Source organism: Notothenia rossii (assembly GCF_949606895.1).
Source record: "Notothenia rossii genome assembly, chromosome: 2".
NCBI classification, from domain to species: Eukaryota; Metazoa; Chordata; class Actinopteri; order Perciformes; family Nototheniidae; genus Notothenia; species Notothenia rossii.
Genome location: NC_136904.1, coordinates 63,564,514 through 63,636,602, shown reverse-complemented (window position 1 = coordinate 63,636,602; position 72,089 = coordinate 63,564,514). Strand labels below are relative to the sequence as shown.

General features: G+C 40.4%; 4 protein-coding genes and 1 long non-coding RNA gene across 9 annotated transcripts in view; 2 read left to right on the top strand and 3 right to left on the bottom strand.

Moving 5' to 3' along the window:
- The window catches only part of hibch (3-hydroxyisobutyryl-CoA hydrolase), a 16,524-nt gene extending 4,284 nt beyond the window's left edge, over positions 1-12,240 (top strand). Inside the window, exons 5-11 of the mRNA XM_079665735.1 lie at positions 1,118-1,278; positions 6,995-7,081; positions 7,204-7,262; positions 7,705-7,786; positions 9,292-9,411; positions 10,895-10,928; positions 11,081-12,240. Coding sequence (XP_079521861.1) covers positions 1,118-1,278; positions 6,995-7,081; positions 7,204-7,262; positions 7,705-7,786; positions 9,292-9,411; positions 10,895-10,928; positions 11,081-11,196 — 659 coding nt within the window. The 3' untranslated portion in view covers positions 11,197-12,240. The remainder of the gene's footprint in view (positions 1-1,117; positions 1,279-6,994; positions 7,082-7,203; positions 7,263-7,704; positions 7,787-9,291; positions 9,412-10,894; positions 10,929-11,080) is intronic.
- Positions 12,241-13,287: 1,047 nt separating this feature from the next.
- akap19 (A-kinase anchoring protein 19) lies at positions 13,288-22,231 on the bottom strand. Of its 4 annotated transcripts, none has more exons than XM_079664560.1 (3): positions 21,709-22,231; positions 19,824-20,046; positions 13,288-18,507 (listed from the first exon to the last, which is right to left on the bottom strand). In XM_079664560.1, the coding sequence occupies exon 3, from the start codon at positions 18,479-18,481 to the stop codon at positions 18,221-18,223; it is 261 nt and encodes an 86-aa protein (XP_079520686.1). In that variant the 5' UTR covers positions 18,482-18,507; positions 19,824-20,046; positions 21,709-22,231; the 3' UTR covers positions 13,288-18,220. The 4 variants fall into 4 exon arrangements, with proteins under 4 accessions (XP_079520686.1, XP_079520687.1, XP_079520685.1 ...); XM_079664561.1 differs by having other exon boundaries at positions 19,829-20,046; XM_079664559.1 differs by having other exon boundaries at positions 19,819-20,046; positions 21,709-22,228.
- A 2,475-nt stretch (positions 22,232-24,706) lies between these two features.
- On the top strand, positions 24,707-28,647 carry mstnb (myostatin b). The gene is made up of 3 exons (XM_079665192.1): positions 24,707-25,306; positions 25,640-26,010; positions 26,930-28,647. The coding sequence occupies exons 1-3, from the start codon at positions 24,919-24,921 to the stop codon at positions 27,308-27,310; spliced, it is 1,140 nt and encodes a 379-aa protein (XP_079521318.1). The 5' UTR covers positions 24,707-24,918; the 3' UTR covers positions 27,311-28,647.
- Positions 28,648-37,106: 8,459 nt separating this feature from the next.
- pms1 (PMS1 homolog 1, mismatch repair system component) lies at positions 37,107-50,760 on the bottom strand. Of its 2 annotated transcripts, XR_013805113.1 has the most exons (9): positions 50,617-50,760; positions 47,509-47,631; positions 47,231-47,377; positions 45,991-46,790; positions 42,390-42,857; positions 42,064-42,194; positions 40,357-40,517; positions 39,828-40,279; positions 37,107-39,314 (listed from the first exon to the last, which is right to left on the bottom strand). XR_013805113.1 is itself a non-coding variant. In XM_079664146.1 (8 exons), exons 2-8 carry the CDS (start codon positions 47,512-47,514, stop codon positions 40,079-40,081), a joined length of 1,914 nt encoding a protein of 637 aa, XP_079520272.1. In that variant the 5' UTR covers positions 47,515-47,631; positions 50,617-50,760; the 3' UTR covers positions 37,107-40,078. The 2 variants fall into 2 exon arrangements, 1 of the variants encoding a protein (XP_079520272.1); XM_079664146.1 differs by having other exon boundaries at positions 37,107-40,279.
- A 6,132-nt stretch (positions 50,761-56,892) lies between these two features.
- On the bottom strand, positions 56,893-61,783 carry LOC307028824. Its single transcript, XR_013805122.1, has 3 exons — positions 60,623-61,783; positions 58,209-58,288; positions 56,893-57,705 (listed from the first exon to the last, which is right to left on the bottom strand). It is a non-coding gene; the product is annotated as an uncharacterized lncRNA (long non-coding RNA).
- Between the last annotated feature and the right edge of the window lie 10,306 nt (positions 61,784-72,089).

The following is a 72,089-nucleotide window of genomic DNA, read 5'->3' as shown; positions in this document are numbered from 1 at the left end:
ACACACACACACACACACACACACACACACACACACACACACACAGACATACCCTCACATATACCCCCTCTGTGGAGGGATTAACAGATTTGACCCGGCAGTGCTCACATTCTGAACAACAGCCATAATCTGCCACATTTATTATATTACATTTTCAGCCGTAAATCAGGTCAACTCATTATAATCCCCCCCCCCCCCTTCACCTCTTGTCACGATACGAAAGTCGTCTGAAACCCGACGTTGACCAATGGAATCTGTCTAAATATTGAAATCGAATGGAAACCTTATTGAGAATCAGAGTACATTCCGTATAGATTAAGACTGTATATCTTTCATAATCATAATTGCTCGTAAGCCGCTTGTTTAGCTTTTGCCATCAATAATTTTTTTGTTTTGATAACGGATGTACTTAATCCTACTGGACATAAATCACCTCTGACTGAGGTGGATACATATTTTAGAAGGGAGGGTCAATATTGAAAACAATGACTGCTGTCCTTTTTTATTTTACAATCAGCATAAAAAAGCTATAATACGCTGGTTTAAATAGTTAGTTATTGATCTGCAGCCAATAATTGATTAATGCATTGGTCGAGGGACTCATTTAATTGTGTCAAATATGAGAAATATTTAGTTTCTATTGGTTTTTCCTACATATTTTTCAGTTTTTCACAACATACAGGGCACTGATGTTTTCACTTGTTTTTATGTTTTAGACTAAAGGATTGACTTGTATATGTAAAATGAACCACCAGAAACTAATCCATAATGAATAAATAAGTTCCAACCCTTGCTGTTTTATTAAAATGAATGCTTCTGTGATGCAGTGTCAAAAAAAAAACAGAAGCCTAATATTCTTTACTTGTTTATCCACTTGTTATTTATGGGGCGGTTAGTAATGAAATTCCTCTTAATTTTCAGGAAACCTTGCTAGCTTTTGAACAATTCAAATGGATTTGCATCACGATAGGATGTTATATATCAAATGTCAGCAACATTCATATCAAAATCAGCCCCAAAATCCAGTCTATGTCCTGCTTTGGTGTAATTGTTGGGTACCTTGACAGAGTGAACAGTGAGGGGTGGTCTTTATGAACTGAATGTGTATTATTTTCTGTTTTATTTTTGACAGGCCTATTCCCTGATGTGGGAGGGGGCTATTTCCTGCCAAGGCTGCAGGGGCAGCTGGGACTATTTCTGGCATTGACGGGATTCCGTCTGAAGGGTCGTGACGTGCAGAGAGCTGGAGTCGCCACTCACTTTGTGGAGTCTGAGAAGGTACGATAGCTCCTGTCAGTAGATCAAACATTCCATCGCTTGTCCACCTTCGCTGGCTGCCCTTCCTATGTCACCATATGTTTAAACCAATCAGTGCAGTATCTGCACTGCGCTCTGCACCAGCCGATTGGCGTGCACCTCCTTCACTGCGAGTGGGACCTCTCAACAAAAACTCACCTGTTTGCTTTCCTGGCCCCAAACTGGAGAGACTCTACCCACTGATATCAGCACAGCAGAAAACCCATCTGTTTTTACTGCAACTTGTCCAATAATTCTAATTTTGTATGTAGCACTTTGCTTATTGAAAGCTAATGTACCTGCAGGATTTAGCTTTTTGAGTTTTTATCTTCATGGTTGATATAAAAGACTGCATACAAACACTTGATGAGCCAGGATTTCTGATATACTTGAGCACACACGTGTGCATGATATAGTGCAGCGTGGCGGTTAAAGGTCAACTGGTCACTGGCATGCTGAGTCACTGTGTGTCTCACTCTTGTATAAAGGTGCCAACTCTCCCCGGCTGCTCCAAGGTCAGGCTGAGTTTGTCCTGCTGCTGGTGTGAGGTCAGAGCAGCGGGCGCCAGCAGCATAGTCGGTTTTGGATGGTGACCTTGATTTTCAGGACAGGGTGTAATTTTGACCAACACCAGGCTGGAGAATCATCTCTATATTTATTGCATCTGAAGTGAAGGAAATCGCAAATTGAAAACATTTTTGGAGAATGCCAAGTTCACTTGCATTTTCCCAGTGCTGCCATATTAGTTAAAACCTGCACATTCTTTTTTTTTTTTACAAATCTTTTTATTTCATTATAGTGTACAGTAATCGATGCCATTTCGTTTATATTGTAATATCACAGTACCACAGTACACACACTACACTCCCCCCTCCCTCCCTCCCTCCCTCCACCCGCACATGCCCACACGGACAAAACCTAAATAAAATAAAAATATATAAAATAATTTAAAAAAAAAAGCTTATTAATATAACTTAGACGACAGAGCCATGAAAATTAACATAAAACGAAAAAAAAAAAGAATACATTCTGACATTTCTTTTTTTTTGTAATACTTTATTTTGAATTTTTCTTTTAGTTAAAATAAAGCAAAGACATACACAATATACAGTAAGTAGGTACCCGAAACCTTTAAATGGCGTACAAGAAAAAAAAGCTGGGTATACATTGACAATTCCTGAGAATAGTCGACAGCATCGTAGACATAAACAAAAAGTCCAAGGGTAAAAAAATAAAAAAGATAACTGGGGATGGATTGCCAAACACCAGACACAACTAGAAAATGCATTTCCTGCTGAAAATGCGTGCGAATGCTGTAAACTGTGTACATTTGTTGCTGAATTTAGCTGAAAAAGTAGAAAAAGCTGAATATTTTATTAGTTGAATCGTCTCTGTAGCTGCTTTTAGCTACAAAAACCAAGCAAGTGTGTTGCTGGACTTAGCGGAGAAATGCAGAAAAGTGAAATGATTTGAATCAAAATCGTTAAAGCTCAAATACATTGCAATGACTTTGTTGGAAACTTGAAAGTGAAATGTTAAACTGGAAGAGTAGGACAAATAGTGAAGAAGCTTAACATTTAAAAGAAAAGGTTTAAAAAAGGTATAAACAGCAAAATGTATAACCTCAATGTCCTGAAAAAGCTGAATAATTTAATAGTTTAATGGTTTCTGTAGCTGAAAGTTGGCTGAAGGAGTTAAATATCAGATGTAAGTATTAGTGAATGAATTTGTATTAAGAAGAGAAAAGAAAGTAAAAAGGCTTGGGAGAGCAGCAGAATATTTGAACTGCAAACTTTTGAACTAAAACCATACGTCACCAATAATGTATAAAATATGTGGAACGTGCTGAAGTCAGTATGAAGTCTCCATCAGACAGAAAAGAATAGGCTGAGGCCCCGGCCCCACAGGGACGCATACGGTAGTTTCCGTTACAGTTTTGTGTCATATAGACCGTTCGGCTACACTAGGACGACAGAATATGGCAGTAAACGACCCCGCAAACGATAACGGGTCCCAAGGTGGATAGATCTGCAAACGGAGCGCTCTGGGGGGGTCAAACGGCTCCGTGTAATCACCTCTATACGATCATTTTCTGATAACGATGAAATAGCCCCGTCTCCCTCTCCCCACGTCTCCTGCTGCTGCTGGGCTGTCAGAAGAGGGGGAGGAAAAGAGAGGCAGGCTCCGTTTATTATTCTTATATTATTATTAGGGATGCACGATATTGTTTTTTTTAAACCGATACCGATAACTTCCTGCTTCTCAAGACCGATACCGATACCGATAACCGATAATAATATAATATATATATATATTAAATGTACCTGTAGTTTTTTCCTCATTTTAGCCCTGGGGTCATCTCTGGCAAAATTCTTGCCTTTTTCAAAAGCCTCGTCGATAGGTAAAAGCCCCGGTGCCTTTGCAGCTGGCTTTGGATTCGCCGCTAGTTTAGCAGCGCAGGCGTCTTCGTACGCTTTTAACACACCATCGTAGCGATGTCGATGTTTCAGGTGACTAATCAGGTTGGAAGTATTATAGCTCGTTGCCTTTTTCCCTCCTTGTGGAACTTCCGCATTGCATTTGTTAATACAAATAGCAAGCAAACTATCTAACTCTGAAACTTGGAAATAGTCCCATACTACCGACAACATGTTTGTTTACTGTCCTGTGTTCACGGCCGCACACCATTTACGTCACAGCCAGGCATGAGTTAGGGAGCGCTGGATTTGTGAAAAATTCCCCTCTTCCTAAACCACTAATACCATAGTACTGGCAAAATGGGAGGAGCCGAGTGAAAAACAAGCGCCCCTCATCCCAATCCACCCACACCACAGTATTTTTTTCTTTTCTTTTACCCCAAAAATATATTGTATATTATCGGGGCTATTAATACTTTTATCGGGTTTATCGGGATGACGTCATAACCTCCGACCGGCACTTTTCTAATTTTGTATGTTAACCGGCGAAAAAAAATGATAACGGAAACTCTGCCGCACAGTTCCCTCGTCCCTTGGAAGAGGCGGAGAGGTGGGTGTTTTTCATCTGCTGGTGGACTACCGGAGAGATATATAGCAGGAGAACACGCCATCCACCGTGGAGAATAAACAGAAGGGCGACCATGCTCCGAGGTCTTCTTCACTGCTTTGGTGTATTTTGTGGCGGCAGCAGCGCTACTTACAGGCCTGGCATATGTACTACAGCGTTTCCAGCATTTCCAGCGGTCTCGTGTGAACGGACACGTTAATGAATCGAATGCGTGTGAACGGAATACTTTTTTGCGATTGCGTATGCGTTTTACCGTATGACAGTCTTTAAACTCCAGTCTGTTTGTCTGTGTTTGTTTCTGTGCTGAGCACCTAATCATAACACCTGTGTGTGTAAGCCCAGAGATCGAAGGTTACCATGGTGACGACGTTATCAAACACCTGTGTAAGTGAGCCCAGAGATCAAAGGTTTCCATGGAGATGTGCTGTGAAAGGAGAGCCTTTCCATTGTTCGGAATGAGAAATAAACCTCTTACATTTCTAACTATAGTTTAAAAACGGTAGCTGCTTTCGTAAAATGACAATGCGTGGAGGATGTCAGGATCGTGAGAAGCGTCGGAATCTGCTTTTTGTGTATTTTCGGGTCGATAATGTGGCATTTTTGGCAGATGTACTAAAGCTGCTGCTCTGAGGACAGATCAGGCTTGATGTACAATGGGCCTTAATGGAGACATGTTGAACGTTTTTGTCACTTAATGTCCTCAGGAGGCATTTTGTTTAATTTTTTTTCTTAATTCTTCAATGTATGAGAGGTTTTCCTACGTTCTTCACAACAAATGATGTCCAAGGAGTGTAGGGTTTGGGAATTATGGCAATTTTTAAAGTGAATTTCAAGCTCTCCTCCACTCTAGCTGTGACATCACGCACTCTAAGCCTTAACGAGCTGCGCAATACACACTCATGTTAAAATCTGAAGAGGGCCTCTTTACCAAGCTCCAAATTAAGTTAAATATCTCAAAAAGTGTCAAATGCATGAAAGATCTGAAAAATAAGTTTTATAGCTGAAGGTCTTGTGACCATGTTAAAGTTGGAATGGATTCTCTAGCTAAAAGTATGTGGAAGGATTTGAAGGTTCCTCCCATTGAGTTACATGTTAAAAAAAGAGTTTAAAAAGCTGAATATTTCAAAAAGTATAAAATATTTTGAAAAAGCTGAAAGTTTCCCATCATGAAGATGAAGATTCAACTTATTGTCATTACGTAGTACAGATACTATGTAACAAAACGTTTTTTCTGCATCTGACCCATCCTAGTGTTAAGAGCATTGGGCTGCCATTATGAACGGCGCCCGGGGAGCAGTGTAGGGAACGGTGCCTTGCTCAGGGACACCTCGGTAGCACTTGGTCTTTCCGGGACTTGAACTGGTGAACTTCCAGATCATGTGCTGAAAAGGCTGAATATTTTTGATATTTTCATGGTTTCTGTAGCTGAAAGTATGCTGGAGTTATTGAGAGCCTTGTTGAAATAAGGAGAATAAAGATTCGAAGAACTATAGTGGAATGCTGTAAACAGCATTCGCACTAATTAAGAATTATGCAGTCTTTACAGAGTAAGTAAAATACAAGCAGCAGCAGAGCTCTTTAATTCAATTATTAATTATCCTCCAGCAATGTAAAATAACGGCTTCCACACCTTAATGAAGCAATCCTGTGAATTCAGTCTGTTAAAGCGAATTTGCTCCATCCTAGCAGAGGAAATCATTTTGGATAGCCACCTCCTGAAGCACGGAGCTTGTGAGACTTCCAGTAAGTAGAATACATTTTTTAGCTGCAATCTTACCAATTTTGAGCGACTGCCTTTGATGGGCGGGGAGGCCTCTTGTCTCCTCAGAGCAACCAAATATTGCCAACTTACAGTCCGGTTTAATGTTTACTTTCCATTGTTTTGAAAGCCAATCAAATACTTCACACCAAAAATTATTCAGTACCGGACAGTGCCAAAATAGGTGTGATAACGACCCTCATCTGTCGCAAATGGGGGAAACAGATTGAATTTCTTACTTAGCTTGGTTTTAGAGAAGTGAAGCCTGTGTAGGACTTTAAACTGAATTGATATGTGTTTAGAATGTATAGAACAATTATGTATACTGGACTGTCCCTGAGAAATTCTGACATTTCTGAAGAGGATTAGTCAGTTCTTCAAAGAGTTTCCTCAGTGAGAAGTATTGACTGTAGTCACCATGATGTCACACAATTCCTTCTTTTTTTTTCAACTTAAGGCTCAGGAAAATAAATGTAAAAATAAAGGAACTTTAATTGGATGGAAGAAAGCATAGCTTATTAACAAAAAAGCCCTCCTGAGAGTTAACCAATAACATTGTTTTGAAACAAGCTTCAAAACTTAAAAAAAAAAAAAAAGATTTAAGGTCTCAAGGTAAGAATTGAACAAAGTCATGTACAGAGGCTGAAATTGTAATGCAAAACATGAGAAACAAGAGAAAAGAGTTCATATAGAGTCCAGACTGGACTGTGGGCTGCCATAAAGTCTCGAGTCGGGTCTTTTGGACGTCACCATCTGTGTTTTTTGGAGACAGAAGTGATTATATTTTATTTTAAAATGATGGACTGAATATAGCCTAGTTGTTTGTAAAAACAAACACAGTCCACTGCACACAAATATGCAGATTTATAAAATGTCCTGCCTTTATTTGAACAGATCCCGGAGCTGGAGAAGGAGCTGGTGGACCTGAAGTCTCCCTCTGCTGAAGACATCTCCAGAGTGCTGGACTCCTACCAGAACCAGGTCAGAACCCTAACACGTGTACCACTGACATTCAACTACAAATATCCAGAGCAGCTTCAGTAGGCACAGAGTTTTCCTGTGAACGCCTCGCAGCAGATGTCTGATGATGGTTCTCTCCACAGAGCGCTCTGGGTGCTGACAAGCCTTTCGTGTTGGAGCAGCACATGTCTGACATTGACAGGTAGGCTTCAGTTCCTCTTCTCTGTTACTCTGGGACTATTGTGAGCTGTTGGTTTGGTTTTCATTCAATATCTGTATTTATTTCTATACTATTAACTTTAAATATAGGAAACACCAGAGGCTGTTGTACATGACGGTATATGCATTTAAAACACCTAAATATTCATCACTTATATTGCTCTACATTCACAGATGCTTATTTGACTTCATTACAGATAATTAACCCTCCTCATGCTTGTTTTGAAATATGATATAAATCCTTTTTTTGACAACAATTGAGCTAATACTTATCTCTACAGTTATTATAATAAATACTTTGTTAGATTGGGACTATTTGCAGGTTTATTGCCTAAAGGGCCTTATGCTTTAAGGATAGACTTATAAGACACTGAAAGCGGGAAGATGTGTTATTGAGGAAACTTTTGATGCCCCCCCCCCTTCAGGCTGTTCAGCTCCAGCAGTGTGGAGGGCATCGTGCAGAACCTGAAGGCAGAGGGCTCAGAGTTCGCTAACACACAGGCAAAGGTACAGTATGATGATTTATATTCAAAACTCGTGTCATTTTCAAGCTGTAATAGCGAAACAATGACATGTTTACAGATAATGTAATTACCCTTTGCTAATGTTACATTTTTGGAAATGTAAAGAAATATGCTTTTTATCTCATAAGTAATGTGTGCAAGTGTTCAAAAGGATAATGTTATCATTTCATGTTGTCCTACTGTAAACAGACACTGACACAGATTTCATGCTTGGACATGTTTACTCGTTGAGGGTGAAAAGTGCAATGCTTATTTTGAAATGACCCACCAGAAACCTTATCGGTAAGAATGAGAAACAATTAAACAACCTCTGAAAATGGCCACTGGCAACCATGACTGCTGAATTTTTGTTTGTTGTTTATCTCGTGTTTTTGGTATTTTTTCGTTCTTTTATTATTTTTTCGTTCCTCTGTTCTATAGGCCGACCCGTGCAAACGCCCCACAACGGCCAAAACACTTCCTTTATTATTTTTTCGTTCCTCTGTTCTATAGGCCGACCCGTGCAAACGCCCCACAACGACCAAAACACTTCCTTTAGGAGAACCGCGCTGCAGTTTCAGAAATGAAACGAATAAAAAAAACAAATGTTCCAAAACATGCAAAAGAAGAAACATATTCACCGACTTCACAGCACATGTGGAGCACTTAGAAAACAATCACCAGCTTGAGAACACATGTGCAGCGTTATAATCCCAAAATGTCACCAAGCGCTCACAGTTTTTTTATTTGATTTGTTTATTAAACTGCATCATGTCTTTCCTAATGGGAATGTTCTGAACCGTTGTAGTGCGTTGCACCTGTCGGCCATCACCGTTCTGGGCTACAAAAGTCACAAGCTAGCATGTGTTGAATATACACATAAAAACTCAATAAATATGAAAGTTTAAACCATAAGATACGACAATATCAGTTAGGAGTTTCTATTACACTTTTGGTCAATTTAGATTGTGACACTGGGTGCTTTACCGATTCTGCTTTTCTCTTATTTAGTTTATCACATCGTCTTCACTCAGTTGAGATGTAACCTGGTAGAAGGGCGTATCATCTTATGTAACAGTGCACATGCCCCAGCTTACACCCCACCCCCTCCACCCACTCCAGGATTAATCATACAGCTGGTATCTCTTATTTTCTGTTTATTTGATCTGTAATATTTAAAATATGTTCATGTTGAAGAACTGTTCTGATGCTTAACTTAAATCCCCTGCTGCTTCCCTTCAGCTGGGTTCAACAAACATGTTTTCCTGTTTTCTTTCAAACCGTGAAACTCTGAACAAGAGCCAGTGGGGGGTCAGCTCAGGCATCAAATATTTATTATAAACCCACTTCCTCAGTTACTACTACACCACTGACTCACTGCCCCGCCTTGTGCATTAAACATTCATAGCTGTCTCTGTCTTCTTTCCCCAGTATTATTGTATATTATATTATAGTTGTGTCACCACCTCTCTGTCTGAGTCTCTAACACATAAGTGTCTCCTCCTGCAGACGCTGTCCAGGATGTCCCCCACCTCCCTGAAGATCACCTACAGACAGCTGCAGGCGGGGGCTGCTCTGAGCCTGCAGGACGTGCTGGTGATGGAGTATAGGCTGAGCCAGGCCTGCATGGTAAAACCCAACACACTCATTTCCAGTTCATTCACTCTTTCATAATTGGGTAGGATTGGCCAATGATTGCATTCATTAACGTATTAATTTGCATATATTTTAGTTTAAATGTCTGTTTTAATCATTTTAAAGATACAGTCACCCAAACATTTCAGAAAATCATATTTCTAATATAACCGCTAGTGCTATTTCTATATTTATTGATTTTGTAATTTTATTTTCACTAATCAACAACATAACAGCATTGTAATCTACCCCCCAAATATCCCATCACCATTTTCTTAAAGTTTTTAAATGTATATACAATTATAAATCTTAATATAAACTCAATGCACATACAGTCAGTAATAACGTAGAGGTTAATTATTTCTTGTTCTTGAGTTGTAAATGTAACTTCATTTTCTTGGTAAATGTTTTAAAGAACTTTATTTATTGAAGGGATCTTTTATGACCCGTTAAAGTTTGTTATCAGTGGTGGCTCTGATATGAAGTGCATGTTATAAACTCAAAGTGTAAAAACATTAGATTTTAAAAATCAAGAAGTCATCACTCGTTTACTCACGATAATGATAAATGGACTGTACTTACATCGCGCTTTATCAGGTCTTTACGACCCCACAAAGCGCGTCACATACTACCAGTCATCGTTCACACCTCCCTCTCACAGAGCAGTGCACCTGCTCAAGGCTGTGGGATTAACTGGGTTTCAGTATTTTGCCCAAGGATACATCGACATGTTGACCGCAAACGCTGGGAACAAACCGACCACCTTCTGATTGAAAGACGACCACTTCAGAGCCACAGTCGCCCCAATTATCCAATATATACTGTTTGTAGTCCAAATGATCATTGTTTTTAATCATAACACCTTGTTGTGAGCATTCTAAAATAGGAAATATTTTCCTTTTACTGTATAACCTCGCAGCAGGAAGAGCACCACTCAGAGGCTCCCTCACTGGCGAGTGTAGTTTGGTAGAAAGGAAGTAGTTCCTACATGAAACAATCTCTGCAGATTATCATGAGTAACTGGATCATGATTTCTAGATAAAGACATTGCTGATCAGTTTTTAAAATGAAGCTTTTGAGAAGAACAACTTTAGTGCCGTATAGTTTTATTATACTGCTGAGAGGTCAAACTGGAAGATATCTCCAACATTCAGTGACTCACACTAATCTGAATTGATCAAATGTATTTATGATTTTGGGATGAACCGTCCCTTTAATATCAGTTATACTGACATTAAACTCTTAATGCAAAGTTATATCTTTTAATGAATGCAATTCCGGTGCCTTAACTGGCAGAGAAATTGCTTATTCTCCCATTCCTATCCTATAATGATTACTTTTTCTTTTTTAAGTGAAAAATATAAAAACAAAGCTGGATGATGATAATAGCACAGCTGTTTTAGATGAGCTATTATTTCATCTGCTGGAGTAAACCATAAGAGGATTGAGTCTCATGGCAGTGTTTGTTGTTTTGCAGAGAGGCTGCGACTTCTATGAAGGTGTGCGATCCGGTAAGTCACTGCAGTGAATTTCAGTTTAGCATAGTTTAACATGGCTTGCACTATTGATTTTAAAGGGTTAAGAAAGAATCATTCAATATTATTCTGCATTGCTTGACATCATTTGATTCTTTTTTACGTTATGATTTTCTTTGTGTCTCCAGTGCTGATTGACAAGGATCAGAATCCCAAGTGGAACCCGTCCACACTGGAGGAGGTGTCGGAGGAGAGCGTGGAGCAGTGCTTCTCCTCTCTGGGGGAGAAAGACCTGATGCTCTGATGCTGAACACTTCATACCCACCACCAAGATCCCCCCCAACCCCCCCTGTGTGCTCGGCCCTGTGAGAGGGCTGTACTACTCAGGAGAGAAAGAACTACATAAACTTACGTACTCTGACTCTATATCTTTAAATACTGTACTGACATCTTACAGGCAAATTCAAGCTGCTCCTCTGCAGTGGAGGAAAAGAGAAGAAGGTCTGATTCATGTTCACAAATCTAAAATAGTAGCAGAAGAGGTAGTGAGCAGCTGCCCTGTGTCACACATGAGAAATGTTTGGAGTAAACTGGCTCTGCAGAGTGTTTTGTACAGCAGTAACTCTCTTTTGCTGCAAATGCAAGGGATGTGCCGCACAGCAGCATAAACAGGAATACATGGAGGAGCGATGATCTCACCGCTGAGTGCTTTATTACATTTCCTGTGGGTTTTTGTTGATGTGACTTGGATCCGTTTCACCTGATCTTCTGCAGTGTGGTCACTCAGTCTAATGCAGATCATGTATCCATTTCTCCCTTTTTCTTTTGTCCAGTATTTTTCCATTTTCAGTGGAATACTTAGAAGTGTATCAGTGTTCTGAAGAGGGCTGCATGATTTGAAATAAATTACTGATATAGCGGCTGCACTATAGGAGGGATTGATCATTTTTAGCATTATTATTCCCTTTAGCATCGAAAGATTTATTAAAATGATCATGATTTGATTATTTTTTTCCTCACAAATATGTGTTGTTTAGTCTGTAGAATACTATTTGGAGGCCCGGATATCTCCGCATCTCATTCAAATGTTATTTTAACATATATTTAACCTTTAACCAATATTGTGGTTCCTGCAGTTTGAACATCGAGCAAGTCCATGTCGTGATTTCGATACAATTCCAATTAATTGCGTAGCCCTATTTCTGGAGGCATTAACATGATTGTTATATGACAAATACAGTTCTGTATGTGTGTGATAGTTTGTGTTTTTAAAGTTGACTAAATTGCTGTTTTTCAGTAGGTATCCCGATACATTACAAGCGGGCAATAAAGACAGTTGGTAATGTAACATGAAGTTTTCTTGTTGAGTGTGAAAGAACTTCATTTATTCAGGCTGGGTGCTTTATGACCTGTTATAGTTTATCAGCAGCAGCTCAGATAAGAAGTCTACAAAGGAAACTTTTATTGCAGTTGCATGTTGGGTAATAAACCTTTAGTGTTGGCAACAGTTTTCTCCACCTGCATCACATTCAGTCTGACTCTATTACACTTATTTTAATATTAGCCTCTTAAGTGTGAGCAGGAAATGAGAGTAACAGATTACATGTGACAGGATACTAAAAACGGTATCTGTATTCCATCACAGTTACAGAAAAAATATCTAATCAGATTACTGTTACAATTTAAAATAATTGAATTACTAGCAGGATTACAATTCTAAAATACATTTTTTAAATAAAGTACCAAATATTATGAAACGCGCACCTGTATTTGTTCTTTGTAAACTTTAGTTTATGTCTTGCACTTTCATTGTTGACTAATGTTTGAAAATGCTAATCGAAAGGCCGTTTTTGTGGATAATCTTTTTATTTAAAATATCTTTATTTTTATTTTTTTGACGTAACATTGCTCCTTTGTCTTACAGAATACGCTTCAGTAAAGCTATGTTATTGATATTAATGTTCTATTGTCCTAATTTGACATTAAGGTAGACAAAAAGTTGTTACGCTACTTTAATTCTGTGATTAGGTTACTGATAACATTTTTTAACAGGTCATTTTAACGGACAACATTTTTAGTAACCCTCCCACTCTGTTTGTGTTTCATATTCGAGCAGCAGTGAGACAGTCTGACCTCCACATGCTTTATGACCAACGAGCTGCCATAAACAGAGACTGTTCCTGTCTGCGTCACAGATAAACTCCTCTGCTTCAAACAGCTGCTGGCCAGCAGTCTCTTGTAAATCCTTCGGTTTGCTCTTCATCAAGCTGAACTTTAAACCGGTGTGTGTTCACTCAACAGTTATAAACAAACACTGTAAGGGGACACTCAGGTTGGAAGCACCTCAGAGAGGTTGTTCGGTAGCCGTTTAATAAATAATCTCCAGGTACTCCAATGAAAGAAGGCATAACTCTTATTTATTGGCATCAGTTTTCACACATACTGTATGTACAATAAATTAACATTGGGCCAAAGTCACACCTTTTAAGTTATTAATGATGATATGTTCAAAGGCCGATGTGTTTCATTTTACCGCTGATTCCCACGGGGCATTTCTCACTCCTTTGGCAGCAGATAAGGAGTGTGAAGAGAGCAGGTGAGTCCTGCCCCTGCTTATCTGTGTGTGTTCCTCTTTATAGACAGCCACACCCCCCTGCTGCTGTTTTTGGGTCACTTTGTAAAACACAGAGAAGTATCTGTTTCTGGCTAATTGTGGCCTGACTTTAGACAAGCTTCTTGAAACTTTGATATAATAAAAGGATTAGGACATTGTTTAAAAAATGTTCACAGATCAGTCAATTGCTTGAATTTTCCAAATAGTGTTAGTAATGTAGGTTAACAGGTTAAATGTTACTGTTGGTGTGGCTGCCAAACATCTGATAAGTAACTATTTAAACAATAAATCGATTGAGAGAAAACAAATTGCAACCACTTGTAATAATCAATGATTTGTTTTGATAGTTTCTAAGCTAATGAATTGATGCTTTGTTGTCATATATTTTAGTAAACTTAACATCCATGGGACGTTACATTTATTTGTATTATAAATCAATTGTTGGACACAATTTGTGACCGATTTTCTATGAAATGTCAGAAATCGTTGAATAAAACCAGCTATTCTGACATTTTATAGACACAGTTATTAGAGGGTTAAGCCCTTATTGAATTGAATAGCAAAGGCAGACCCTGCACCTCCTGATGAATACGTCCTAAATGTTGGTGGCATATTTACCAGCATCCCCGATCTCTGTGGAAAAACCTGCTGGTATTAAATCCTTCAAGATGTGTGACCTTTAATATAAGAAATCAAGGTTCCAATACGGAAGCAGAGAGAGCCGAAGTCCCTCCGTTTCCGGTGGAACTCCATGGGACCTTATTTCGGAATGTATTGAAGTCAATGCAGAGAGAAAAGATATCTTTCGATCCCGTTTGAATTGTGCCATGTCTGCACATATGATCTTTGTCAATTTAAAAGATAATTTTGCAAGTAAAAAAAAATATATTGTCGTAAAACTGTGAAGTAACACTTTTTTTATGAAACCGCTCAATGTACTACATCTCTGGTCTTTAGTCCCTCCCTCTTGTCTTTCTCTCCTTTCTTTTCTTTGAAAGCCTGACTTTGTGAGTCGTTGAGACATGGTTCACAGTAAGTACTAGCATCCCTGCTCCTAACATGCTCTCATTCTCTGCTAGAAAGTGCAATTTTGTTCTTAATGTTCTAAGATTGTTTGGGCCCCCGTGGTGAGGGTGTTTGGGGTGGCCAGGATTCAGCTGGGGGTGGCCACGGCCACTCCCAGCTCCGCCACTGCTTACGGAACCGATTAACTCCCCTTTTGTGTAATAGCAGCTCTCAACATGCCCAGACTGTAATGATTTCCACCTCATTTAATACTTTTCACCTAATTCTGGTGTTGGTGACGTGTATTGTGCGAGACCAGAGATGTAGTTCATTGAGTGGTTTCACACACAAATAAGTGTAACTTCAAAGTTTTACGACAAACTGTGACTTTTTTTAGTTGGAAAAGATTTTTTAAGATTGACAAACATCATATGTGTAATTCATGTCACAATTCAAACGGGACTGAAAGATAACTTTTCTCTCACCATTGATTTCAATACATAATCTTTCCGAATTAAGGTCCCATGGAGTTCCACCGGAAAGGGAGGGACTTTGGCTCTCTATTGGCAGCCTTTCAATGGCCGTTACTCAATGTCGAGTATACCTGCTGCAGAGCCACTATTTCAAGTATACTACGTCATCGAGTGGGCATTTAACATGCATCGATGACGTAGTATACTTGAAATAGTGGCTCTGCAGCAGCTCTACTTGACATTGAGAAACGGCCAATCAGTGGTAAAAGCCTCAAAAGGAAGACGGATGTTGGATGAAGATAGGCGTTCACAGAGAAGCAGATTTTAAACCGTTTTTTTTAACACTAACGGCTGTCTGAAGGAAAATCTAATACAAACCTCAGACCTGATCTTTGCAAGAGTTACAGAAACTGAATCTTTTATGAACTTTTAAACTTTTAGCAGTGATCACATCACAGTAGAGCCTGATATCAATCAATTCAGATATATAGCATAAGAAATAAATGTGTCGTTTTAAAATGTCCCATTATCCTCCAGCATGTGGACTATAAAACTGATCCAACGTCCACACTCTCTTCACACTGCAACCAGCTCTTGTGCTATTGAAACAGGCCTTTCGTTTTATTTTAACTCAAAATGTACAGAACACAACAGACAATCACCTTTATCATTTGATGTAAAACTAAACAAATGGCCTCAGATTAAGCATGAGGAGTATGGCGGGTCATCCCTAATCTCCAGTGTGTTCACAACATGTTTGGGACAACCCTAGCAGATTAATCTGTCAATGCGGATTATGTTTTAGGAGTTGATAAGAGTGACCTGTGTGGAGGCGATCATATGACATTTTTTTGGATAAATAAATCATTACCTTGTGAACCCATTAATAGAGATAGCATTTTAGCACTTCCGAGCTCCCTTGTCTTGAAGTCGATGTTTTTTAAATTACTTTTTGTTATGATTCCTGAAATAAGATATGTGGTCAATACACGATGTCTTAAGCTTTTTTACGTGTCTCAAAAATGTTGGTTACTATCAACTGGCTAATTGAGACTTCTAAACGTCATCATGTCGAACATTAGCCACTTTTAGCTTAGCGGAGGTGAAGTAAAGAGGGAGCAAGATTTGTATTTGCTTATTTCTGGCGATTGCATTTGCGCTTCTATTATAAAAGTGGTGTTAATATGTGGAGCATATCTTGCAGTATATCATAAACGTGTGTTTGCCACAGAGATTATTTCCTGCATATAACAAAATCCAATGGAGAAATCTCATTGCTTTTTGTTGAGGAAGCTCTTGCAATTGCAAAACGGGTCTGCCTACAGAAATACGTCCTCACTGCACCCTCTATGATGCTCCTCTTCACTAGAATAAGCGTTTGACATCTCCAGTAGTTAGATTTCCAAAATACAATCTGTATCAACTGTGTGATACCTTGTTGTTTGCCAGTTTTCTGTCAATACAGTAACTGTGACGGAAAAGGCAAGTGGAGGGAAAGACTTCAACCACTGTTTTATATGGCTTATTGGCTTGTGTTGGAGTATTTACTTGCAATTTGTATTTCTATTATTTATCATACTTATAATACTTTATAATCTGATTATAGCACTGTCATATAGTTATGAGCACCCATAAATATATGAATACAGCTTTATAACAAAAATAACACATAATGCATTTGCTGATGACTTTTATCATTATACTTTATAAACACTGCTCACTCACTGACTCTTTTTTTGTAAGTACAATAATAAATTCCCATTGTTTTGAAACATTATAATGCTTGATCTGTTATCTATCCTTAGGAATAGACAGATATAATATATTACAAGCTGCTTAAAATTCATTTTAAAATAGTCCTTTTTTTAAGGTATGTAAAAAAGTCTAAAGCTTAATGAATGACCAGCATTTCAAATATATTATTTTGATACATGACCTTAATCATTAGAAAATGCTTTATGTATGATGTTCATTGTCTTAAAGCATTATGAATATTCACGAGGACTTTTGACCTAATAATAGAGTGCTATAAGCAGATTAAAAGTGTGATTAAAATGTTTTATAGACATTGAAAGTATTCTCATATTCACTGATTCCTACTGCTGTAATGATATTTAATAATTATGTGGCAGTTTAAGTGTGTCCTCTATCATGTGCAGTACAGACAAGCTAGCAATAATAATTGAATTCTGGGCAAATCCCAATGACATAATTTAGAGCATTTGTGCACAGAGCTGATCTGTGGAATGTGATCCAGCTCATTCTTAACGGCTTTGGTGGTTCTGAACTTCTTCTCCAAATAAATCTGCTCTTCCCTGGTTAGTATCGCTGCCCCCTGTTATGTAACCGCAGCAACATATTTGAAGTCACATACGGACTGGATTGAAGTGCTATGTGTTATCAAGGTTTGTATATTTGTGCTTCTTTCTCTATGGGGCAGTATTTCCTGGTTAAAATGACACAATATTGACAAAAGAACAGGCCTGAAACACTTTGAGGAAAACCAAGTCTGTTGCCAGCCAAATCCTTCTGGAAAGTGTGTCAATCCTTTCTTATGCTTTAGGTTCTGCTGAGAGATCAGCAGAAAAAAGTTCCCAAACAATATCCTGGAGTGCAGGAAACATCATTTGTGCACATTATTTCCTGGACTTGTAGCGAGACCTGTGTAGGCAGCCTAATGGCAGTGGGGGGGGGGGGCTCCTCTTTGCAGCTCGGCCACAGGTTGGGCTCAGCCTGCCATGGTTTCTGTCCGAGCTGAAGGAGGGTTAGGGTACCTGATGATGCCACCAAATGAAGGGATCTAATAATAGCCTCTCCCCGTAAGAGGAGGGGCATCTGGACAGCATCGAGGGCCGGGATAGGCTTTGCAAAGAGGGACATTACATTTCCAAGCAATATCTGATAGCTTCTTGCTTTGAGTCCAGCCACAGAGAGAACCAATAAGATCTTAGAAGCACATCCAGCTGAACACCAACAGAATCCAACTTTTACAAATAATCGCAGGAATGCGAGCGGGATGCTTTGGAGGAGGAGGAGGAGGAGGAGGAGGAGGAGGAGGAGGAGGAAGGTTTTTAGGTTCAATCCAAGAGTAATCCAATCCAAAAGTAGGTCAAACTGAATTACTGGCAGCTCATTCACATCTCTTCTCACAGCAGAGGGATTCATTCGGACTGAAGGTGTTTATTGGCCTTGTTGAGCCACCTCAAGTATCAAGGGCTGAGACCCTCCTCCCCGTGTCATGGCACGTCACACTCGATGTATGGGATGTCTCCGTAGCGGCGGTCCACCTCCACCCACTGCTGCACGGCCCGGGCCACAATCTCCTCGGACAGTCTGTGAGCGTACTCCATCAGCACGGGGTTGGTGTGGGGGGAGCCCTCCACCCAGCCCGTATCCGAGTGCACCAGGTAGGCCTTCTCCCCCCTCGCCCTGCCTTCCACTCTGGAGTTTGCATTCTGGGCTGCGGATTCGCTCCTCTTGGATTTCACACACCCCATACTCTGGAGGATGTTGCATTGATTTACTGTAACAAGAAGGAACGAATAAAAGACAGCGCTGAGCGATGTTCAAAACAACAGGTCTGAATTTCAACAGTTACATTAAAACAATTATATATCTAGGATTAAAGGAATAATATAACAGCAGGATTTGGAGTCTGGATCTTCAGTAGACTCGACTACTGTAATGGGGTCTTCACAGGTCTCACTAAAACATCTATTATGGCACATTTCCACTGCAGCGGGGTAGCCCCGTTTAAGCGTCCCTAAGCGTCCTCGCTCAGGCCTCGGGCTGCCTCGCTGGCCGTCCGAGGCCGTGGCGCATTTCCATTACAGTTTAGGACCTGGGGTATTAACGCAGTGTAGGCGGGGCGATCAGGGAGAAAAGAAAAACTGAAAGTAAACAATGGCACATATGGTGTTAGCAAACAATAGCTCTAGCTAAGGCTATCTGCCTAGGCTATCTGCCTTAGCTAGCTATGTAGCTCTTCGGGGCTCCATAAAAGCATGGGTTGTCGAACATTAATGTAAAAATAAAATAGACTTCTTTGTTAGAAGTGAGCGTACCTTGACGCTAGGGATGATCTCGTGCGCGATATTGTGACGATTCTCTCTGACCAATCAGTAGTCGAGAGTGTTGACGTCACTAGTTCAGCCCTGGCCCTGGCCTGATAGAACCACGATTTTAAGGGGCCGGAAAAAGTACCGGCTAGCCGGTGCTACGCTATATGGAAAGGCCACCAAAAACTGGCCTGGCCTCTTGAGGACGCTTAAGGACGCTTAAACGGGGCTACCCAATGCGGTGCAAATGCGCCATTAGAAAGCTGTAGCTGATTCAGAACGCTGCTGCTCGAGTCCTCACTAACACTGAGAAAGTGGATCACATCAGTCCTGTTCTGAAGTCTTTACACTGGCTTCCTGTGTGTCAAAGAATTGATTTCAAAATACTGCTGCTGGTTTATAAAGCACTGAATGGTTTAGGCCCAAAATACATTATGAAAGATCCAGAACTCTCAGGTCTTCTGTGAAGGCTCTGCTGCTAACATGGAGAAGCAGCGTTCAGTTATTATGCTCCAAATATCTGGAAAAAACTCCCAGAGAACTGCAGGTCCGCTACAACTCTTACTACTTTTTAAGACTTTTTTCCGCTTCTTTTAATTGAACTACTCATATCTTACACTGCGCTGTATAAAACCTGTGTTATTCTATATTAGCTGGATCTATGTTTATTATATTCTCTTTGCTTTTTAATGAGAGTTTTTTCCTGTTAAATGCCATTTTATTAAATGTATCTGCATTTGAATTGCCGTGTGTTGACAGGTGCTGTATAAACTTGCCTTGCCTTACTGTAGGGTGGGAGAGACTTTGAGTGAGATGTCACACATGGAAGTTTTAACGGTCAGCTCAGCTCTATGCTTCCCCTCGCCCTCACTGCGCTCCTGTTATCCACTCCCCCTCCCGTCCATGTCTGAACATGTGAGACACATTAGAGGGGGAGATCTAGAAGGTGCTGGGGGCCCATCCCTGCGTGAACCTTCTCGCTTCCTGCTGAAACCTCATTGCAACTGCAGAGAGAAAGAGTCAAACAGATCAAATCAAGCTTTATTTATACTAAACGTCTGAAATTGTACTTGCATTACAGCAGCTTCATCAAACAAGGACAGATGTTGTGTTTAATGTCTTGTAAACGCACTGTTGAGGAACCTGCGATCAAATTATTTTCATAAATACACAACAATTTCAATTTACACACGGCATCTATTGCACGTCTGTCCGTCCTGGGAGAGGGATCCCTCCTCTGTTGCTCTCCCTGAGGTTTCTCCCATTTTTCCCTTTAAACTGTGGGGTTTTCTCTGGAAGTTTTTCCTTGTACGATGTGAGGGTCTAAGGACAGAGGGTGTCGTATTGTCATACTGATATTCTGTACAAACTGTGAAGTCCACTGAGACAAATGTAACATTTGTGATATTGGGCTATATAAATAAACATTGATTGATTGATTGATTGAACAACACCGTAAAACATGCTCAAAGACCCTCAATCGTACATTTGACCTTTGTATTTACAGTATAGAACTTTTCATTCTCAAAGTGAACTGCTTGATAAAGCAGACACGTAGACAAGCCTCAGGCTATAGGACTGCTGCTTCTTCTTATCTTATCCTATATACATGTCTTAAGACTCCTGCATTACTTGTTCACTTTCATAATTCTCTGCATTATTTAGCAAATTGTATTTATTTACTTTTACTGACATGTAAATAGTTTACTTTACCTCAATTACTTGCACGTTGTTCTTGCAACATAATCTTGCACTCTTTTCTTCTTGCACTATTTTTATTGTTTTTTTTTATTTGTTTTATTGTTTAATGTCATATATTTAGGATGCATTGTTGAAGGAGCCTGGGACTTAACATTTTCATTGCCATATCTACACTGATCATATAACAATAAAGCCTTTGAATGTTGAATTTACAAATAAAAGAAACAATACTATCTCCCCACAAAAGTAATAACCAGAGTAACAAATAGCTTTGTGAAAGAAAACGTAATACCAATGTAGGACTGAATAAAACTGGAATAAAATGAAAATAAATAAATAAAATAACAAAAGATTATAAGTATAGAGGGAGGATTTCAGTCATTTATTTTACATCAGTTAGCCTACCAGGAGCTGTATGACCCAAGCCCAGGTCAAGGCCTCACCTCTGCAGGGTCACTTTTGAACTGCTGCTCTGCACATCAAGTGTTACTCATCCCCCCCACCTCACAGTGACTCAATTCCTCGCCCTAATTTGTATTGCATGGCACGGGGAACGCCTGTCTCTATCTGAGTGCCCTGGTGCTGTGCTGCTGTAAGCCTGACTCTCCATCTGCACTGACAGGCTCCAGGACTACAGGCCCTGGAACACTCTGCAAACATGTGCTTCATTCAAAAAAAGCTGCACAACACCAGGCTGTGAATCATGTCAGCAGGGAGTCTCCCTCAGAGTCAAACAACATTTTGGAGGTGCACTCACAAAACCCTCTGTTATATTCCTGTAAAACATCTCAATGTTGATACACCTCAATTGTGGGAGCATCCACTATCTGCTATCTGTCAGACATGCTTGGATTTGGATTAAACCAAATTACTGTTTGAAAAACACCAACTGAGCCTCAGTGAGAAAAGCAAACATGAGATTAAACATGTCAACAGGATGAGTGTGATACTGTAGCTGTACATACTTTTAAATGAGTGTGGCTAATGCGGCTGCTTGTTCTCCATTCCGACAAAAATAAAAGAATCCAGAGAGAGGAGTAGAACCCAAGGTCGTTCAAATAAAAGATTGTCCAGACATCAGGTGCTGCCGCGTCGCATCCCCTCCCTCCTCTTCCGCTCTCCAAACACTATCCAAGCGGGTTGACTTGCACGTTTGTGTGAGAAACAAAATTATATTTAAAGTTGCTGCTCCCTGTTTCTGTTTCTGCAGCATGAAGAGCTCCACACCAGATTGCAAAAATAATCTCTGTGGGGGGGGGGGGGGGGGGATCCGGGCCGGCAGACGGGCTCCCTGTTGCCTTCACCCCGGTGGAGAGGAGCTGCTCAGCGGAGGGAGAGGTCAGCTGTGATCCGGCTGCATTCTGACTGTCTCTCCGGGAACTCCCGAGCTGCAGCGGCGCTCAGGAGGAGGAGAGTCCGGCCGCTGCGCACTGACACATGTCGGCTCTGAGGGAGCACCGCGGCGGACTGTAGCCACACTGCCACCTGGCGGATTTACTGAGTCCGCCAGGTGGCAGTACTCAGTAAGTACTGCCACTGCCACCTGGCAATGGTTATATGCGCCTCTTATAACCATTGTTCTTAAAGGTGGGGTAGGTAATTCACTTCAGAAACACTCTTTGTCATATTCCATGGAATGCTCTTAACATCCCGATAGCAATGAATACATTTAATGCTTTGACAATAAATACATAAGAAAATGTGTTTATTCAGACCTAAGCTCTTAGGTCCTTAACTGTACTCATCACTCGGGCTACAAGAGTTACACATTTTCAGTTAAGTTTTAGGTTCTGTATATTGCCTTTACTCTCTTTAAACAGCTCTCCCATTGTGTGTTTAGTTTGCTTTTATTACTGGGTATATTACTTAATTGATCTTCGAAATGAATAAATGGATAGTCCAGGTTGCAATATAACGGCTATCATTCACTCAGTGTCTGTTGTTTACTAAACAACAGACACTGAGTGAATGATAGCCGTAATACTAAGTAATACTAAGGTGTATTGGAGCTTAGCCAAAGAGAACACATAATAAACTATACAAGCGACCGCTGAGATGCAGTCACATTGAATGCCACCATCTTTATGTTGTGAAATTCAAAAGGTTTGAAAAACAAGAGAGTATAAGAACGTTGAAAATACCATGAAAAAGTCTTGGCATAGTATGTCAACAAATAGTGTTTGTAGTAACACATGAAATCAAAAAGTATACATTTGTATAGTATGGTAAAACTATCTTTAATAAAAGTCAAAGCAAATAATGTTGACAAATCTATTGTATGGTATGTGGAGGCGTGTGGTGCAGTGGGTTGTGCGTTGGTGTTCGGATCAGGAGGTCACGGGTTCAAACCCCACTGCAGTCAGCATGTCGTTGTGTTCCTGGGCAAGACACTTCACCCCAAATTGCTCCTCTGGGGATTGTCCAGAGTATTGAGTATGTAAGTTGCTTTGGATAAAAGCGTCTAACATGTAATGTAATAATAAAGCCAGAGTAAAGTATATCCTATATGTTGAAAATATCATTAAAACATGTATAGTGTAGTAGTGTGTTGAAATGTAATTAAACGGACCAAAAAAGAAGAGAAAAGTCGAAGTATAATATGAAAGTAGATTATCATGAAGAAAAAAAAAGTCATGGTATAAAAACGAAAAATAAAAAACGTGGAAAAGTCTTACTATGTTACATAGTAGGTTGTAAATATGATGCATAAAGTTATAGTATAGCATGTCAAATGATGTTGAAAAAGTAAAAGTATAGTATGTTTTGAAAAGGTAAATTAAAGTCATAGTACACCATGTCAAATTAAAGACAGTATGTATGTATAATATGTTGGTAAATAGGAACAAATACATTATAGTAGGCCTACTAGGTAAAAAGTAGAATATTGAAATGATCATGACAAAAACCTGGTATTGTTTTTTGAAAAAGTCATAGCATATAATGTCGAATAACAGGAAGAATTTTAAAAAGCAATCATATAGAATTTTGAAAATATCAGGAAAAATGTCACAACATTAAAAACATTTGTACAATATTAATTATTTCTTTACATTATGTATTTAGTAGCCTTTTATACATTCAGATGTGTTTATAAGAGTAAATGGTTTATCAATCCCTGTATTTATCTAGCCAAGTGTTCGAAGATTGGCTCTGTTCCTGACTGTATTTCATTTCTCCACCCATGTTCAGGTCGCCATGTGACTGCTTGTTGTTGATGATGACAGGTGTCACGATTATGTGTCCTTGTCACACGGTGGCGCTATCCTCTCATATTCTACTGCCTGGTTTCACCAACAACGATTTAAACAAGAGGATTAAGGTTTCTTTATTTATCGTTGCTGATTTATTTTTTAAATCCTGAACATGGAAGGATGCATCTGTTCCGAATTGACATGGGCCAATAATGGTATAAAAAGACTTGAAAGGGAGTTTACAAAAATTGTAAATGTATGTATGTGTATACGTGTATACAAATAAAAGCCCATCCACAAATCAAGAAACATAACTATAAAATAGAAGAACATTTGAATAACAATTTTGAAGAAATACCATAACATTATGTTTATAAATTCAAATAAAAGCTCTTCATAAAATGTATTTCCATGTACATGCTGGCCCAGCTGCACATACCTGTCCTCAGAGTTCACTGTTAAAACACTTTTGACACAAACATTTTAGGTTGTATCTTTCTCAACGTGTGAACTCAAACACGTATTAGGCTACACTCTGATCCGAGTATGGTGCTACTTCCATTTATGAAGTCCACATTTGGTTGTCTGGTGTTAATGTGTGGTGATGTAACTCCATCAGGTTCATCTAAACGTTACATATAACGCAAACAGTCCGTGGGCGCCTCTCCGCTCATTGCGCAATCCGTGCTAGAAAAGTGAATTTGTGTATCTGCGGACACGTGTTGCACATGCTCACAGCCTCCATCCCTTTATGGTTTGACAACGAAAAAAAGTGTTCATGTCAGTCGGTTAAAATTCATTGTTGCCTGTCCAGCCAATCATAGTTTTTGACGACACAAAAGAGGCTAAAGTTGGAGTATAAAAAGGTGTGCGCTGATAAAGTATGATGCCTATCATTGTGGGACATTAATCCATCCCAGTCCGCTCGCGCATCAGGTCCAGCACACACCCAGGGATCCTTTTAACTCAAACACCTAAGAGACAATGCATCTGTCTCAGATTGTGCTGTATCTCAGCCTGCTCATTGCTTTGGGTCCAGTAGTTCTGAGTGACCAAGAGCCGCACCAGCAGCCCTCCGCCTCTAACCCGGAGGACGCGGAGGACGCGGAGCAGTGCGCCACCTGCGATGTCCGGCAGCAGATCAAAACCATGAGACTAAACGCGATTAAATCTCAGATTTTGAGCAAACTGCGGATGAAAGAAGCTCCGAACATTAGCCGAGACATCGTGAAGCAGCTACTGCCCAAAGCGCCGCCGCTGCAGCAGCTCCTCGACCAGTACGACGTGCTGGGAGATGACAACAGAGAGGTGGTTATGGAGGAGGACGACGAGCATGCCACCACGGAGACGATGATGATGATAGCCACTGAACGTAAGTCTTTATTTCGTTGGTTTTTTTAATAATAAGAAGGACGCGCTCAGACGTCTCCAACATGGGGTTTTACGCATGGGACTGACCGCACGGGAGACACAGTTCATTTTTAACGCGTAGCATCAGCTGATTTTGATAATAAAAGTGTGCAAGTATCAACATTATCTATATTTGAAACTGTTGTAAGGGTCGGTGCGTCATTACGCCAGGTCATTACGCGCACAAATGTCAGGGTTTTAAAACTGTAACAGCCCACTTCTAGAGTTTAAATGTCGTGTTAAGAATGTCTATTTTCTGTCTGTAAAGGTTTTTCTGTCTCTTTCTTTTCTGCAGCCGAGTCCGTCGCCCAAGTGGATGGGGAACCAAAGTGCTGCTTTTTCTCTTTTGCTCAAAAATTTCAAGCCAACCGCATAGTGCGCGCTCAGCTATGGGTGCATCTTCGCCCTGCGGACGAGGCGACCACCGTGTTCCTGCAGATCTCCCGCCTGATGCCGGTCACAGACGGGAGCAGGCACATACGCATCCGCTCCCTGAAGATCGACGTGAATGCCGGGGTCAGCTCTTGGCAGAGTATAGACGTCAAACAGGTTCTGGCAGTGTGGCTGCGGCAGCCGGAGACCAACTGGGGCATCGAGATTAAGGCATTCGATTCGCGGGGAAATGATCTGGCCGTGACCTCCACAGAGCCTGGAGAGGAAGGACTGGTGAGATAAACTTTAATGTACATTGAACTGTAAGATTGTGGTCAAGTTTGTTTTACTTAAAGGGATAACAAGCCGTGTGTCTCATCACAAAATGTTATATTTACTGCTGTAACAGGTGAATTAGATCTGGGACCAGATCATCAATCGCTCATTTCTAAAAGTCCAGTTCTAACTCTGTTTAAAGAGACATTTTGGATTCTGTATCTTACTGCCCTGAGGCAGTAGTGTGCAGAGAGGCTTTGCAGAGTCAGCAGGTGGTTAAACATTCATGCATCTCACTGCTCGGAAAGGGAATCAAGATTTAAGACTTTTGAAAGCTGTTAATCAACACAGACTCCATGCAGGTGCACACCTGCATTTGGACACATGCCCGGCCCACAATAACCTCAAATCTTATTGCTTGATTACATACAAGTTCACCTGCCCCCCACATTCCTCAAAGTGTTCTGTGTGACTGTGCAAATCAGACTAATTGCCTGCACAGACAGACAGACACACACACACACACACACACACACACACACACACACACACACACACACACACACACACACACACACACACACACACACACACACACACACACACACACACACACACACACACACACACACACACACACACACACACACACACACACACACACACACAGTTGCTATCAATGACAAACACTTATCATACAGCTCAAAAGCTGGCACCGGTATCTGGGGCAATTAGAATACCTCGACGGCTGTGGCTAACCAACCATCGTATGATTTAATTTCCTAAAAAAGTCAAAGTTTCATAATATTACCGTGCCGTGTTTGAAAACCAGCTGCCAAAGGGCACCAAAGTAAAAGATGTAAAATTAATGCTGTCACCCGCCTTCCTTTTCTGCAACCCAGCTGATGTCTATTCACACATGATCTCTCGTTTTTAGCAACCGTTCATGGAGGTGAAGATCTCTGAGGGCCCCAAGCGCCTCAGGAGAGACTCGGGCCTGGACTGTGACGAGAACTCTCCCGAGTCCCGCTGCTGCCGCTACCCGCTCACTGTGGACTTTGAAGACTTTGGCTGGGACTGGATTATTGCCCCAAAGCGCTACAAGGCCAACTATTGCTCCGGGGAGTGTGAGTACATGCACTTGCAGAAGTATCCGCACACCCACCTGGTGAACAAGGCCAACCCCAGAGGGACCGCAGGCCCTTGCTGCACCCCCACCAAGATGTCGCCCATCAACATGCTCTACTTTAACCGAAAAGAACAGATCATCTACGGCAAGATCCCTTCCATGGTGGTGGATCGTTGTGGATGCTCTTGAGTTGGAACGGAGATCCTGGCGAGAGGGACGGGGGACGGCACAGCTCAGTCCGCCCTCCATCTTCAGACTTTTTGACACAACCAACCCACCAGCTCCAATGCTTTCCTGCAGAACACGGTGCAATAGAACCAGATTAGAAACAGCCTGACCTTCGGCAGGGCAGCGCTTTCACACCCGCCACAGCTCTTACTTTTCTTTCCACCCCTTGAAATCTTAGCCATAGAGGCTTCAGGTCAAATGGCTGTGGAAAACACACACACACACACACACACACACACACACACACACACACACACACACACACACACACACACACACACACACACACACACACACACACACACACACACACACACACACACACACACACACACACACACACACACACACACACACACACACACACACACACACACACAGTGGAGTGAATGTAGAAAGGATCAAAGTTATTCAAAACTTGTTTTCCTCTGTATTCTGTGCTGTCCATTTATATCCACATGCCGACAGATTATACTCATACGCCATCCACTCCACTCATACAAGCTGTTAAACTCTCTGCTAAGCTGTGTGATGCTCGATAATCATGTTAGAGTGAAACTCTTCACTTTTTAAAAGTTTTTGGAGACTTTTAGAGTGGTATTTCATTCTGGTGGAACACGAAGGTTCATAGGAGTCGATAAAAATATGAAAACTGATTCTTTTTATAGCCTCTTAAATAACCCTGGTCAAACATTGCAACATAAGTAATTTGGAAAATCATCTTTCTAGTATAGGATCAAACTTAAATGTGTTGTGGTTGACCATTCCTATAAACAATGTTCCACCTGTGTGAAGCACCACTAAAGGTCTCAACACGTCTTTGTGTACAAACCCGACCAAGGAGTGTTCTTGCTCAGCATTATCTTCACTCTCCTACACAATAGCCTGACCTGCCCGACACACTTGAACTATTCTGATTGTAAATTCACATGACTGGACAGGAAGGACTTGAACTGAAGGCACAATGAATGCAGCCTACAAATAAAGAATGTGTTTAAGACAGAGGAAATGAGATGTGTGAATTTTGAGATCATGCTTAAACTCTGTCTCACCAACAACACAGTTTGCACTATGGCACACCAATAGAAACAATTGGTTGCTACAAAAGTTGTAAAAACTGATTTTGATATGTTTGCTCATTTGTATTGTATACATATGCCATTGTTTCCATAAGGAGTTGCCTTTCTAAACCACTGTTGGTAAATGTATAAAACCACAATCTAGCAAGATGAAAGATGTAATACAGAAACTCTATATACTTGTTTTAACAAATAAAGTTTATGCTTGTTTGTTGAATACAGCTTGTGTGAGTATTTTGTTCCTGCGTTACATTCAGAAAGTTAGAGTTTTAAGGTTATAGTGTGGAATTTCAGGTACATTCAGTTCAGTATTCAGTACATCTATGTTCCTAGAATATGTGGAGAACAATGGGTTCTTAAATTCAGTTATGAAGCATACAAAATATGAGATGACCACTTGCAACTATAAAACATTAGAAAACAATTAGAATGAAGTTGGTTTTGTTCTAAACTGGCTTCAAAGATAATTTTTTATCATTCTGCTGACTTTGATTATATCAATACTCGATGTTTCAGGATCGGAACACAACAACCTGTAAACGAACATCGCAGCACACACTTCTCACACACCAGCAGCTGGGAATCTTTATGTCTTCTACAAATGGGTGTAAACTGATAGGAAGGCAATGTGTGAGTGTGTGCACTTGATGGGTTGGTGTGTATGGAAAAAAGTCAAAATACATACACACCACACACTGTCAACCTGACTACACCTGCACAATCCCATCAACATAAGCCTGTTTTGTCACGGGCGCAATTCAGACCAATTCCACTGACTTTAGTTTTTAACAAGTGAAGGGATGTTGGAAGTATTGCTGTCTAATGAGAGGATGTGAACTCTGGTGCGCTCTGACAGCATGACCTATTCGACTGACGGCCTCATTGAGGCTTGACTTCCGCCCAGTAGAGGGCGAATTGAGCACTGCCCCTGAGAGCCACTTCCTTTCCTGCTGAGAGCTGGAAAGCTGCCACACCGATCGGCCTAAGCAGAGAGCAGACTGCGGGCAGAGTGGATCCACAGAACCTCTCTCCCAGGGGGAAGGTTTCTTGGGTTCTCCCCTTTAATGCTTTTTATTGACAGAGGGGAATAGTGTCTGAAAGGATCTTTAAATGAGAAAAGCAAAAGTTTAATATCAAATTTAATGTAGGTTGTATAAATCATAGTAGATTTAGTAGACGGGACCAATTTAAACAGTAATCTCCATTCTCATGCGTGTTCCTCCAACTGTGATGTCTCCATCTGCAAACTGACATGAACGTTTTTTAAATCTAAACATCTCCAACAGTGTTCAACTCTTAACTTTCACGTTGATACTATGACATGTGTATTGAAAAAAGTAATTAAAGAGTATGAAAGTGCCATTAAACTGAGGTACTACGTATAAATGTAAATTCAATGTCGATGTTATAGCCAGACTTCACTTCTTGACTTTACATTTAAATGTAACAGCTGCTTATAAATACAGACACCCAATGGAAAGGTTTCAAGCATCTCTTCCTCTTTAGAGAGTGAGATGTAGCAGGAACAAAGAATGTCTGCAATACATAAGGTTTATTGTGATGTGCCTATCAGCATTGTTCTTTTTACCTCCGCTGTAAACAGCATGCACCAGTATTCAGTTTATCATGCCCAGGTGCATCGTTTCATTCTGTTGTGTCCTGCAGATATGGCTGCTGTTGCTTGTTTCAGGCTGCTTCTTGAACAGGAGCTGGGAAATGTTTTGACTGAGCATCGCTGCGTCTGTCGGAGTCGGACCCTGGAGGACTGTATCCGCCAGCGACATTCCACCTCTGACAGGTGAGGAAGTGAGAGTGAGAGAACGGGAAGAAGGATGTTAAGGGGTAAAGGAGAAGTCCAAGGCAGCTGGAGACCTTGTTATTGGAAAGGGTTCCTGTTGCGCAAAGTTAATAGAATTTGAATGAATTGAATCACGAATGCTCATTAAATGACACAATATAGAGCTGCATAACAAATTGTGATAATTATATGAAACTGAATTCTGGTTATTTGGTACTAAGTAGACCAAAAGTTGATTTACCCAAATAAATAACTAAATAAAACATGTTGTAACCCGATTGCATTTACACGAGGTATCAATACGTACCTCCGGTGTCCTCGTTGAGATCCTTTTGATATCCAATCTCTTTGTCCGACTCCAACAACCAAGCGTCACACCCTTCTAGTGTTTATGCAGGGCAAAGACAAATTGTTAACACTCAAACCTCGATATTTCTTGCGAAAAAACAAGACTGGTGTTATCAAAAAAATTAGGCAATTCAGCAAGGATTATCACGGTCATCAGGAATCATCCTCTGGGAACAATGTAAAGTACATTTGACTTCAACGTTAAATGTTCATCCAATGGTGGCAATAGATGCAAAGTGAAGGGATCTTCACAGTCACCAGTATTCATCCTCCAAGAACTTGAACATCTGTAGAACATTTCATGGCATTAAAGCCTTGCTTACTTTTGCTTACTCGTGCTGTGACTAAGCAGTACACAAGAGAAATGGGTCCCAGGTTAATTTTAGGAAGGTCTAATAGGTCTCTCAAGAGGTCATGTCTGTAGGTCAAGACACCTGACAGATTATTTGAGCCTTTCCAGAGATGTATCCTCTCTACGGGCCTTCCCAGAAAATGATGTCAAAGAGCAAGGAATAAAACAGAAAATGTGTCTTGAAAATAAGAGAGAACTAAAGGTCAAAATTATTGTTTAAGTGTACTTGTTTTTATAGGATCTTAATAAACAAAGCAGTTGAGTTGATTATGTGTTTATCTATTACATCAGACTGTTACCTAAAAAAGGTGATTCACTTATTTTTCTGCTGTGTTTCACTTTATCTACTATCAATATTGGTAATATGTAGGCCAGGGCTATTCAATTAGTTTGGAACGGGGGCCGGTTGATGAAAATGATCCAAAGCAAGGGGCCGTGAAAACGATGGCTTGAAATATGAGAAATCATATTAAGAGCTTCAGATACAGTAAATACTACAACAGCATAGTGGAGTGCATATTGTGTTTAACTAAATCAAACAACATAGCCCCAAGGCCTTTATAGATCTAAATGGCAAGTTCAGAACTCAGTAGGCCTACATGTGAAGCTAATTTAACCATCAACATAATTTCATTTGATTTCATTTAGGTGAACTTATCTAATCATTCACGCAGAGATGCAATAAAAAACAGGAGTTGTCACTACAGTAGCTAGTGTCCGGCAGTGGCTCAGTCAATAGGGGCTTGGACTGGGAGCTGTAGGGTCACCAGTTCAGGTCCCCGACCAGACCTAAAAATGTAGTGTGGACTTCTACTTGGAGAGTTCCCAGTTCACCTCCTGCCCTGCCGTGGTGCCCTTGAGCAAGGCACCGGACAACCCCCTTCCCCCCTCACTCCCATTGCTCCAGGGCGCTGTACAATAGCTGCCCACTGCTCCTAGTACTAGACTCCTGGTACTAGGATGGGTTAAATGGAGAGAACACATTTCACTGTGTGTGCTGTGTGCACTGCATGTGTGACCATAAGATAAGATAAGATAAGACTTTATTCATCCAGAAGGAAATTGTTGTGCCAGAGTAACAAAATACAATAAACAAAATAAACACAGCAGCAAAACTGTACATTAAAAGTGCAGCAAAAAGAGCAATTAAACATCCACATACAACATGAAACGTAGAAACATAGAAACATAGATGGTCACACAATCAATGCAATTATTATTAGCAGTATTTAGTAGTGCAAAAAAAAAACGTAGTGGCAGTTACGTAATTGCACGTTATCATAGCATTATTAATAATACTAATAATACAATATAATATTGCACATAGTTATATATATATAGCAGCAAGTGTATTGCAATGATGTTAATTATATTGATATGTATATTGCACATAGTGTTGGTGTGGAAGTTCTCAGTGCCCTTTACTTAGGGGAGGTTAGTTAAAGAGTTTGATTGCCACTGGGAGGAAAGACCTCCTGTGGCGCTGTGTGGTGGTTATTGGTGATCTCAGTCTGTGGCTGAAAGTGCTCCGGTAGGAAACCAGTGTGGCATGCAGGTGGTGAGACCCGTTGTCCAGAATGCAGAAAAGTTTCCTCAGCATTCTCCCCTCCGACACCACTGCCAACGACTCCTGATCCACTCCCAGGACAGAGCCTGCTCTCCTGGTGAGCTTGTTGAGTCTATTGGCATCAGCTGTCTTCATCCCGCGGCCCCAGCACACTACAGCAAAGAAGATCACACTGAAGACCACCGAGTCATAAAACATCTGCAACATAGTGCTGCAGACGTTAAAGGACCTGAGTCTCCTAAGGAAAAACAGGCGACTCTGGCCTTTCTTATATAGGGCGTCAGTGTTTTTACTCCAGTCCAGTTTATTGTCTATGTGGACACCCAGGAACTTGTAGCTGTCCACAATGTCCACATCCATGCCCACGAAGGTAATTGGGCTTGGGGCGGCACTCCGCTTCCTGAAGTTAACCACTAGCTCCTTAGTTTTTGTGACGTTGAGCTGCAGATGGTTCTGACTGCACCACTCCACAAAACTGTCCACCACACTCCTGTACTCAACTTCCTGATCTCTGATGATACAGCCCACAATGGCAGAGTCATCTGAGAATTTCTGCAGATGGCAGGACTGTGAGCAGTGTCTGAAGTCTGATGTATAGACTGTGAACAGGAAGGGAGAGAGGACCGTGCCCTGAGGAGCGCCCGTGCTGCTCAATATAATGTCAGAGGTGTTATTCTGCAGCTTCACGTACTGTGGCCGAGCAGTGAGATAGTTGGTTATCCAGCTCACCAGTGGAGCATCCACCTGCATGTCCAGTAGCTTACTGCTGAGCAGGGCAGGTCTGATGGTATTGAAAGCAATGGAAAATAAAAAACATTACTCTCACAGTATTACCTTCCTTCTCAAGGTGTGTGTGTACTCTGTGCAGCAGGAAGATGATGGCGTCCTCCACTCCAATACGAGGCTGATATGCAAACTGCAGGGGGTCTAGTGATGGTGGGACCACTGTACGGAGGTGTTTAAGGACCAGCCTCTCCAGCGACTTCCTGGCATGTGATGTCAAAGCCACCGGTCTGTAGTCACTGTGTGTGCGTGGATCTATCTTCTTCGGCACAGGAACCAGGCAGACCATTAAAGAGGGGGTTTCATCCCTCCCATTCTATAGTACTTGGGTTCGAAACCCGAGCCCGCATACGTTTTCAGAGTCTTCCCCTCTATCTCTCAATTTAACACCCTCTCTGGAATAAAGGCACTCTTTAAAAAATCTGGGGCCGCCAATTAAATAGCCCTGATGTAGGCTATTCTTCTGTTGGATTTATCGTATACATATAGTGCACATACAATGACCACATGATCTGTGTTCATATATTTGGAGGCATCATATTTCAAGGCTTGGTACAATCGGTAAGCTACAGTTCATGAAGGTTTGAAGTTTGTTAACTGACATGCATCAATTAAGGCTACATGGACAATGTGTTACCATAGCAAAAACATTTCAATGAACATTCTACTTCATGTTGGGTTATCTTTCCAGAAGTTAAAACAATACACATTTTCGATATTCTGTAGAAGCCATTGTAGATATGTAATTTTAGCAGCATCTCTATTCCTTCTAGTTCTACAGGAAGGCATCCAGACTTCCCTAACATCTGGACAAAAGAAGGGATGCCCTGCCCTGGCCGTGGTGCAGGGCCATGGACAACGGGTTGGGAACGAAAAGGGGCTTGCCAGGTGCATCCAAAAACATCTGGAGCCTTCAACAGATGTGCAGAGCAAACCATCTGGAGAAGTGTTTCTGCTGACAGATTGCTCTGTGGCAAATATCTTACTTGACCATAACATCGTTCAAGAGCGATGACAGATCAAGAGACTGAAGTGAAAGTGTTCACAAGGTTGGCTGACATTGTGAAATATAACTTAAAAATGCTTACAGCAATAATGCACTGACAGTATTTCATTGACCTCTACACAGATTTGTGACCAATAAAAAGCTGACGCCTGAAAAATCATTGAGGATTTCGAATGCACACAATATTTCTTCAAAAGTCTTGTTCCAGACCTCTGAAATACTTCCCACCTTTCACATTTGTTCAATGATGACTTGATGAACAAGTGTTGAGTTTTGAGGATGTCACTTTCCTAATTGAAAAAAAAGAAGTGATTATCTAATAAATAGCATTAGACATTAACTTTTTAGTATGAACTAATCCCAACCCAGTTTCACGGCATTTTGTGTAATAGTCACAAAATTAATTTGATCTATTGATTCGTGTTCACCAACACGATTTTCCCCTTTTTTCGTGTCACATAGAACGATTTTAAAAGCAATGTATTTCTATTGGTAGCGCCCTTACGTGCCTGCACCACGTCTTTTTGTCCGGTCGGGTCATAAAACAAATGTCTTACTCAATATCAAGCCACGATTATTGTTTTTATTTTAAATTGTATAATGTCGGACTTTGCTTGCCGTCCACGAGGAAAATAAATGGGGCTCAGAGCCTCAGAATACTGAAATCTGTATTTTTTAAATCTTTTTTTCCTTATAATTTGTTATTATTTGGTGCAGACACGAAACATACTACCAATAGAAATACATTGCTTCTAAAATCGTTCTGTGTCAGAATACTGAAATCTGTATTTTTTTTATCTTCTTTCCTTCTAATTTGTTATTATTTACATTGCTTTTAAAATCGTTCTGTGTGACACGAAGAAAATGGGGAAATCATGTTGGTGAACACGAATCAATAGATTAATTTCGTGACTATAACACGAAATGCCGTGAGACTGGGTTGACTAATCCATTGGTCATCAACCTTTTTTATAAAATCATTACATTATAGAATGTTCAGTGATCTCTTTTACCTAAAATTATAGCACACCTGATCGTTTCCATGTCTCACAAGGAAAATAATTAATATGGGTTGTTAGGTATTTTGTTAGAAACAGTTGTAACTATAACTTGGGATACAAATTAGCAGGTTATTGTTTTGCCACTAATGTGAGATTACGATCCAGTACAAGTTTTATTCTATGTAAAATACATAGATCAGGGTAATAGTATAGTGTCTAATTTACATCTGACTCAAACAGTGCGCCTTGGAAGTCACTTTATCTTATGAGGACACAATATATAAGATGCAAATTGTAATCACTTAAACAACCAGCAGAGGATGATCACCTCAGGCCAGACTGACAGGTTGTTTATGAAAACCCCTCTTGGGTCTACTGAAAGCAATGAAAAGCAATAAAATCAACCAGTCTGGGACACGATAAGGACCAGATGGCCAGCTGCTGAATGCTAGCTGTCTTCACTTCTCTGTTGATTTATCCTTTCCGTCTGCACTTCGCTTGCTTTTTCACTTAGGGATGAGGAATCACTATTCCTACCTCAAAACTGACAGTCACCTCTGGGAAGCCATCATATGATTAATGACTTTGTAAAGCTACTGGAAGTTTGGCGACGGGTCAAATTTGGTGTTCACTCCAAATATGTTTACAAAATTCCTCAATATCAGTGTTTGTTTGCAAGGAGGGGTTCGGTGACGAGCAAAAAACATGGACGTTAGCCATCCAAGGTCCAAAGCAGCAAAGTATCGTCTCTCTGGGGACAGAGGGTTGACAGTGATGAAGAATAGATGTTCCTCCAAGGAAAATAAGGAAGGGCAGATTATGGAAACCTCCTGTCTCCTGATGATATGCTATGCCTATGCTCTTAAGACAGACGGATGTAGAGAAGTATCAGGTATGTGTCAAGGGACCTTGATACATTTTGACATCTCAGAAACCATATTTATGTTACATTTTAACAGTTACTGTGCACAATAATATAATACAAGAAGCCAATTAAGTGATATTCGTGTGTCAAGTAGGACTTTCGACAGTCAGGCCTAGGTGGATAAAATCAATCCACCAGAATCCAACTTTCAACCAGGTTTCAAAATGCTTACGACATATTTTTATAATAAATCCACATTGTTTATTCCTAGGTTTACATTTCTTGAAGCGTAAAAACATCATACTTTGAAAGCAGATATGGGCATGATGAGCTGTTGGCCCCTGGGAATTTCAGGTAAAACTCTACATTCATTTTCCTCTTTTCTTTCCTCACCTAAAATGTATCCTCCAAAGAAAAATGTCTTGCACTATAATTTCAAACTTGCTATAGGAATCGCTGACAGGTGATTACAAATTAAAAGAAGTAGACTTGATGGCCCCACTGTGGATGCCCTTGACCCATGAAATTGAATGTGGTGTGGCTGTAAATTCACCAACAGTTGAGAACCTGTGGCTTTTTAACACCCATCACATTAGTGTGTGCCTGAAGGCCATAAAAAAAGAACTAAGTGGCTCTTCTGTGGTTGTCAGAAAAGTTGCAGTCACAGCATGGCACCACTACCAATTACCAGTTGAAAAACACAAACTCAGATGCAGCAAAGATTTTATAGCTGGTCCCATATGGACCATGGTATAGTTAACAGTTTACAACGCTTGATTAACTCCTTCTGGCAACGTTTGGTGTGTATGGTGAGTATTGGGGTTTGTTGACAGATTAAAAGCCCTTTGTCTGCATCCAATTCAAACAGTCTTTAATGGTATTTTCATCAGAGATCAGAGTTAGGGGGAGATAAAACAAATTAATGTGTGATGTAGTAAAGAAATTCATGACAAATTAATAAGATAAATCAAAGGGTATGTACTTTATTAAAACATTTCAGCTTAGTTTTGATGATAAGCGAAGCGTCGATTAAACCGCTGTCACAGAGAGACGCTGTGATTCCCCTGTGTATAATGTGCGGTACACATTAGTATGGTAATGTTTTTGATCCAGCTATCATATTGTAAGCATTATCTGTTTCTACAGTGGCGACCCTGTTCGCTATCTCCCACTCCTGCAACTTCAATAAAATGGCTAGCACATGCTTCAGTTAAATGCTTCCTCCCGTTTTCACAAAACCTAAAGAAAACGATTGCAGATCATTTCTCATCGATCATGTGTCCCATTACACTGAGATAGGTGGTTCTAACTGATGTCCAGTGGTTTTCAGTCAATACATGTAGAATGGATGTTAGATTACGACTATACAGTATGAGTTTTAATCCTTTACGGGATTATTACGATCCTCTTAATTTTTCTTTAGCGTCTAGGAAAAAACATAAGAAAAGAACTCTCCATTGCAGGTCTACGGAAGAGCATTAGGGCAGTTAAAGATGGTTTTGTGACAATCTGACACTTTAGTTTAAGAATGACTTTAGTCTCTTCATGGACCATGCTGGCAATTTAAAAAAAGCTACATTAAGGAACGACTCGGTAAGTGATTTTTATTAACATGTTGAAGTGTTTTTAAACTATATTATTTAATGGTTTGATTAATACCTTTACTCTCCATCTAGTTTCACATATCCAAACAGAAACAGGTGTTGTTTGTACCCAGGCTAGGCAAGATACTTTACGTGACTACTTCTCATAACAGTTCCAAAAATAGAGCGGGAAAGGGGTTAAATATAGTTCATGTCATTTTATTTTGGATTGGATGACTCTGTTAAAGTGCACTGTTACTTCTAGGTTGTGAGAGTGGTGTACAGTTGCCCTGATTGCTCAATACAACCTGAGAAGCAGTAGCTCTGCACATTCGGGCAGTAATAGGAGAACTGATAGCTATCTAGATGACGCTGTATGTGAAATGAGTATTTGTGTATCCAGGTTTTGAGACTCATCATTTAGCATCAATTTCAAAATTCATCCCTTTTCCCATTCTTCAGGTTAGGTTCTTCATTAGCAAATACCTCAGTTTTGATGCAGAAAATGTCAAAAACAGTAAAACAGGTGGTTAAAGAGACAGCTGGCAATATGAACCATTGCTGACCTTTTAAATAGTGTTGTCACATGGTCAAAAGATGATCATCAGTTAGTCCTACCTAATTACTCTGATGTGCCCCTTGGGCGACGAAGGCAGCATGTAAAGAGTAGACTCTGCTGCTGCACACATTTCTGGACACGAGCAAGTGAGGAGCACGTATCCAAGAGTGAGAAGTATCAAACAAGAGCCCATGCAGGCAGGAGTGAGGGGAGAAGGGTGAAAGGAGGGACGGGGGTCCTCACTGGCATTCATCCCCTTCCCAGAGGCACTTTGTAGAGTGTTGGCTCTGAAGCAATGCTGAAGCCATCTGTGGGTTCTCTCAGCAGAGGCCACGTAAAACAAGACGTGTGCTGTGGTTTGACCTTTCACGGTCCTAACTATAATATTATCATAAGACGAGCGCTCTGATTGCACTCGTCCCTGCGGTGGGATTCGGTGTCCATATGAAAAGGCGATGAGTGAAAACCTTGCATGGCTATATGTTTTCCTGTTATCCAAATGTGGTAAAAGGACATAACCAAATTTTCTCCAATTAAATCCTGTGTTTAGGATTTATATAAACCTCCACTTCTTGAGGTTTATAGAACATTTTTAACTAATCATATAATAACTAATCATCATTATAGCTTTGCCAGCCATCTCTTTTTTAAAGTTTTAATGCAAAGTCTTTCCCCACAGGAAACATCACGCATTACTGAGCACCAGAACGATGCAGTAAGAGACTAATGTCTTTAGGAAGTGGCACCACCACAAGTTAGCACAGTGTCAAGGATTTTATAAACTTTGTGGTTGAAATTACAGTGCAAATTTCTAAAGCATTTGATACAGCTAGGGGTAATATACAACTATCTGTCAATACTAACGGCCGAGCAGCTGGCACTCATTGAGGGAAAATAATTATGGGTAGTAGCTGGCAGTGTACAGTGGCTCCGAGCTTGCCAATACCCATTCCAATGGTACCACAATGAGGCTCAGGGGCTGCAAGAGACCCTGGCTTTGGGACCGAAAGAGTCAGGTGTCACTCTGTGGGTGGAAGACGCTGTTGTTAATCCAAGAAAATGCAAACTATGGTAGAAATCAATTTACAAAACCAAAACACAAATGTGTAATAGTTGGTACCCTTGCAAAGAGCAAATCTGTTTATGAACTAGATCAATGTCTACATTTTTTGTACATCCGGACTAATTTGTATTTAGTGGGGTTAAAATAGTATTTCTCTGAGCCATCTTCTGAAAAAGGTTATTGGATTTACTTTTGTTGCACAATTCAAGGAATACTTTAATGGTACATAAATTGACAATTGTTACCCTGCATGTGTTCCTTTGAATTCTTATAGAACTTAATTTTATAAAAAAAACTTTTGATGGATAGAAGAAACTATTTCAAACACTTCTGCACCTTTAAGTGTGACCAGACCAATGTCTTTTCTTTACAAATCTCTAGGGCAAGATTTACCAGTTACCTGATAAAAAGCCATGAGAATCGGGCTGTTTCAACACAATCATACTATACATTCATATAGTGAATAACACACACCTGAATCTGGTCCTCAACTATTGGCGACTGATGTAGTTCTGTCAAACAAAGTTATTTATTGTGAAATGAAAGAACAAAATGAAAAGCACAAAATGTTAACAAATACAGTCTTTTGTGTTCTGTTTGTAACAATGTTGGACATCATCTGAGATAGAAACATATCAAGTAGCTGACATTGAAGATAATCAGCTGCGTTAAAATGAGACAGCTGGATATTGCACTTCTGTGATTTTTTGTATTAAGATGTGTTCTTACAGCGCTAAAGGCTTCAGCAGAGCTTTAGCCTCCTGGTCAGTAGACGGGACATCAGATAGATGTTGGAGAAACGGTCGTCCATGGATGCAGCTCCGGGTGCTCTCTCCAAGCTGCTGATCCATCCTTACGAGAGTTTCCTCCACATCCTCCCTGGATAAATGTGTAGGTAACTGACGGACAAGTCGTACTGCTTCACCCTGTGAATCACAATTTAGATATTTAACAACATAAACACCAGTAATGCCATTTGTTATTAATGTATAGCATCTCTTACTTGTAGGTAGTTTGTGACTTTAAGTGGCCGGCACTCTTGCACGGTCTTAGCCTTCTTGTGAAGAACTGCAGTCAGGATCTCCCTGAGGTCCTCCACACCGAGGAAAGGCACACAGTCTGCCATTCCTGTCACTTCCAGATGTCTCTCGTCTGAGGTGAGGCCTGGCCAAAACAAGCAGAAAACAAGGATTAATATACTCCAGACGCCACTACTATCTCCAGGAAAGAATAATAAATAAATATTGTGGTTTACGATGGGAGTGATGACCAAGTTAAACAAGCGAGGGGCCAAATGGAGTGTTAAATGACTAATAGAAGCCCCAGCAGACTGGAAGGAAGTTGTCTTGTAGGGTAGAAGAATGATAGCTTCTCATTTCATGAGGAAATACTGCAAATCATGAACGATTTATATTTCCGATACACGTCTTTGGATGCAAAATGAACTCAGAATGGCTTGAAAAAAAACCTGGAGAGGCAATTAAAAATATTTCTCAAATATTTCTGTGCTGGTTGTGTTGCCTGTGCATAGTCTGACACATTTGCCTTTTAAAATGTATGCAAAGAGTAACACTTGTACTTATTGGGAATAGCATGTTAAACGCAATACAAATATTTACAAATTGACAGTATCTGCAGGATCACATTATACACAATACAATATTACTAGATAATAAACAATATGACACGTGTAATATAATCATAAGAAATGGACAAGATATGCAGCAGAGATTGTGCTATGAAACCATCTTAGATGTGCCGCTACCTTCACTCCCATGCACACCCACCGAGGCTGGCAGTGCCAAATGAAAATTCCTTGAATATCTCAAAGGGCAACCGTTCTCATCACCTGCACACTGGGGTACCGACCCACTGTGAGCGCACTCTGTCAGGCAGAGAGCCAATGTCAACTGAGGTGAACCGTTCCAGCAATAAAAAATAACCAACACATGTCATCATTATACAAAAAACAAGTTTAATTGGAGGTGTTCTGGTTTATTTGTCCGTTATTTATATTGACCTTACTTTTGACTTTGTTTAATACAGCCTATACACTGTTTTTTGCAGAGCAATCCGTGAATACATTGGATTTGGCTTTCATAAAGAGAATGATGACTTCTGAACAATTATTTGCATATGTTATACTTGCAGCAATATTTTAACTGGTTGTTTAAATGTACCAGATTATTGGTAAGTATGACTGAATCTCTAAGTGTTATGTCCCTAAGATAAAAATACATGTGTGCGCATAAAGATTTTGTGGTCAATGTACATAATGTTATGTATGGTTGTAATGTTTCAAAGTTATGACATTTGCCTTAATTTATTGTAAAGACAAGGTTTACATTGGTTGGTATTGTCCTTTCATGATTTACAACTTTGTTTATTCATTATTTGCTATTTTTCATGATGGACATTCTTTTTAAAAGGAATGGAAATGTTTTTCCAAGACAATCAGGAATAATTGCCTGTTATCCAGTTACCTGAAACTGTATGTTTGATTTTTCTAAGTGACTGGTGAACTATGACATTAAATGACAACAAATGGCTCCAACATTTGGTAAATAAAACAAGGCCATCCATGAGATCTTTAAACAGCGTGATTTATAAGAAAGGCTTGTTCTCATATTGATGGTGGGAAAGGATTCATATTCAATCAAATAAGACTGCTAATACAGCAGCATTTGGTCCACATTTATTTACAATGTACCTGGAGTGAATTGGATTTTAAAGCCATTAGCCACAAGCCTGGGATCAGAGAAGAGGGCCCCTCCGTGTAGCTCAGGGCTTTGTTTCTCCATGTTGCACAAAGCCTCAGTATATTCAGCCCCCCCGAGACTTCTATAAAGAGAGACAAGGTGAGGTTTAACAAACACATTAGGGAAGCCTTAATAGAAAAAAATGAATCAGGATTTGTTTTTCTTAAAAATAGTCTGAAACATACATATATGTAAAGAAAGTGGATGAGTTTGCAGTTTTCTGGAAAAAACAACTCAGGCTTGACATTTTGCTGGTGAGAAGTGAGTGATACGTTACCCATCTGCTAACGGTATAGGGTTCTGCAGACTCACTGCTGGAAGTATATTATTCTCAAGGAGTCTCTTAAACAGCAAGCTTTCCTCCACCCGAAATGGGTTTAACAACATGAGCCTCTGACCACATAAAATGACCCAGGCGCTGTGAGAGGCCAGCCGGTTTACAAGACGGAGGCCCCGTGGCACTGTGCTGCTCTGGGATGAAAGGCGCTGGAGCTGCAGCCGAAGGGCAGCTATGCTGCAGGGGAGGGGCTGCGAAGACTTCAGTGCAGGGGTCCTCATCTTCTTTTGGGGCTGTACACAGAAGAGCTCATCCAGCAGCTGCTGGTTGGACAGCGGGGCCTTGCGTTTGTGGCCCTGTGCATGGCCCCTTGGGCTGCTCACACTCGTCTCTCTGGGGCCTTCAGCAGAGGCCAACCTGGTCTTCTGGTCATGGTGCTCAAGGTGTTTTTTTGCCTTCTCCTCATACCTGCAGAGTTCAACCAAGTATTTTAGACTAAAACCTAGACCAGTGTCGAACCAATTTGGAATCTATCCCAATTTCCTTCCCAGCATGCACTGATTTGGACATTTGTATAATAAAACATACCCAGGCTTCTAGGTAAAAGCTAAATAAAAGGAACTTCCCATTTCACACATGAAGTTTGGTTATTACCTGTCCCCTTGTGTGTTATAAAGGTTTTTATGCATGTAAATGTTCTGAGTCAAAACCCTTAAAGTACACCCTGTAGCGAGAAACTCTAACACAGAAAATACCTCCCCAAAACGCCTCGTTGGAGATACGTCACTGTCCATTGATTCTTCCGGGTAACTCATGATGTCATGCGTTACCCGGAACCAAATGGACCAATCCGTGGAGCCATTACGTTACGTCCGCGCAGCCGTTACGTTAAGCCCCCGCTGATTGGTCCAAATTGACCAATCCACGGACTTCCCCACACACACACTCAGTGCAGGCAGCTCTGCTGATTTCTCCTCCCTGGCTGCAGGCTGATGACAGACAGTTGGGATCGCAGCGAAATTCTCTCTGCAGACCCATTCTCACAGCGTTTATCAACCTTTTTCTTACTCAATATCAAGCCACACTTATTGTTTTTACTTCGGCTGTGACTTTGTGTGTGCTCAGGGTGAGTTTGGATGGGTTTCGCTGTGTATCGCTAAACAAGGAAACCACACCTCCACGGAGCTCAGCGCGATTCACAACGTCCCGACCAATCAGAGCACACTGTGCTCACAGGGAGGGTGGGGGCTGGAGCTATTGGAGCGGAACGAGACGTTAAAGGCAGAGAGTGAAATTCAGTGAATACACGTAGTTTACAGAGATGCTGTATGAGAAACCAATGTGAGTTTGGAAAATTGCACAATATAAATCTATTCTAGTAGACCTCAACAATGGAATTATGATCAGTGGAAATGGCCATGAAATGGGATCTTTAACTACTCAATCTGCAAAAACCTTAAAATAATGTCTCCTGTGGCTCTTTTTTCCAAAGTGTGAGAGAAAATACCCCTTAATGAGGTCATCGGGGTTATCTTGGATTGGGCTTGAAAATAAGTTTTTGACAAGAGCCAGCATTGGATCATTAAAGTGCAGATACAGTAAAGTCCAATAATACAAAATTAGGATATTGCTTCTTCTTCATTTCCACTGATCTTGATTTTACCTTTATTTTGTTAGGCTACCAACTTTATGGAAGTGCAACCACATAAACATAACTTGTAACAACTATTCTGTGTTAAAATCGGCAGGGGGACACAGATGTTAGCAGACGGTGGGCAGCTAAGTTCTGTAAACATTATTTAAAAAAGTAAATAATAAAGCTAACAGCTGACATTGTTAGAGGTTCCGTTGAGTTGCATTACGATACGTTCAAGCTCAATACAAAATGAAAATTGGCAAATTATATTGCTGTAAAATGTTGTTTTTGTCAATACAATATATACATATTAGAAAGAGAATTTTGACCTGGTTCATAATACAAGTTCTAAACATCTTGTAATATATAATTAAACAAACACAAATAAATACAATCATTTATTCACTAACCATTTGAGTTTTGCAAAATACCACTAGATGACAATAGCAAAGTCAATCATAACATTCCAAATCTTTCTGACTATACATACCATTTTGTTCCTGTTGATAAGTTATTATTACATTTATTTTCTACAGTTTAGCAAAGCAGTTAAGGAGCCATCTGTTGATGTCTACAATTTATAAAAAGGAATATATTTATAAATATAATCTTTTACCTTGTTCTTAATAGAGAGCTTTCCTCAGCAAATCAGTATTCTTACTCATGTTTCCGTGGATTTTCATATGTTCAGCATTAGAACTTACACTTCAGCACCCCATTATTCTAAGAACCTGTTTTGTGAACTCGTGCAAGTTTAATTCCTAGAAGTGGTCAGCCACTTAACAGTGGCGATGAAAGGAGTAAAGTCCTTGCCACATCTTATTTCATGTTTAAGACAGCCGTACGTCGAGCCAGGATTCTAAACAGATGTCTTTTTCCATACACTCTTCGATACCTTACATAAGGCCCCAACTAGTGCTGATGCACATTTTCCAACTTTGCAATTACTTTAAATTGGTATACAGTAATCATAATTAGGTTGAAGTGCGTTCAGCGCGGTATAACGGTGTTGTTCCATGATGCAACTTACAGAGTAGCTGAGTGGATAGAGATCAGTAGAAAGCACAGTTTGTGCTTTCTTTTACCGACATGGCATCTGGACTGTATCAACAAATAACGATGACACTGTCAAGATTCACCTCTCTCCTATTACATTATAAGTATTGAGACAACCAATTGATTGAACCTTAAGCATGGAATGCGCGCTGTGCTATGCTATTTGACCTGCGAATGGCACCAGTTTGTGAATGTTTTGTATACTTAGCTGTCAGACTCCAGACGGAAGCAAACGCAGATCATGAGACTTGATAATGACACTATACTTACAAAAATACATATTTATCCGATCATGTTTATACCTTCATAATTGTAAATCACTTGACCCTGAGTGAGCAAGGGTCAAACACAAACACTCGTTACCTCCATCTGTTCTGTACCTAATCTGTTCGTGACTAGCCAACTAGTAAAGTAAGCATAGTTGAGCTTTGCAATACAAAATGAACTGGAACCTGGGAACAGGACATTTAGATATTATACTAATGTTGTGCTTTTTAAATTAGAAATGAAATATCATATATAAAAAAGGGAATATTTGGTTTGTATCAGCTAATGTCTCTTAAATCTAGTGTCTCTATGGATGTCTCTGTTCAGGGATCATTGTAGGTTTAGGAAACAAACACACATTCACTCGGTTTAATAATCTTATTCTTATGATTCTTAATACTTTGGAAATAGAAGACATTTCACGATTAGTGATATCTGCCATACTGCGGAAAATGTCATCTACCCTAGCCCTATTAGATGCGGTTGTCTGGAAATAAAAAAATACAGCTCGTATCAACAGCATTTCCAGACTGGGCTTTTACACATGCAAATGACAGGTCAGACTTTCCCCCCTTGCTCTGCCTTGAAAAATAACAAGAAATGGAAACAACTGCTTGGAAAGGTGAAGGTCTGGAAACTCACTTCTTACGGTCTTCCTCCCTCAGATTTTTCCACCTCTCCTGAACTGTGACGCTGATATCCTGCAGGCTGGCTGTAGGTTTCTCCCTGAGGACGTCTGTCCTGGCCTCCTTCTCGAACAGGGCGGCGGGGGTCAGTGGTGCCCTCATGGCACGGTTGCTGATCAGGTCGTAGGCCGTCAGAGCGGCCCGCTTCTCCGTTATGGCGTTGAGCATCTTTTTGTATGGGCTGCCATGACTCTTGGCCTTATCTGAGTCTGAAGGATTGTTCTTTAAAGGTTGGTGGATGCTGACGGGCTGTAGGGGTTCACCTGATACAGGGTCGATCAAAGCCGCCCCTCGGCTCCAGTCTTCGGCAGATATCTCGTCGTTTCTCGTGTCTGCACCTGACACAGCAATGTCTTCAAGTCTCTCAGGGGACTTGCTTGTAGTCTGGGCTGTTTCATCATCATAGAGAGAAAAGCTGGAGTCGAACCTAGCTGGGATCTGGTTTACAATCCAGTCCTCGGCTATGGAGGATGAAGAGCTGCCGTTTGAGGTTGGGCGGTCCAGTGAAGCGTCAGTGCTCAACGGAACTGTGTCAATGTGTTTAGGTGCATCTTTGAGGTAGGTCTTCTGTAGCTTGGTGAGACTGTCATCCCTCTCTACACTGTGTTCATTGTCCGGTTGTAAAGCCTCAGTCTGCGAAGGACTGGACGGTGTGGAGGATGTGTGATAGGCGAACTGCTTCACTGTTGGGGCATCATTACACCGATAGCCATAGAGAGAAACTAGAAACACCTCCACTGCGGTCAGCACAGCCTCCTACATATCAGATGGATCACAGAGCGTAAAAAACTAATAAAATGGCACCAAAACATGTTCATCAAGGAACAAATATTTCTACGCTGATGGAACACCAACAGTCAAAAATAAGGCCAACATAATACATTCAGCCCGCTTGCGGAGAATAACATAAATAGCAACATTACGTGAGTCTGTTATTTTTTTACATGATAAAGACTGTATGTTAAATATAAGACTATGTTTAACATTTCTCTACCATTATAGCAAGCTAGAAAGCTTTTTCACTCGTAACGATATTCACGATTATTCCAATAATTTACCACATCTCATCTAATCTTATTGCAAGTGATTTTTACTGTGATCAGCAATAAAATATTATACAGCCCCATTCCTACTTTATCATGAGTGAATTGACCTCTGACCTAATTCTATCCAAACATACTGAAATCCATAGCTACCTTGTTATGAAGAAGAACCTGGGTCTTGTCCGGCGTCAGATTGACATCGACTGAGTTTGGTGGAACTGTAATCTTAAGCATGACAGTGGGATAACGGTTTCGCGCTGAGTCATCTGGATACTGAGCGGTGTAGTGTTGACGCAACAACTGACGATCCATCACACAATCCAACGAGGAGATGCAGAGGTTTTTTTAAATAAACATAAAAGAATGGTATTAGAGACAAAATAATATTCTTTGTATGGATTGTTTTGTATGGAGTTATTTAAAATGTTTACCTTCATTATATCTTTGTGGTGGACAGGCCGGTTGTTGACGTATATAAATGTTTTGTCCGGGTTAGAAGAGCTTGTAGAGGAGTAATCTGCTCCAGGCTTTGGAAAAAAGCCCTCTAAAACAATCTGGAAAAAAAAAAGGTTTATGATCAATCACAAAGTTGGTTTAATATACAAACTTTCCAGTAAGGAACCTTGACATTATTAAATAACTAACATCATAACTTTATCATCATTACATTTTCAATTAGAACGGCACGGTTGATCCATTCTGCTGACAGTACAGCTGCACAGCTGGGAAGGAAGCCATTAATTCTGCTTGTGCGCATGCAAGTCGGCACTCAGCAGCAAGAATGGCATACCAACATACACTGTCACGGCATAAAGAGGTTGAGTAGTACATCTTAAATCCCAGAGAAGCGCACTACACTCATCCCATCAACTAATTTACATTTTTGTTGACATTGGCTTAAAATGTACCCATTTCTAAATGTCGGATAAAGAGGTTATTTCATATAATTGCCAGAAAAGGTTTTTTGAAAGAAAAATTCATGATCACTACTTTCATTAAACTACAGGGTTTTATTCAAATCTGGTGTTATTATGTGTTGCCTATAAAAAATTGAAATGCCTTATAAGTTTGAATTTTGTGTACATGAGGAAGATTGTTAAACTGTGTATTTGTTTGAATGAAGTTGCTTTGTAATCCATATTTTGGGATATGATTTATACTATATGCTTCATAAACAGTCAAACCAGGACAAAAGTTGTGCAGTTGACAGAAGGACAATACAAAGACTAATATTAAACTCGTTCTCATAGTAAGCAGTTTGTAATTTCCTCTCAAGGTTATCAACTTTCAGGCAAGTCGTATATGATCACGTTTCACCAAGAATCTTGCCAGAACCACTCTTCGTGAGCTGAAAGTGATTAACCAAATTACAACTGAACAATTGCACCTAAAACTGAATCATCATCATCATCCTGAATGTAAGCTAGTAAAAAATGATGGAAGGCTATTAATGCTCTACAGATTGCAAGCGGCATAGCTATGCCTTTTTTCCACATTGCCTAGGGCTCATTATTAGCAGCAACGCACGCCAATGAAGTTAATAAAGGAACTGCTGTTTCAGGTCGGGGCACATGTGCTTCTCTCTATTTCTGCTCATTAGGGTCACTTTATGAGAGCACGAACGGCACCTCTGGCCCCAAAGGACCGTGGCTATGTGAAGTCATGCTGCCAAAAACGAGTGTCACATTTTGTTCTGCAGTAGAACGGCTCTTAAGATTCTCCCGGAGCGAGGCCCCGGTGAAATTGTCAACCTGGTTCCCTTGATCACTAAGCTTTGGTGTTGGGGACAAAGAGGACAAAAGTTTTCTTTCATTGCTACAGGGAGTAGGAGGAAGAGGTGAAAGGTCGTTCTCATAACTGGGCACAGAGGTGCAGCAGCATAATAACAACAACAAAGAGAAAAATGAGAGAGAAACAGGGTGAAAAGGGCTGCTCCATATCTGTCAGAGTGGATTAGCTGGCAGCCTGGCAGCAGGTACGAGCCACATGACATCTACCGTGACCAAGCAGAAAGTTACTGCTCGACAATAATTTGATTATGACCAGCGCAGCAAAGCTTAGCTAACACAAATCTCTCACTTTTCATCAGAAAAGAACTCAAGATAAAAGGGCAAGGGAACAGTTGGCCAGCCACCAACTGACCACATGTGCTGGCTGCAGACCAGGCATTCATGATGAGCTCACGGTCAAGTATAACGTGCATGCACACATTTGCTCTGCTCTTTATAAAGCAAATACAATTTGTCAAAATGACTTCAGGAACATTCCTGAAATAAATAAAAATCTGTCCCAATTGTTAAATTGATTTGAACCTGAAAAGGAGACTGACATAACATTAAGATGGATTTGAAAAATGTGCTTTTTTAAGGGGGCAAGTTTGTGTATTATGATGAATTACCATAATTGCCACACAATGAAGGGCAAAGGGGCATGGGAACCTCAGTGTGAGAGCAAAGAGTGCAAGTAGTGTAGTGGAGGTGTGTAGGTCGGCAGCTTACGGCTTTGTGCCAAATTAAATCGTATTTATATAGCACATATTTAAAACGATTTTTGGTTGAGCCAAAGTGCTGTACATACAATAAAAACACTTTACTACAATAGCAAACAGAAGACAACAAATTACAACAGCAAAAATAAAAATCACATACAGGGTAATGTCAGGAATCGTGCTCCGCTCAGACTAGAAGGCCAGAGAGAAGAAGTGAGTCTTAAGTGTAGATTTAAAAACCCTTAGTGTCTGGGCCGACCTCACGTGGAGGGGCAGAGTATTCCAGAGCCTAGGGCCAGCTGCTGCGAGGGCTCGGTGCCCTCAGGTTTTGAGCCTGGTCTTGGGCACTATCAGCAGCAGCTGGTCAGCAGACCTTAAAGCTCTGGCTGGGGTGTAGCGATGGAGGAGTTTGGCTATATAGGCCGGAGTCAGCCCATTTAATGTTTTAAAAAAAAATAAAAGGAGTTTAAAATCAATTCGGAACCGAATTGGAAGCCAGTGCAGTGAGGCCAGAATTGGAGTGATGTGGTCACCTCAGCCATGCAATGTGCCTGTGACGCTCATCTGTCTGAGTGCATTGCACTCCAAGTAGTCTCTTCACATTCACGCCACCCTTTTCTTAAGAATAACAAATGTGACTTTGACCATAAGGCAGTCAGACAGGTTTAAGGAACATTTCACCTCCGAAATGATCATTTTTATATAAATTCCTCACTCTGTGTTCACTCTTACTCACTCTTAGATTATACTGCAAGAGTTCTTTAAAAGTTTGTAAGCAGATATTTTGTATATCGTTTTCTTTTGTTCATCAAGGATTCTTCATTCCCCGTAGAGGTATGCAAGAAATATCATGAAATCAAGGATACACGAGGGTGACTTCCTGATTTATAAATGGTTATTTTGTGGGGGAAATATATATCAAACTGACTTGTCAAAAATTTGAAATTATATTTGTAGCTTGTGTAAAATTTGCATTGCAGCCAAAGAAAACTTTAACAAAATGTATTCGCTATATTTCTCTCTGACCTCGGCATATTTGCACTTAACTGACCTCTGGTTGCTCTTGGCGATGGTGGAAAGGGAGCAGGTTGGCAACGGTGCTGGCCCCCAGTGTAGCAACGAGGGCACTTCTGTGATCGGCCACCTTGGCCTTCTGCCAAACCACCACCTGCAAACAATATGACACCAGTCAACCTCCATAAGTCCACATCAGGTGGATCACACAGCATAAACCCCCCGTCAAGTTAGTAACTGCAGCAGCACACATACCTGCAGAGCATACATTTTGTTTCAGTCATGAGCTTCAGCAAGAGACACACAAACACCAGCATGAACAGAAGCCTTATCAGAGCATGTTAAAAATGTAGGGCAGGGAACATTAAAGACATGGTAAATTAATGGCTTTAAACAAACCATGCTTTTATTTCATATCAACAAGAACTGTTGTATTATTTACACTTTGAACACTATACAGCAGTAGAAATATTGGTGTGGATACAAATATGAATATACAGAAGTGTTAAACATTACAACTGTGCACTTTTGTTCGGGGGCAAATTAAGGTTTTTACTTATTTATTTCATTTTATGTGTTTAATTTGTTTACATTTATTTTTGCGTACCCCATGTTAAATCACTCCTCATAAACCACTTGTATACAGCTGCATTTAATTCCGCTGATTTTGTATTTCTTTTTTGTACCTATTTATTTACTTTTATGACTGTTGGTTTGAATTCATTTTATTGTTTTTATATCAATATTTGATATTGCACCTGTAGTTCTCGATTTGCTTCCTGACACTTTGTATCTTTTCCCATCTTTGCTCTGTTTTATGCATATACAACACTTTGCAACTCTTTTACTGAAAATACATTTTAGAAATAAAGTTATTATTTAAGGTCATAATGATTTTCCTAAGCATTACAGAGAATATTGACCCCCAGGAGTTAGCTTATGTCCACCATTGAATATATTTCGCGGGTGTTGATTTCTAAAAGCATGCACTCTGTTGCAGGGCATGTCTCGGCTATTAAATACGCAATTTAGCGCATGTAAATGGATCACTCCTGTAAACGGTTTTTCAAGAAGCTGTGAAACACGACACAGTACAAATAGCAGAGTTGGAGATACAGTAAGGGATAGGGGCAATAGACTGCTGATTGCACAAAAAAGGTTCACTAGCTTATTCTGAGTCTGATCACATCCAATCTGATTTCTATGAAAGTTATAAGGTGGTCGTTTGGCCCCTGTGTGACCCACACCACACCACTCCTCTGGCTGCAGCTGAAACCGAATCTGGGGTTAAGTGTGCAGCTGTGTTCAGCAACTTACTCAGGCGTCATAATCAGAGTTAACAGTCAGTAATGTTTGAGTTCGGAGCACCTGACAGTTACGCTTAGCTGCGGTGGGAAAGAGCATAAGGGATGGAAATGTGTAAGGGCGAAGGTGATTAAAAGTAACCAAACAAAACTGGCCTAAAATCATGCAACCTAAACATACTTCCAATGATAAATAATGACTGGTGTTTAGGTTGATGATAAATGCTGTCAATACAATTTTACATTGTGGAATATAATGCATTTCTTTGGTATGTGTGTTAGTTATTGTGAACTACGTCACCCAACAATCAACTTGTTTATTGGCTTTCCATTCACTAAAGGACATAAACAGTCCTCAAAGCTACACTTCCTATGTTGCAATTTAGAAATCACTTTTCGTCAGAGTTTTTTATGAAGGAAAAATTGTCACTGTTCCCTGTGGAGTCAAACTGAGTGGTTGGAAAGATTCATGCATGTCATCATTATACATTAGAGCTGCAACCTTAGTTTACTAATGGTCAGTTGACACAATATTAATTGGCAACTCATTTGATAAACTATTGATTGTGAATACAATTGTTCATACCTGAATCTTAAGAAATACTGTTATTAGTATCTAGAATATCCGTGCACATCCTTTCCCAAAATATTTCACATTATCAAATAGGTGAAGTTTTCACCGGGAAACATCGTATGACAAAATGGCATCATCAAGTATTTTTGTCCCCCCCAACCCATGTGTCTTGTTTTTAATGATTATGTTCATTGATTGATTTACCACATTAAAAACAAAAACAAATGTCAATGTTTCTAGTGCAGCGCAAATGCAGATAATTTCATGTAGGTTATTTCTCTTAATGTATTATGTTGTAATCATCTTTCTGACTCCTTTCAAATGTTTAGTATAAATATAATTATTATCATTATTATTATAAGAAGTGGTAGCAGTACAGTTAAAGTGTAAAGGACCAGAACTCCTTGGATTCAAAACTTTTTTTCCTCCAATATGAATTAAACTTGTAAAGTATGGCATTTTACATGTGCTTGTACACATTGGCATTGTCTCAATTAAGACCGCACATACATCACTGTGGCATAAATATATGGCATATGAACAAAAACTGAGGGAGATTTTGAGCCAGTGATGTGGGAACAGTCATTGGAAGACTGATGAGGACACCTTGTGGTTGCTGTGCGTTAAGGACAACAAACAGTATGAGAAGTGATTAAAATGTATTTTATGTGTTCTTTAAACCAATTTTCCAAGGCCCCAGAGTAGGGGTGGGCAATATGACGATATAGATATATGTATCTATATCGAGACTATATTAGGTCTCCACGATATGCATATCTATCGTGATAGTGCACCAGGGTAGGATTTTCACGGCGGCCATGACGGCCGGTCTGGCCTTGAAGCCCCGAAAATAATTGTACGTCCTACGGCCACCATGGCCTGCGTGCCCCTGATACTGTTAAAATCTCGTAGTTGCTTTAAAAGCGTCAGAACAGTGGTTTCTGAACTGCGTTCACAACGGACGCAATGCGAATATTCTCACCGAGTATCACCGCGGCTGTCAGCTGTGTTTACTCCTGTCATTCAAACAGGACGCGCTGGAGAGGGGGCGGGGCTTATATCCATGTAAATACTGAAGTGGAAACCAACTACGACAAAATGAACCTATTTTACCGTGATTTAATGTAATACACGTTTCAAAATGATGCCGAAGTAACTAAATACTGATAACGGTTAGTAAAAACCAAGCTGTCTAGTCAGGAATCAGAAAGTATTGCACTTCATTTATTGTCTTAGTTGATTCTGTTGGCTTATATTTTATTTTATCAATAAGGTATTTATATTGTTTTTCCCTTTTGAAACAGATGTTCAGTTATGTTAAAGTCTTTGATTGCACTTCAAGTCTAAAGTTTACATTTTAATTGTTTGGCACTGACTTTTCCTTATTGATGTTTTATGTTTAACTTAGTTATGTTTTACTCTTCTTTTCATGTTTATTGATGTTACATCACTGCTAGTGCTACCTAAAACAGAAAGTGAATTTTTATACTGAGAAACTGTGCCTTGAATATTTTATTTTATTTAGCAAGAGAGTGCACTTTAATTGGTGAAGAAACCAGTGTTAACGTTTGTTGTGTAGGGTGTAGGCCTACCTACTTGAACACTGAGGAAGCCATATCAAAATTCCTGTTGAATTGTTCATTCAGGGATTCATTGCAGAATTAAAACCAGCTTGAAATGGTATTTTGGTCTGTTACTCCTTTTTATTTTAGTTTGTGTTAACAGTACAACCACCTAAAAGGTAAGTAACTTGAAAAATAACCATAATAACCGACATGAAAAAATATTGTGATAAATATCGTCTATCGTGATACTGCTTAAAAAATATTGTGATATTATATTTTTCAATATCGCCCACCCCTACCCCAGAGGATGATAACGGTCATATCCGCTACAGTTCTCTATCATAGACCAGTGGTTCCCAACCTGGGGGGCTCGCCCCCCTTGGGGGGGAGCCATAGACTGTATATATAAATGGAAGTAGGGTCCGTGACGTCACCCATAGGACTCTGCAGAGTTGTCGAGAAGCCCTTAGTAGGCGGAGTCGGCCACTAACGGCTCGACAGTGACGTCAGAGTTCAACTCCCGCATACTCCAGCCTGCTCCAAATAAGGGCAAAGAGGCGGAGCCGAGGCGGGACCTGCTGCCACCGATCTGAAAGTTCTAGAGCTAGCTGAAGCTACCAAGCTAAGCTAACATGCTCCCCATCTGCACACTGCCGTGGCATTTTACGATTCTAAGGTAAGCGGACATGAAACTATTCAGCAAAACTATAAATAATAATCTAAGTTATTGAGTTTTTAGCATAATACTTCAGAATCTTAAAATCCCTTAACGTTTGTATGCAACTGTGCTAAACTCAACACTGGAATTAAGCAAATATTAATCAGGGTTCCAGCAGGTTTCGTCAAATTTAAGACTTTTTAAGACCTTTTTATGACCACTTTGAATAGAATTTAAGACCTATTTCACGGCAATAAAGTATGAAGGAAAATTGCTAAGAAAGAAGAAATACGTCCCATAACTACTTACAAAGTAAATGTATTCATGTTCAACATAAGAACAATGACTGAACATAACAGCATAACAGTACAGAACTGTCTTAGCGTGTTAGACAAAAAGTGTGTGTATGTGTGTGTGTGTGTGTGTGTGTGTGTATGTGTGTGCTTGAGTGTGTGTGTGTTAGGGCTGTGCAATTAATCGTATTTTAATCGCAATTACGATTACAACATAATCGAAAAAAACGATTATTTTTGCTTTGCTAGGTTGTGACAGTGCACTACAACATATTTGATCTAATTAATTTTAGTCTAATTTATTTATCATATTTATATATGTTAAGTAGCTTGTGGAAGTGCGCTCCAAAAATATTTGTTGATCTTATTTATTGGTATTTATTATTTTGATATTATTTATTTAAATATATCATTTATTTAATTAATTTTTGTATTGCTTTTTCAGTTGAATTATAAGTTCAGGGTAATCAACAGTTAAAAAGATACTGTTCAAATTATAAATTTGTTTTAAAGTTCAATAAAGGGATGTTTTCAAAGTCAATGAATAATCATATTTAATAATCGTGATATCAATTATTGACCAAAAATAATCGTGGTTATGATTTTTTTCATAATCGAGCAGCCCTAGTGTGTGTGTGTGTGTGTGTGTGTGTGTGTGTGTGTGTGGCCTAGCATTACTATACTTGTGGGGACCTAAATCTGTTTACACAGTCACTTGTGTGGGGACTCGCTTCCCTTATGGGGACAAATTGGAGGTCCCCATGAGGGGAATCATTAATTTTAGGGTGAAGACTTGGTTAGGTTTAGGATTAGGGTTAGGGTAAGGGTTAGGCATGTGTTGGTTATGGTTAAGGTTAGGGTAAGTCTCCAGGAAATGCATGCAAGTCAATGTAATGTCCCCTGAAGTGATGTATACATGGTATGCGTGTGTGTGTGTGTGTGTGTGTGTATGTGTGTGTGTGTGTGGGTGACAAGAGCTACAGTATAGCCAGAGCTCTGCTGCCTTGGCTACAATCTTTCATCGTTGCTGTTGTATGATTGGTGTTTAACTACGGTATTTAGCGTCTACAGCACCTCCGCTTTTAGGGTTGACGTAGACCCAAACGTCGCCCGGAGGTCCCCCGGTGTTGTTGCGGGAGCTGCTGCACTAGCTAACGCTAAACTAGCTAACGCTACATTAGCAAAACAAACGCTGATTTCTTTTGCAAAAGGTGCAGCGGGCTTCAAACACGTTCCCCTCCACTGGTTTCAACCAAGCCCTAAATTCGATGTTTTCCAACCAAATACGGTTGAACTTACACTTCCCCATATTTATTTGTAAGTAGATTCGAAGAGACATGAGTTTCTGACTGCCGCTAGCTGAAGCTTGGTTGCTAGGTTACTAGCTGGGTGTTCTCCGATAAGGGGCCGGGGGAAACAAAGTTAGTGATTACTGGTTCCATGTTGATTTATTTCAATACAAATTGTTGGGGGGAACTGAAAGGCTCTTACCGTACTGGTTACTTTGCAACCCGGACATTTTCCCCAAAACACATTTTAGACGCGATCGCAACACAGAAGTACCTTTCAAATCCGATCATTTTTAAGACCTTCTAAATCATATTTAAGACCTTTCTTATTTTTTTGGTCATATTTAAGACCTTTTTAAGGCCTTAAATTCAGATTATCAAATGTAAGACTTTTTAAGACCCCGCGGGAACCCTGTGAATATGTTTGCATGACATTAGTTATTTATATTTTGATATCACTTAATTATACGTTTAATACATTTAAGTCAAGCTAAGGTACATGTGATGGTAGCTAGTTAGTGCTCTTACCTGTGAGGCCTCCTCCAAACGGCATAATAACCAGACTGTATCATTAAAACTAAGTACCAGTTCTAGATCCTTGACTTTAGACAAACAATTCAAAAGACAACATGTATTTAAAGACCAATCTTTATTTGAATGTGCCTCTTAACCTGATATATTAGTTATACAGTAATAGTATTGACAATCTAAAAAAACTGAGCAACTCAACAGTCAACTTTATGTTTCTTATTGTCTAAAACATTTGTTATTTTCATTTTCCCCCTCTCATATTCAGTGTGGACGGATTGAGACAGCGTGGTTTCCAGAAAGCTGCAGAGTCTTCAGGGAGAAACCTCCGTGTGATGGACGTCCTGTCTGTTGGTTTGGAGAGGACTGAGGGTCTTTCTTCTGCTAGGCCTGATGGAGGCCTGATGGAGGAGCCCATGCTGGGCAAAGCTGATACCAACTGCACAGGCCTAGTCTGTCACTTTATTTGACTAAATGTATTTACTTATACATTTAATAGGTTTACACCTTCTGTCCATATGTGCGTTTAATTTAAAACATTTGATTAACTTTTGGTTCACATTTCAATAAATTGTATTTGCACTCCTTTTGTCCATTATTCTTACTGAAAATGTTAGATTAAATATTCACATCTGACTGAAGATTGGCCCTATTTTTTTGTGACGTTGCAAACTCTGCGGTACAAGGCACAAGTGATGTGAAGCTCATAAAGTGAGGCAAATAGAAATAATCAGCTGATGGAGTGTAGATGTGGAAATAGGTGCATTTGATCAGCTGACTGTTTTTACAATAAAAGTAGTTTCTTAGTGTACTGGTCTTAAAAGGTCATAACATCAGCTTTTAAGTTTCCTCTTGGATGTTCTTCTTGACCCTCAGAGAAGGAGAACATGTCGTGTCTTTCAGGCATGTCCTTTCCTAACAAAAATTACAGGAAACATAAAACATATTATTGCAGAACAAGTGTGTTATTTATGAAAGTGGTGTGTTTGTGTGTTTAGGGGCTGTAGATATAATCATTTTGTAATTGTAATGTTTTTTTTTATTTCAACAGTGAGCTACAAAGACAATCAGATTATGAATGAACAGTATGAAGTTCATCAACATTGAAATATATGTTATCAAAATAATATTTAACTGTAGAAAAACGTAGTGCAACTGTAGAAGCTTGCTCTGTTGTCTCACTGAAAGAATAACTTTTACCACGTTTTTTACAGACAATATTGAGAGATAAATAGTAGCAATTCTCACTATGTTAAATATCTTTGCCTTCAATACATTAACCTCAACTTCACTGATGTGTAGGTGATCTAGTATTGTTTAATGGAATGTATATCAGTGTATTAAAGTCAATACTTCATTTATTTAAACTAATATCTTTCTTGATTCTTTGTACAGTATGAAAAAAAGAGTCTTTGTACCTGAGCTGAAGTTCACTGCTGTGAGGAGTCCAGTTCTGTCTCTCACTCTCTGGTCCAGCCTGTCTGCATCACCTGGAAACCTTAAACAAACAGATATACAGTGGGGCAAAAAAGTATTTAGTCAGCCACCAATTGTGCAAGTTCTCCCACTTAAAAAGATGAGAGAGGCGAGTAATTTTCATCCTAGGTATACCTCAACTATGAGAGACAAAATTAGACATTTCTTCTTTCTTTTTTTTTTTATCCAGAAATTCACATTGTCTGATTTTTAAAGAATTTATTTGCAAATTATGGTGGAAAATAAGTATTTGGTCACCTACAAACAAACAAGATGTCTGGCTCTCACAGACCTGTAACTTCTTCTTTAAGAGCCTCCTCTGTCCTCCACTTGTTAACTGTATTAATGGCACCTGTTTGAACTCGTTATCAGTATAAAAGACACCTGTCCACAACCTCAAACAGTCACACTCCAAACTCCACTATGGCCAAGACCAAAGAGCTGTCAAAGGACACCAGAAACAAAATTGTAGACCTGCACCAGGCTGGGAAGACTGAATCTGCAATAGGTAAGCAGCTTGGTGTGAATAAATCAACTGTGGGAGCAATTATTACAAAATGGAAGACATACAAGACCACTGATAATCTCCCTCGACCTGGGGCTCCACGCAAGATCTCACCCCGTGGGGTCAAAATGATCACAAGAACGGTGAGCAAAAATCCCAGAACCACACGGGGGGACCTAGTCAATGACCTGCAGAGAGCTGGGACCAAAGTAACAAAGGCTACCATCAGTAACACAATACGCCGCCAGGGACTCAAATCTTGCAGTGCCAGACGTGTCCCCCTGCTTAAGCCAGTACATGTCCAAGCCCGTCTGAAGTTTGCTAGAGAGCATTTAGATGATCCAGAAGAGGATTGGGAGAATTTCATATGGTCAGATGAAACCAAAATGGAACTTTATGGTAAAAACTCAACTAGACGTGTTTGGAGGAGAAAGAATGCTGAGTGGCATCCAAAGAACACCATACCTACTGTGAAACATGGGGGTGGAAACATCATGCTTTGGGGCTGTTTTTCTGCAAAGGGACCAGGACGACTGATCCGTGTAAAGGAAAGAATGAATGGGGCCATGTATCGTGAGATTTTGAGTGACAACCTCCTTCCATCAGCAAGGGCATTGAAGATGAAACGTGGCTGGGTCTTTCAGCATGACAATGATCCCAAACACACCGCCCGGGCAACGAAGGAGTGGCTTCGTAAGAAGCATTTCAAGGTCCTGGAGTGGCCTAGCCAGTCTCCAGATCTCAACCCCATAGAAAATCTTTGGAGGGAGTTGAAAGTCCTTGTTGCCCAGCGACAGCCCCAAAACATCACTGCTCTAGAGGAGATCTGCATAGAGGAATGGGCAAAAATACCAGCAACAGTGTGTGAAAACCTTGTGAAGACTTACAGAAAATGTTTGACCTCTGTCATTGCCAACAAAGGGTATATAAAAAAGTATTGAGATTAACCTTTTTTATTGACCAAATACTTATTTTCCACCATCATTTGCAAATAAAGTCTTTAAAAATCAGACAGTGATTTTCCGGATTTTTTTTTCTCATTTTGTCTCTCATAGTTGAGGTATACCTAGGATGAAAATTACAGGCCTCTCATCTTTTTAAGTGGGAGAACTTGCACAATTGGTGGCTGACTAAATACTTTTTTGCCCCACTGTATATGTAAAAGTACCATGTGTACAAACAATATAACTGATTCCCTTCTGTTGAACATGTTGGATTGTGTATTGTCCGAGTCAGGGTCTTTTTTATTCTACTGTAACTTTGGAAGTTGTGTTACCAATGCTTACTGTTTATTTGATACCAATTTGGTAATGCAATTCATAAAAACAACAAGGTTTGGGTTTGTTCTTCAGATGACTGTGATGTTAACGTGTAAGCTCAATAATGAACTCCAGCTCAACCAACCATATTGTAATATCTAAGTAATCATCTTACATTTTTTAATTAATAATTGTAATATACACACATCTTATTGTGAGGTTGATTTCACATACACTACTTCGACATTAGCTTGTCTACATACTTGAGCATAGCCAATTTAAATTAACCTTAGCGATGCATATAGTTCCTACCTACATAATAATCATCTCTCTAAATTACAAGGATGACCTTATTTTATCAACCTCAAACAGAAGCAGTTTGTTGTACAGTATTATCCCGCTTAACACTTGTCTATTTCGTTTTAACCTTTATAAATAGTCTATGAATTTAACTTGGAGGCTACTATTAGCATCGTTAGCACCGATGTAGCTACCACTCGCTTACACGCTAACCCAAGCCTTAACATTAATTACGTAGCTGATTAAAATCATTAACACATAAATAAATTTAAAGTACTCAAATTTCACTTACCACAAAACCGCATTCATGCACCGTCTGTTCCAACCGCAGAGCGAGTCACAATAGTCCGATATATAAGCATGAAGAACAAACAAACACGGCCGGGGGCAAGTTGTGTTCCCTGGATGAGCTGAACAGGCAGAGTGCCTGTAGCTTCACGGAGCAGCTAGTAGAGAGACAAGAAGCTAAAAGCAGCAGTCACATCACAGAATCGTCACTCAATGTGACCACGCCCTAATTGATGCAAAAACTTTAAGACCCAATATAAATAAAAGGGTCGGGTTCAAAAACAATTCACTCACAGATCCATAATCATGAAGGTGGAATCTAACTATATTCATTATAATATTTATTGCATCCATGGGTAGAAACATGTTTTTTTCTGCTGTAAAGTTGGGCATTTTAACATGGGGGTCTATGGAAATTGCTCCTTTCTGCAGTCAGTCCCTATCGGCCAATATATGAACTGCAGTGTGTGCCACCTACGTATTGGTGTCCAGGCTCTTCCACAGAGTGTGCCGCTTGGGGGGAGCCAAAGATCGCAGGGGGGGCACCAGGCCTCAGATGATTGGAGGCGAAATATCATATTTAGACTTTTTTTTTTTTTTTTTTACATATAATTGTAACGCAATACATGATTGTCACTAAAAGACATTACAATAAAATATAAAAAATAATTTATTCATTCATTTTAATAAAAATTCAAGTTAGTAGCTATTATAGGCATAAAAAGACAAGAAATGTGTAATTCTTTCTTTAATAGAAATGTGTGCTCTGCGCGTGTCCAAACCGGGCTTTTCTGGATCAGCGCATTTTTAAAAAACATAGTCATTGTCCATGCCGGTTTCAGTTGGATTATTTGTCACAGTTGCTCCGATCAGATGGATCTCCTCCATTTTGTAGATTATTTCCCTTTGTGAATTGTTTCCACTTGCGCCGTCCTTTAATTTCTTCATACAGCGGGAATCCAAATGAATGAATCCTGAGTCCAATAACCATCAAAGTCAATCCAATATTGCTCCTTAATTACGCTTTCATCCTCCTTTAACAAAATGCTTCACATTCATCCAGTTTGTGACAGTAGTTGTAGCATTTTTGAGACTTTTAAACTTCAATTACCGCTATTTCCCCCCCCCCCCGTGTGTGTGTGGGGGGGGGGGGGGGGGGGGGGGGGCGACGCGCAGCTTCCAACAGGAGTCATTTGGGGGGGCTCTTGGGAAAAAAAGGTTGGGAACCCCTGATATAGACGGTTCAGCCACACGAGGCCGACATGGAAACGCATATAACGATAACGGGTCCCAAGGTGGGTAGATCTGCGAACGAAACGCTCTGGGGGGGAAACGGCTCCGTGTTTACGCCCTATACCAGGGGGCGCCAACCCGCGGCTCTTCAGTTCATATCGAGTTGTATATGTGTGAGTTTGGGGAAGTCAGGCAGTCGGACAAAGAAATCACTGATTGGCTGTTCAGCTAGCGAATCAGTGCATGAGAAGCGAAACGGTTGCTTGAGAATGTCTTCCACAAGCAACACTCCAATGGCTGATAGCTAAAGTACCGCACGAAACATGTTTTCGATGGACGAGAGTGAAAATGGAACGTACACGCTATTTGTTGTTTGTTTATATCACGTACTCTGTTCTTCTTCTCTGTGTTCAGGTTGTTGCCTGTTTTTAATGACGAATACACACTACCTAGACGCAGGAGAACACGCCGACGCAACAGTCGGCGTCGGCGAGTTCTCTGGTGACTGCTTGGTGTGTCAGGGCCTTAAGAAAAACTGATGCATTAATCAATAACAACAATCCACAGCTCCTCTCTCTGCTCCAGAGGATTTTAAAAATATATATCCCAATGCCACAAAAATGCATAAGTGACGTGGTTGAAATCTTGTCTCCAGAAAACAAAAAACTGAAACAAGCAGTATCAGTAACTGTGTGTTTGATGTGGCTCTTTGCAGTAACATAGAAAAAAATGTGGCTCTTAACCTCTGACTGGTTGGCCACCCCTGCCCTATAAGATCATGTCCTGATAACGTTGAAGCAATAGCCCTGCCTCTCCCCACCTCTCCTGCTCAGAGATCAGCTGCTGGGCTGTCAGATGAGGGGGAGGAAAACAGAGGCTCCGTTTTGTATTCTTATATTATTATATAGAGTCGTTATTCATTTGTTTTAAAACTCAATAAATAACAAAGAAGACCTTTGACCGAAACTTTTCTAATTTTGTTCGGAAGATTTAAACTTTAACGGACATGTTGACCGGCGAAAAAAAATCTAACTGAAACTCTGCTGCACGGTCCCCTCGTTCCTTGGAAGAGGCGGAGAGGTGGGTGTTTTTCATCTGCTGGTGGACTACCTGAGAGATTTACAGCACGAGCAAACGCTTGCCTCAGGGAGGGAGAAAAAGAGGCAGAGCGTCCACAGCGAAGAATAAACAGAAGGGCAACCATGCGCAAAGTCTTCTTCGCTGCTTTTGTGGCAGGAGTACAGCGCCACTTACAGGCATATGTACTACAGCGTCTCCAGCGCTTTCGAGCGGTCTCGTGTGAACGGACATGTTTCTGGTGCCTATTGCATGTGGACGGAAGACTTTTTTGATATCGATTTCGGTCCGTTTGCGTTAACGTCCTCGTGTGGCTCCAGCCCAAGTGTAATACCCTTAACTGAACGAACTTGAAAGGCAACTATAGGGAATGGAGACTGTAGTCGGGAAAATCTCAACACTTGCAGTAAACAGTCAGAAGACAGTTGACATCCAACACATTCAGCGTCTCTTGCTGATCTTGGCTACATCTTCCTGGTCTACATATTAGCATAAAAGAATAAAATGTTATCCCATGGTCCTTTTTTCTTTTGATTGTTGGTCATAGGACTGGCTGTTGAAGCCACCAACATAACAGTGCATACAGACCTTGTTTAAATAGTTGAAAGTGAAAATGGATAACTAATGTGGCAGGTTTTTACAGTGGATAGGATGCACTGCAACGTCCACAGAAACTCCTCACACCACACCTGATGTATTATGCCCTCTTGATGTCCATCTCTACGATCAGATTAAAGACCCAGATACCAGTGTACTGTAGCTCTAAGTAGGACACAGCAGTGTATTTAATATATTTTAAGGAAATGATGATTGCCTGTAATGCACAGACAGCTAAATTGTGATTAATGCTGTGGCTTGTTTTTGGTTTGAAACTAGGACAAATAGATATGTTTTTTAATTCAAAATTAAATCTTTATTGTAACTTATATGTACTTTTTTTTCCACAGTAAAAAATATTTTGTTACCTACATAAAACCAAGTTGACCAAAACTGCCTTTATCCCTGATGTACCGAACTACAAACCTTTAAAGTTCACCTTTCAAATCCTCAGTGTTTTATACTCATTTTTGTAAAGGCACATCACTTTGACAAATGAAAAATAAAATATATTATAAGTCATTTTAACTTTGCCTAAATTAGGGGTGCAACAACTAATCGACTTAATCGATTACCAAATTAGTTGCCAACTAATTCAGTCGTCGATTCGTTGGTGACGTCATCACGTGTGTTTTACGCGCCGATAAGCTCCAACGTTATTTGTCTTTTTATCGGTACTGGAGACATTTCAAAAATATATGTCATGTATTATTGCTACATAAGCATTATATCGCAGTCTTAGTGTCGCCAACTCCTTTCTAATATGCAAAAAGACAAACAAATGCGTCTATGATGTATTTCTCCCCTGCCTGCTTGCGAGGGGGCGGGGCAGTTTACACACACGCAGCTGCTACATGCAGCAACACACTGCGGAGATCGCGGAGAGAACGCGCTCCGAGGTGTGGTTAAACTTTACCCGTCTCGATGTGGAAAATGCTCGTTGCCAAAAGTGCAATAAGAGTTTAGCATGTAAGGGCGGTAACATAAGCAATTTGTCTAAACATTTAGCAAAAGTGAACCACATTCAGACGGAGGAATGCACCGGGTCCGTTAGTCTTTCTAGTAGCTCTGTAGCCCCATCCACAAGTAACGTTTCCACGTCAGGTATTATGTATGCTAGCAGCAACACACAGTTAATTACATTTTCCAAACATGGGTTAATGATTAGAGGTAACAGAGTCATTTATTTTGTTAAAGTTTCAGCTATTCTGTTTAGAGTTCTGTTATCACATTATTTAATACAATTTGTTAAAACACTGTTGTTTAGACTTCCGGCTATGAGGAATGGAGTAGACGCGTGTTTCTCTAGCTCCCACTACTTTTAACATACAACTCACTTTTAAACCTCTTACCTGTAAACAACGAGGGGATTTTTGTTTAATCGTTTTATTTATTATACGTATAGCCATCTACTTTCCGTTGAAACGGCTAAATGGCTTCGAAAACAAGCAAAAAGGAGAAGAGAGACGAGGCAGCTGCTATGCCGTAGCATGCCGTTCTTGGTTAAGCTACTGGATGATCACAGAGACGCCCTTTCCAAGGAATTTAAGTCGGCTATGACTTCTCTGGAAGCGAAATTACACTTTGTCCAGGAGACAGTCACAGACCACGGTAACCGCCTGACCTCCCTTGAGGCTAACGCGAATCAGCTCAGCGACAAAATGGAAGAGTTTGAGGCTAAGTGCGCAGCAATGGAGGGAAGCTACAACAAGCTAAAGGCTAAAGCTATAGACCTTGAGTCACGCAGCCGCCGCAATAACATAAGGATAACTGGACTACCGGAGTCGATTGAAGGTGCACGTCCCACAGACTTTTTTTCGAGACTGCTGGTGGAGCTTCTGGGTGACCAAGTCCTCACTACAGCTCCGGAGCTGGACCGAGCACACAGAGCCCTGACTGCCAAGCCAAGTCCCGGGTCAAGACCAAGAGCGGTAATAGCCCGCATCCATCATTTCAGGACGAAAGAGCTGATCATTCAGGAGGCCCAGAAGCGGCGGGGAAAACTGTTTTTCCAGGGAAAGCCCGTGGCTATCTTTGAAGACTAATGCCCAGAGATCGTGGAGCAACGCGCGGCGCACCGGGAGGGGATGTCGCACTTTATCAACGCGGCTTGAGAACGTCACTCCTATATCCAGCAGGTTTGATCTATGTTTCATCAGCGCCGTTGCGCTTCATACATCACTCCATAACAAGCTAATATATCTTATAAAGCTGTGGAGAAGGACTTTTTGACACTCTTTGCTGTTTTTTTTTCATACTATACATGTCGAGGTACAGTCTTATGCTTTCCCATCACATTACTGTGACTATTTATTTATTCATTTTTGTTATGAATAAACCCCCAGTCACTGTTACTCTATTCGGAGTGATTTGCATTGAGATATGCCACCTATGCTCCATATCATTGTGAATCCCTCGGCTGTGTGTGTGTAATGAAAAGAATGTCACGTTTTGACCCTCCAAATGCTTATTTAGTCATTATTACTATTTCTTATTTTAATTAATATTGCTGTTTACCATTGTTTATTTGTATCAGTTATTTCATTATTGTTATTATCTAGTTACCTTTTTATTTTATTGTGTGTGTGTGTGTGTGTGTGTGTGTGTGTGTGTGTTTTCTTTTTTCTTATTTACATCCCCGAGCACTGCTTTTTGTTTAACCTCTTCGTGTGTAAGGTTGTTAACATACATTTAAAGTTGAAAACGCTTTGATTCTGAGGTACTTGTATCAATGTGGATTGTGGGGCTGAGATAGCAAGTGCAGGGAAGTTGATTTGCAGATGGTAAGTTTTGGGGAAAGCATGCAACTGATTAACACAGTTGCTTTCTGGGGTATGGTTAATTTTATTTTGCTTCTGAGTTCTTTGGAAGCTTTTTTGGGACAGGGTGGGGATATTATAATAAATGTCACTTTTTTTTTTTTCTCTTTACAATGGTCTGGTGTGGATAGTAAACATACAATGGTCTATTTCTTTTCTCCTAATGTTGACAGGAATCCACACCAAACCAACCCTATTCAAACAATACTTTTCTCTCCCAACATATGAGTCGCTCTCTTAACACTGTGAGTTGGAATGTCAAGGGTCTGAACCACCCAATTAAAAGAAGGAAAGTACTCAATCATCTGAAGCAGTTCAACGCTGACATTATCTTCCTTCAAGAAACACATTTGCGTTCCGCAGACAATGACAGATTTCTGGCATCTTCTGGCAGCACTTTCATTCTACCTTCCAGGCAAAAGCAAGAGGGGTTTCTATCCTTGTGGCAAGGGGCGTAGTCTTTGAACCACTTGATATTACGGCTGACAAGAACGGTAGATTTGTAATCGTTACTGGGAAACTATTTAACATGAACGTTGTCCTGGCTAACGTATATGCCCCAAATATAGATGACGCTGTCTTCTTTGTCCGCCTTTTCTCTAATCTTCCCGACTTGGGCCAGCACCACTTGATACTTGGAGGGGACTTGAACTGCTGGCTGGACCAGGCGCTGGATCGCTCCTCCACCAAGTCAGGTGCAGTGAGTAAATCAACACTGCAAATTCAATCCTTTCTCTTAGAGTGTGGTATCTCAGATGTATGGAGGTTCGTCCACCCAAAAGAGAAACAGTATTAATTTTTCTCCCATGTTCATCATACATATTCTCGAATAGATTATTTTCTCATTGATAATAGACTACTTTCCCAAGTCCGTTCGTGTTCTTACCAGAGTGTTGTTATATCTGACCATGCGCCTGTTGTGATGTCACTGGCACTCCCAGGTGTCCCGATGCCCACAAGGTACTGGTGTTTTAACTCATCTTTACTGTCTGATGATGAGTTTGTAAAATACTTGGGGGATCACATCACCTTCTTTCTAGAAACAAATACCACATCCGATACCTCTGCTCTCATGGTCTGGGATGCACTTAAAGCTTACCTAAGAGGACAAATAATTTAATTCACCGTTAACAAAAGGCGAAAGTCCCAAAGGGAACATTCAGACCTGTTATCCAAAATGTCTGGAACTGATGCACAATACGCTCTGACCCCGACCCCCCGAGCTATATAACACTAGACTGGAACTCAAAACTAAATTTGACCTACTTACTACTCACCAGACTCAAAACATTCTGCTAAAAAACAAAAGTACATTTTATGAGCATGGCGAGAAGGCAGGAAAACTGTTAGCTAACCAGCTAAAAGGACGGAGATCGAAACAACTAATCACAAGTATTAATACACAAAGTGGCAATGTCACACTAGACCTACCTGGGCACTGTACGGCCCCCGGGCCACATACGGCCCTTTGGTTGACTCTGACCGGCCCGTGTAAGGTTAATTGGAAATTACAAAATAAACATATTTTCAAATTTTACCTCATGCATGGACTAAAGCTGCAATGCTTTTATTTTGAAGTTGTTTTTTATTCACGTACATAATGACGCAATACGTCAAATCAAGACGTGCGCGTTATTGGATAATTGTCACAAGACGACTTTAGCGCTCAAAAATGTCAGCTGATGCTAAAAAAAGAAAGGTAGATGCCGAATGTAGGGTTTTCAACAAAAATTGGACTGCTAAGTATTTATTTACTGAAGTCGGAGGTAAAGCCGTGTGTTTAGTTTGCGGGGAGCAGATCGCCGTGTTCAAGGACTACAATTTGAGTCGGCATTACGAGACGAAACACGCGGAGAAATACAAAAACTTGACTGATGCTGAAAGGGCGCGCACATCGAACGCTTTGCTAGCTAAGCTGCAAAAGCAGCAAGGCTTTTTTACCAAGCTTCACACATCCAAGGATGCAGCAACCAAGACCAGCTTCGTGATATCCCACAAAATAGCTAAACACAGTAAGCCATTCTCAGAGGGGGAGTTTGTCAAAGAGTGCTGAGTGGACTCTGCAGCACTAATATGCTCTGAAAAAAAAGAAGCCTTTGAGCAAGTCCCGCTGTCCAGGCGAACCGTGACAAGAAGGATCGAGGACATTGCGGGGAATCTGGAGCTTCAGCTGCAACATGAAGTGGCAAGTTTTGACTTTATCTCCTTGGCTTTGGACGAGAGCTGTGATGTCCGCGACACAGCGCAGTTACTCGTATTTGTCCGTGGGATAACGCCGGACTTCAAGATTACGGAGGAGCTGGCAGCAATGCGGCCGATGAAAGGGACGACGACACGGAGCGATCTGTTCACGGAGGTAAATGCGTGCATGGACACGCTGGGACTGAAATGGGACAGACTGGCAGGTGTCACAACAGACGGTTGTCCAAATCTTACAGGTAAAAATGTTGGACTTTTGAAACGTATGCAAGATAAAGTGACTGAAATCGACGCAGATCAGAAATTGGTATTTTTGCATTGTATTATACACCAACATGTGTTGTGCAAGTCAGTGCTAAAAATTCACCATGTTATTGATGTTGTTACTAAAATAGTAAACTTCATCAGGGCACGGGCATTGAATCACAGACAGTTTGTTGCACTTTTGGAGGAGCATGAGACTGAGCATAGTGACATCGGCTACCACACAGCTGTCAGATGGCTCAGCCTGGGCAAAGTGCTAAAAAGAGTTTGGGACCTGAAAGCAGAGATTCAAGAGTTTTGTGAGAAGAAAGGCAAAGACATCCCAGAGCTCTCAGATGAGGACTGGATGGCAGATTTTGCATTTGCTGTTGATGTGACTGCACTGATGAATGAACTGAACACCAAACTGCAAGGCAAGGGCCTTTTTGTTCATGAAATGCACAGCCTGGTGAAGGCTTTCATGAGAAAGATGCAGTTTCTTTCAAGCCAACTGGAGAGCAACACTCTCACTCACATGCAAACCCTGAAAGAAGTCACACCATCAGCTGATCACCTCCGCAGGTACTCATCCATGTTAGGAGCATTGCATGGTGAGTTTTCAAGGCGATTTGAAGATCTCCGAACAATCGAGGATGAAATGCTCATGATTTCCTCTCCCTTTACCTGCAGTATGGATAATGCACCCAGTGATGTTCAGCTGGAACTCATTGACCTGCAGTCTGATGCAGTACTGGCAGAGCGCTTTAAGTCAGGATCTCTGCTGGATTTCTACTCTTCTCTCGAGGAGGAGAACTTTCCAAACATGAGGAGACATGCTCAGAAGATGTTGGTTCTCTTTGGCTCTACCTACATATGTGAACAAACATTTTCAAAGATGAAGTTTATGAAATCCAGGTATACAGGACTGTCTCAGAAAATTAGAATATTGTGATAAAGTTCTTTATTTTCTGTAATGCAATTAAAAAAACAAAAATGTCATACATTCTGGATTCATTACAAATCAACTGAAATATTGCAAGCCTTTTATTATTTTAATATTGCTGATTATGGTATACAGCTTAAGAAAACTCAAAAATCCTATCTCAAAAAATTAGAATAGTTCCTCAGACCAAGTAAAAAAAAAAAGATTTATAACAGCAAAACACAATCAAACATTTGAAAATGTCCATTAATGCACTCAGTACTTGGTTGGGAATCCTTTTTGCACGGATTACTGCATCAATGCGGCGTGGCATGGAGGCAATCAGCCTGTGGCATTGCTGAGGTGTTATGGATGCCCAGGATGCTTCAATAGCGGCCTTTAGCTCATTAGCATTGTTGGGTCTGGTGTCTTTCAGCTTCTTCTTCACAATACCCCACATATTCTCTATGGGGTTCAGGTCAGGGGAATTTGCAGGCCAATCGAGGACAGTAATGCCATGGTCAGTACACCAGTTACTGGTGGTTTTGACACTGTGGGCAGGTGCCAGATCATGCTGGAAAATGAATTCCTCATCTCCATAGAGCTTTTCAGCAGACGGAAGCATGTAGTGCTCTAAAATCTCTTGGTACACAGCTGCATTTACTCTGGGCTTGATGAAACACAGTGGACCAACACCAGCAGCTGACACGGCTCCCCAAACCATCGCTGACTGTGGGAACTTCACACTGGATTTCAAGCAACTTGGATTTTGCTCCTCTCCAGCCTTTCTCCAGACTCTGGCGCCTTGACTTCCAAATGAAATACAAAACTTGCTTTCGTCTGAAAAGAGGACTTTGGACCACTGTGCAACTGTCCAGTGCTTCTTTTCCCTAAGCCCAAGTCAGACGCCTCTTCCGTTGTCTTGAGTTCAGAAGTGGCTTGACCATGGGAATACGGCTATTGTAGCCCATTTCCCGGACACGTCTGTGAACAGTGACTTTTGATACCTGGACTCCAGCTTCAGTCCACTGTCTTTGAAGCTCCCCCAAATTCTGGAAGCGACTCTTCTTCACAATGCTGTTAAGGCTGCGGTCATCTCTCTTGGTTGTGCAGCGTTTCCTGCCACATTTCCCCCTTCCAACAGACTTTTTGTGGATGTGCTTTGAAACTGCACTCTGTGAACAGCTTGCTCTTTGAGAAATTTCTTTTTGTGTCTTACCCTCCTGATGGAGGGTGTCAATGACGGTCCTCTGGACAGCAGTCAGATCAGCAGTCTTCCCCATACTTGTGATTTAGTTTACTGAACCAAGCTGAGTGTTTTTCAAGGCTCAGGAAACCCTTGCAGGTGTTTCGAGTTAATTAGACGATTCAAGTGATTCATTGAACACCCTACTAGTATACTTTTTCATGATATTCTAATATTTAGAGATAGGATATTTGAGTTTTCTTAAGCTTTATGCCATAATCAGCAATATTAAAATAATAAAAGGCTTGCAATATTTCAGTTGATTTGTAATGAATCCAGAATGTATGACATTTTTTTTTTTTTTTTTTTTAAATTGCATTACAGAAAATAAAGAACTTTATCACAATATTCTAATTTTCTGAGACAGTCCTGTATATCCTCTCTCACTGATGATCATCTGTCAGCTGTGCTTCGCATCTCCACCTCAGACATTCAACCTGACTTCGATGCACTCGTTAAAGCCCAGCAGAGACTAGATTTCTCTCACTGAACAAGAAAAAAGAACTTAAAAACACCAAATGAGGTGGTTAGACTACAAATGTAGGCATGTAAAGGAACCAATTAGCAGTGAACTGGGACACTTTCTTTGGAAGCCTTTTCTCAAAATCACAGTTCAGTGATGTTCAGTGACAGTTCAATATGATGTACCTTGCTGAATGTTTGCAGCACAAAGACAATGTTGTGATGTCTTAAGAATGCTAAGAACCTTTACACAACTTTCCAACAGTATATGAAACTCAAAATGTGTTTTGTAGTGAATGCGACTGAAAATGTTCACTAATATGAGTCAGAAATGGTGAAAAAACGTTGACATTTTGTTTACCATTGTTTTGGGAAATTTGATTGAATAAATTACATTTTTTGTAAGGCAACCTCACTTTTTCATTGCTCAACTATAACATATACTCTTACCAGCTTGTCAAAACAATGCTATTTACTGCTTTTTATAAAGAAATACAATTAATATTATGCAGAATTGAGTTCAGCCTTTTGGCCCGGCCCTCCACAATATTTTTTGTTTCTCATGTGGCCCCATGGAAAAAATAATTGCCCACCCCTGCACTAGACCCTACAGAGATAAATACTGCATTCAAGGACTTCTATTCTCATCTGTACTCCTCCCAATTTCATGGGG

Coding starts and splice junctions, on each gene's coding strand:
- mstnb (XM_079665192.1), top strand. CDS start 24,919: ATGCATCTGTCTCAGATTGTGCTGTATCTCAGCCTGCTCATTGCTTTG. Junction 25,307..25,639: donor GATGATGATAGCCACTGAAC/GTAAGTCTTTAT, acceptor TCTTTTCTGCAG/CCGAGTCCGTCGCCCAAGTG. Junction 26,011..26,929: donor AGCCTGGAGAGGAAGGACTG/GTGAGATAAACT, acceptor TCTCGTTTTTAG/CAACCGTTCATGGAGGTGAA.
- pms1 (XM_079664146.1), bottom strand. Junction 42,195..42,389: donor CCTATACCGTTAGCAGATGG/GTAACGTATCAC, acceptor CTCTCTTTATAG/AAGTCTCGGGGGGGCTGAAT. Junction 40,280..40,356: donor AAGTCACAAACTACCTACAA/GTAAGAGATGCT, acceptor TGTGATTCACAG/GGTGAAGCAGTACGACTTGT.
- akap19 (XM_079664560.1), bottom strand. CDS start 18,481: ATGGGGTGTGTGAAATCCAAGAGGAGCGAATCCGCAGCCCAGAATGCA.